Raw genomic sequence first — 60,000 nt, forward strand, 5'->3', positions numbered from 1 at the left:
AACAGGACAGAATCTTTTGCCATTGTGCAAACTTTTCATCTCATGATTATTTTAAGTTCATGTAGGTCAGTTTAACATATTTAAAACTTAGCTTGCTTTAGCGAGCGAGATACTTATCATGCAAGATGGCCCGCGTAGATGTATCAGACGTGAATGAAGCATTACAGTTGTAACAACAGCTTACTTTATCTCAGAATATATTTCGTGCGTAAAGAGGTTAAACCACAAATATATAAATAGACTCAAACGCACGGGTAAACTTCTCATGGCACAAATGTTGTCTGGTCTTTATTTGTGTGTTTCTACAAAGTTCCAGCTCGATTTGAAGGGCATTGACCGAAAAAGGTGTAGCAGAATCATCAGTTCAGCGATAAAACCCGCTTAGAAAACAACTCCACAGTTCATTCTTTAGCCGAACTCAAATATTCCCGTGTAATCATCTTGCTGTTTGACCTTGATAGAACCAGTGATGCACGTGACTGCCATATGACAATTGCTTATGACGTAAATAAAGCTTGAACCTTCCAACACGTCCGACAAACAGCGAAGCACAAGGCAGAATGCTTTGCGCAACAAACTTGTGACGTCATTCAAAATGGCGCCGAAAAGGTGAACCATGGAACGAAAAAACACGGGTCAGCTTCCGCTTGCGTGCACAGGGAACCTACGTGATAACAGGCAACCCAGAAGATTAGGAAGCATTCTTCCTTCGTCGAACGCAATTATTTTTCAGATAATGCTTTAGCTTATGTATTGGTAATGGCAGAATTTGACATGACATGCACAGCTGTACTGCATCTTTTTAGTAGTATAAAAAGGCTTTTAATTTGTTCCTTTGCTTAAAGACTACATTGCAAGAAATAAAATGTTTTCAATACCTGTATTGCACTTGTACTTAAGATGACCAATAAGTGATGCAGGGTTACTGTACATTTTTCCACAGTTTTTGCAACCAAAACTTTCATCAGCAGGTTCTGTAGAGAAAAAAAAGGAGACATTTTTATGGGAGTCATTGGTTCAAGTCCTGATAGGTCTTCATCAATAAATCCTTGGGATACTTAAGGACTTCCAGTGGGATTGGGATGTGCACCTGGGAATCCTATCCATAGACTAAACTCTCAAAATCCTTTCCTATCCTAGAGTTGCCTCAGATGCTACAAAACTGAGTTGCAGGTAAATTTACATGTAAATTTGCCAACTGCATTTTTTTAGTGTCAATTCCCTGTTTGCCTTGTGAAGACCAAAATCTTCAACCAATAATACAGTAGAATTTTGATAACTCGAACTCAGATAACTCAAATTTCCCAATAGCGTGAACTAAATTTCCTTTCCCTTGAACTGCTTAAAAACCATACCCTTCACAGTGGCACACACCTATATAGCCCATATATGGCAGTTCCCCCCCCCCCCCGCCACCCCCCCAAACTCGCCCGGCTGGTGGATACCGGCAATATGCAGGTAGGAGGTCAGACCAACAATACTATGTACGTGTACTTCACAGGTGCCAAAAAAATAGGATTTCATTTATCACCCTGATGTCCCTGAGCCAATTACAAACAGGGACAATTATTATTCTTAGACTGGCCAATTTTTGGCAGGGTCACTGCAGGCTAGTAACGGTCCCCTCCCCCATGAGAAATGTAGACCACACCACAAGGTCTACATCTACTCTTTTCAAAGTCTTTTCGTTCTTTCACGCCCCTTTCCAGTTGATAAGGAAGGATGAAGGATACAAAGCCAACAGCTTAGTTAACGTCACCACCCAATGACACGATCATCTGAACTGAGACAAAATCTTGAATCACAGCCTGCATGATCTTACCAGGTTATTAAAACTCTGGTTGTTGGACCAGCTGGTCGCGGATTGAACCTGTGTCTTCCTGCTCAGCAGACAGGTCAGGGCTCTCGCAACTGAGCTAACCAGGCGGCAGTTAAATGTAAGACCGAGAGGATGAAATACACACCTTTCTCCTTGGAAGATGTTTTCTTTGGCACTTTTATCCCCAGCATCCGGGCAAACTTTTCTCCATAAAATGCCAGGAGTTCTTCTCCAACCTCAACCTGTTTGGTTGCCATGTAATAGATATTTCCATCATACTGAACAGCACGGATGTTCTGATCAGCTGGGCTGCGGCAGCATTTCACGTAGCGCAACCAATTAGATTGAAATGCATCACGACCATCAACCAGATGCATCAGCTTGCCATAGTCATCTCGTACCTACAAGTTTGTGACACTGCTTTTATCCTCCACAACTGTATCTCTAATAATCTAAAGGCAGGCCTCATTTTTATTAGAGGAAGATTAAAACTTTTGATCCCACTCCTCCCCTGCCATTTTTACATTCTTAGGGAAACAAACAAACAACTGTATCAAATAAAATTAATTGATCACAAAATAAATTTGACTAATGCATGAAATGTTACCAGTGGCTTGACCAAAGTATGCTACAATGTCATTTAACAACACTCAAATCTCAAAGGTCAAACAGTTAGAAAACAGAATCAAAAAAGACAGCAATTAACAAGAAATTAACACAACTTTTTCAAAACCAGTGTCCATTTCTGGCAGATCCAATCATCTGCAAAAGAAACTTGACTTTAAAAACCCTTTTGATGAACAATAATAATCTTTCACGATTTAAAGTTAAGTGAACCAGATGACCATACTCAAAAAAGATACTGATGATTATATTTAGCTTCATTGTCTACTGGTGGGGCGTATGTGGTTGAGCAGGTTAACCTTGAACTTCGGACATGGAGGTCCGCGTTTGAAGCCTCGCCTGTCACATTGTTTCCTTAGACAAGAAACTTAACTCCCCTTTGTCTCTCTTCACCTACAGCTGTAGGTGTTTAAATGGGTACCGGCAACATGCTTCTGGGGGGTAACCCTCTGATGGAATAGCATCCTGTCCAGGGTGGAGTAGCAATACTCCTAGGCAATTGCTCCATGCTTAAGACACCAGGATAAGCTCCAGCCAAATTGGAACCAGGGTTTGCAAATTTTATTGATGAGTGGAGTCAGTGTGACTTCTGCTTCACAAATTTGGGAGTCATTTTGGAATATTTGGAGTCAAGTATCACAACGAAAAAAGCCATTTTCAGACTTTCCAGCACGTGGTCCTGGAATGTATACACTATCGTGAGGGATACACGAAGTAGCCGTAGCGGTCCGCTGACCTGGAAAGCTCAAATCCATGATGGCGGTCATCGAGTAAACTTTGATTGTAATTTACCCTCTTCCTGTTTTGTCGTGCAGTATAATTCTTTAATTTCGATGATTTAATTAAGGTTTACAACGTTTACAATTAACGTGAATTGTATTTGTTGTGAAAAAGGTAAGGACAAAACTGTGCTTGTTACCGCAAATTTCTGGAGTCGAAGTGGCTCCCTGTTTGTTACCGAAAATTTCTGGAGTCGAAGTGACTCCCTCCGCAACCTCCGTGGAGTCATCTGAACAATTTTGGCGTAAAATACGCCAAATTTGGCGTATTTGCGAACCCTGGGAACTTTGGCTCGAATGTGCTTTTACCTACCTTACCTCATTGTCCACCAACCAATCATCATTATTTTGTTCTGTTGTTTAAATAACAAGCAAATAAAACAAGATCTCACCTCCCATACATATAGAGAGTCTTTATACTTCTTTGCTTCCTCTGCAGGAATCTTTTTGCCAATAAATGGACCAAAAAAGTCATGTTTGGGAATTACACACTTAGCAAACACTCCACGACCAGCCTTGGGAATGTTAGATTCTTTGACTTCAAGTCCAGGGGGAACGATTACCTCTGCCTGTGCAACTGTTGAAAGCGACCAAAGAATAAAAATATTAGTAAAGAATCACTGTTAAATCAAAGGAGGTTTGTACTTGAGGCAAAAAAAATGTTAATTACTAGCATGAAACAAAATGATACAGTTTGCACTTGTGACTATATCACCCCTCAAACAATTGGCTTCCATCTTACAGGTAAGATTACTGCGCCTCGCAAAACACTTTTCTTTTAAATTCTTGACAAACTTTTTCAAAAGCAAGAGCTTTTTGGGGTTGAAAAGAACCCATTAAGTTGAGTACCTAATTGCAGAAGTTGAGATGACCAAGCCACTAATAATTTTAAAAATACTGTTATTAAAAGTTTAATATATGTGACCAAAAGGTTATCTCCAGTACATCCGAACATTTGCCCGTCATCAGCCAACAATAGTTTCAAATACGGTTTTTGCGTGCTGTTGGAAGATTACAGTATTAAATTTGATTTCGGTGTTGCAATCCTCGTTCCATCGTACATAGTATGCTTACGGTGCTGAGTATTTTATTGATGTTATTGTTTAAACCATTCTAGAAAATTCACCCAACAACAAATATTTTATTATATATAAATTTACAAATCCAACTTTTCTGTGGAAATGGCATTTAGCTAAACAGAACAATTTGTGAAAAGGACAAAACCCTTGTCAGGTCAGGGGCAGATCCAGGGGGGTGGATTGGGTGGCTAGCCATCCCCCTTTAGAACAGCCCACCAGAAAAATATAATTCGTGGGAAAACAAAAATCGAATTACGTTGATCCCGGAAACCATGTGAAGCCATCTAGCCTCACAAAGTGAATATTTTCAGAAATGCCTTGAGAAGAATTCCCACTTAGAATTAATCGTGGACGAAACAGCTTCTCAGGGTTGTGAAGAAGTGTTATCAGGGTATCTCTGCCTGTTTAACTTCATTGCTGACCCATCCAAGCCAATAAAACACAGGGTTCTGATCGGCATGTGTGATCTGCCAAGAATGACTGGTTCAGCTATTGCTATTGCAATAAGAAACAGCTTACAGAATACAGAAGCATACAACACAATAACCACCAAACAACTCGAAAAACAAACGCAATTTACAAGTGTGGTTTGTGAGAAATTTGTACCACTGCACCCTAGACGAATGACATCATCTTCACTTTTGGCCGACTAGGGTAGTAATTATTTATTCTATTTCTCCTACTTTGTGGTGTATCAGGAGTTTCAGTGTTAGTGAAAGTCTGTTTTCTTTTTAACAATACTGATTCACAAATCAGCAGGCTAGCTGCTCATTTCATCTTTCAAGCATTTGAAAGACGAAAGAAACATATATCTGCATTTCCTTAAACTTAGCTGTTTATTATTGTTATTTTAATTGGTAACACCTGTAGAAAATGGTAATACTGAATAAACTTGTTGTTATTGTTGTTGTATTAGGGTAGTAACTATTAGCTTCTATTTCTTCTACTTTGTGGCACATCAAGAGTTTCAGTGTTACAGTCTTCAATTTGTCCTTCCTAAATCGCCATGTTTTGGGGCAAAGGACAACTTAAAATAAATTTAATAACGTATAGTTTAGTGGCTGATTGGTGTCAGCCAACTCCCCAATAAAAAATCCTGGATCCACCCCTGAAGGCTGACAAATCAACTTAATTCCTAAATTAACTACTTAGTAAGCACATGCATACCAGGCCTTATTGATTACATGTATACAAGTCACTCTTGTTGTGGGCCCTCAAAGTTTGCAAAGTTGGTCTAGACAGCTCTTATAAATTAATGAAAACTAGTTTTAGGCTTAGGGTGTTGTGAAAAAATTTGCCCCTATCACTACAAACCACCTCATCGTCTGCTTGGAGATGTTAAATACTATAGAGAACATGTTTTGGAAAATTCTAATTTTGTAGGCTAGGGCCCCAAAATATTAACTGTATACAACAAGTATACAATCCAAATGTAGGATTTTAATGAGAAAATGAAACCTTTCTTCTCTAAAGCACATGTAAGTTTTTGTAAACATCGCAATAGAGTCTGTCTGGAGCTGAATTATTATGTCGAGTATCCATGCAACGATTAAAGTTAACTGCAACACCAGTTCTTTATCTTTCAAGCAACGAAATGTAGGTCGCATATAAATGACAGCAACGGAAGCCAATTCAGCGTCCCTGTAGTTTGTACACTTGAATGGTTTTCCAAAATTAGCATGCGTGACACCAAAAATGTAGCGAATGAAAGTGGAAATTTCCTCACGTGGGAATTTCGGGAGACATGCGAAAATTTTCCTCATGTATAAATATAGCTGAAATCAAACAAAGCATTGGTTTTTCGCTTCGTTTTCGCTGTGATCTTTTTAGTTTCATTCACTTCACTGTAAGTGTAAACCAATACATGCATATGCTAATAAATGTGTGTGAAGCGAGAAATTTTAGTCCTAAGCCTAAAATGTTTACAAAGGACATGGCTGGCGAAACGTTTGCGCTGAAACACAGGCAATATTCTCTGAACCCGTGAGAAGAATGTATATCTTGTTAGGAGTTTAGATCAGCTTATGTAGCTATCTTTACAGTCCTGCCTTGTGATGTATGCAATTATAAGCACGCATATAAATAGACTTGTCTTGAATTCCGAGTCATCCGAGATCAGACTCACGATGGAAACTCGCGTTTTCTCCAAACTACGTATTTACCTCATCTGCAATAAGGAGATGTGCCCAGAATTTGCAAAAAGACACTCTACAGTCGTTCAACAAGATTTTTAAATCGCAAAATAACAGAACCGTTCGGAGTAAAATTCCAGACTGTAATCACTAATTTATGCAAGTTTGCCATGTGCTTTGAGCAAAATTATCGATATCACACTTACGTTTGTCGAGCTCTGCATCGGGTAAATCTTCTCCAAAATAATACTTCAGCTCAATGATTTTGCGGCGCACTGGTTTAGAAGACGTTCCCTTGTCGACACCCTTGGACTGTGCGTCTTCTCCATCTCCATCCTCCTCCTCTTCGCTGCTCTCCGAGCCTGATTCTTCTTCGCCATCATCTTCTTCGAAATCGTCAGCGTCAACTCCCGTAATATCAGGGTCCGTTTGAGTCTCAGCGTCGACTCTATTTGCCAACTTGGCCTTTAACTCTTCCTCTTCTGAAATCAAAGCATTATAATTTATCAATCTTCTCGCTAGCTTGTGAAGGAATTTCCAAACAACTCACATTCAAAACACGTTTTCTCTCGTGAGGGCGAGCGGTCGAACATGCCACCTACCCTGAGTTTTCTTGGCTGAAGAACGCGTTCCAACTCCCATTTCTAAAACTTTGACGCTCACAGCGCTGCAACGCGTCCACGTTTAGCTGTGTCTTAAAGTTGTTTGGGCCGAAATAATTTCTCTTATTCCAGCGCACTAATCTTTCCAGAGCATGTAGAAACGCAAGCCCTGAGTAAGCGTACTTCGCTTGATCTTCAATTATTCACTCGCAGCTGTCAATCATAATAACATTACAATGGTTTTCGCATTTGATTGGTTTACGGAAAACAAATGGCTTTTAAAGCTTTCCCGCCAGTTTTATTGTTGAGTTAACATCATTTGAATTTTAGGTAATTTGTAAAACAATTGCCTATCGTGGAATGGTTATATTAAGCAGATACAAAACATAAAAATTAACGGAAAACAATTAACCGACAAGGTTTGAGATGGGCTGGTCTTCACTAACGACAGAGTCGGAGTCGGAATCGTAAGCGGAGTCGAAAGAGCGCTTATGACCTAGTGAAAATCAAAGACCGAAGTCGTAAGCGGAGACATAAGTGCGACGGAATCGGAGTCAAAAGAATCAGAACGTTTCCATTTCTTTCTACTCCGCTTACTACTCCGTCGCTTACGTTCCGCTTATGATCTTGTGAAAACCAGATTGTCGGAGTCGGAAGCAGAAGCGTAAGAACTAAACCAATCACAAAGCGTGGGAACGTGCATTGTGATTGGGTTATCCTTCCACTTCTGCTTCCGACTCCGACAATCTGGTTTTCACTAGATAATAGGGGGAACATAAGCGACGGAGTCCTAAGCGGAATCGGAACGCTGTTTTCAGTAGATCATAAGCTTTACGCTTCTGATTACGACTACGACTCCGAGTCCGTCGCTAGTGAAAACCAACAGTAAACGTTTCCTCTCCATGAGAAATGTATTCAACCTCTATTTTTGTTACACGGGGGCCTAATGGATCTGTTCCTCAAATTAAATATTTGTTCTGCTGGGACATTTTTGCTGGCTGGGAGATGTGGAAGTAATAATATGTCCTTGAATGGAAAGTGTTACTGGAAAAAAGGCAATTCAGCGTGTCTGACGGTATTTGATGTCTAGAGTAGCTCGCATGCGTTATTTGTCGGAAACCTCCTGTTTTACCAGAGAACCGTACTAAGAATCATGATAACTGTTCTCTTCAAACTATCCGCCTCTCCAGGCTACCCACGCTTATCTTAATTGTTCCCAGAAGAGGATGGGAGGGGTAGAGGAGTTGCCAGAGGCCCATATTTTTTTTAACCTGCGCCGCTTAATGCCTTCGAAAATCCATTCCTAGAGTACAGGACTAGTTGCAAAAAGCCCGGCGTCAGACGTGGTGAGCTATTTTAACGGCAATAGCCCGGAAACTGAGCCAGCAAAAAAGGCGGTTGTTAGGGGCGCCCGGCCTGACCCAGTGGGTTTTGGGCCGCAAGCACGAAGCATGTCATTTTGTGGTCACAACATTCTGAAACTACCATATACTGGAAGATGGCTGGGCTAAAAATTATTTATGCAACAGGCCGCAGAGTCACAAGCCCATGTGGAATCCGGGTCGGGTTCGAACTTTTCTTTCCCAAGAAGTCAAGGAACTAAGCAAATCTTGTAGCGTCGGTGCCCTAGCCTTATTCGATAGCCTGTTCCACGGGCTGAGATGGTGGAGTGCGGCGGGAGCTGTTTTCCTCACACCTCTTTGCGCCAACCACACAACCTAACGCCTGAGACCAGGCGACGAGACGCCGCCACTGGTTGACATCGGAGGAACGAGCAGAGAAATTCCATACTGATCTGGGTGGTGCTTTCTGGGTTGAAGTTAATTTTGCTCGCGGCACGACCACCAGTATAGCATTTCTGCGCTTGTTCCTCAGACATCATTTCGCGGGGAAACGAGCTGGTGTCGTGAAATGTCGACTGTTTATTCGAACTATGATTCTCAGAGCTGATTGAGTAGATACACCATTGAGACGGCTTTGTTTAGCACCTTACTACTTACAACAGAACATTCCTGACAAAAACGAAACGGGAACGTCAGTTGACAACGGCGCGAGCAAATCAAACAAAAGGCTTGACCAATGGAAAAGCGGCAAATTGGGCACCGGAAGTCGTGTTTAGTCCTTTCCACGCGCATTCCCATCGCCAACTTACGTTCCCGTCCTGTTGCTAAATCTTCGTATTACCGATAATGGGTGAACGGTCAGTCACAAACGCGAACGCGATGGCATCATAGCCTTCGTAGCAGGCGCTCGAACTGGGAAATTCGAACTCCTATCACGCAAACTAATCAATCAGGGCAGGGCGGATAAAGGTTGAGCGGTGAATCTTCATTCAATGTCTGACGCCGAGTAGGACTGGCACGAGCGCTCTTTCCGCGCTTCCGGAACGCTTGCAGGCCGGTGAAATATTTCCTTTTTACAAACCAGAAATCCGATTTTCTTTCTGTAATTTCAGGCTACAGTGCTAAATAAATAAATTTCTTTCATAACAATATTAATAAACAGTTTCATATGTTAATGTTTGTATGCCTAAAAGTCAAACTTGTTGGTCGTGTAAAGCCAAAATTTGAGTTCAATTTGAAAGTGTTCAATGCCTCCTCCTTCCACTAAATATCACCTAATCGTCTTTCGCCGTTTCGTTTGCAAAAGCTAAACATTTCTTAACCGTAATTTTTACATATTTTAAGGGGGGATAAATTTGACATAACATAACAAAAACTAGCTTGATATATTTTGATATAGTGGTGTTGTACTACTTCAAACATTGCTTCTCGGGAGCAACGCGCTATGGCGATTCGCGGAATGCGTCGCAAATCCGCAACCGCATGTAAACAAAATATATTGAAGTTAATTGTAAGGTTTTTTTCTCCGTTTTCTCTCAAAAATAAAACAAAGTAAACAGTTAACACTGAGGGGAAACTAATTTTGAAGTTCTGAAGAAACATAAAGACGTACGAGTAGTTTTTTTCAAAATTAAAAAGAAGGATGATGGTGATTGAAATTAGCATAATTACACCTTGCGCGTGCACACATTTATAATATCTTAATCTAGTTATGAAAAACCATCAACTGTCATTTAGTTTTGCCATGGATGACATTTTCCTTCGTGTTTTAGACTGTTTCGTTGTTTTTGTTTTGGAATAACATCGACATTGGCGTAATCATAGCGAAAATAAAATTCAGTGGTGGTAGAGTCACGGAAGTATTAACCAGAGAAACCATTTGAAAGAGATGTTTGTTTACTCCAACTAAACCTCCCGCAAAATATTAGCAACATTTGCCTCTTGGAGACAGCGTACCAGCACAAAGGAACGAGGAACAAAAGTGTAAGAAAACAACTCAATTCTCAAGCCGCCATAATTCAGTGACAGCGGCAGTGTCTTTTCAGGCTTCTTTACGCAATTGCATAAATTGCGTTCACTGCGACGATCATTTCTTCATTTTCATTTCATTTCCGCAGTTCATATATGATTTATTTCATATATATCATTAACAGTAGGGCCATTTATACGAGGAAAAATAAGACGCGTTTTACATAGGACGCGTCTTAAATAAGACGCGAACTTTCCGTATAAACGGCACATTTCGTCTAAAATAAGACGCGGCTTAGCTAAGACGCGTCTTATTTTAGAACAGCCCTTAGCTAACACGAGAAAAACTTCGTATAAATGACCTTCGCGTCTTAAATAAGACGCAAACGCATAGTACGCATGCGTTAATTTTTGGCGCGCCACGTTGGATTGCCGTTGCTACGGGCAACATTCACATGAAAACGACTCAAGAACAGAAATAAGACGCGAACCATTTATACGAGCTGTTCTAGTCTTAGATAAGACATGCCCGTATAAATGGTACAGTTCGCGTCTTATTTAAGACGCGTCTTATTTTTCCTCGTATAAATGGGCCCAATGTCTAAAGGACAAACCACATCGCAAGCCCAGGCCGAATTGACCAAAGTCGAAAACAGGCGACATTTCTAAACAGAGTCCCAGTCCACTACGTCGCACCTTTTTGCTCGGACGCCCTCGTTTCACCGCCCAACCTTTATCCACCCTTAATCAGGGCGCCTGCACGCGTGCGTGCCTGCGAGATCGCGCTTGGTTATTATTATTTTCAGCCAGATACAAATTCTAATCATTTACAGTCATGCAATAGATTGAAAACACGTCACACTGATCAAAAACAACAAGAAAGGTATTTTGTGTTAGATGTTAAACTTTATTTCGTTATTTGATAACAGGAAAAAGATAACTGCAATAGCTAACAGAAACACTGCAGGTTCCAGAGAAGGGTGCCAACAAACGCTCAAAATAATTATGTTTAAAGTAATAAGAACTCTCATGAATGTGTAGGGTATCGAAGTACTCAGTACTGTTAACAAAGTTGACCCTGTACCACGGACACCAAAGGAACAGAGCTTAGTAAATGACATAAGTCCGTAACAGAGGTGCCGCTCAGTACAGGTTTCGACTGCATGCATAGCTATCCCGATTTAAAAGCAAGCGAAATCGCCTAGGAGCTTTTCACTTGTCAGCTAAGTAGTTTAACAGTAATTATACCTTATAAAATAATTTCAATAAAAACGTGTTTGCTTATGTTATAATCTTAAAAACACATTAGTGCTAATACAGCAGACCAAAGCTAGTACAGAAAATCGACATATCTCGTTTAGTTCCCTGAGATGTGAGATGCACCTTCTCTCGCTTACAAGGAAACTGCGGAGGAAAGAGAAGAGAGGCAAGGCGGTATCTATCCTTCTCGCTCCCCCAACTCCCAACGTAGATCAAAGCGCAGAATGCAGGCGACTTTGTTTTCCCTTGAAGGAATACAAAAAGAGAAAGAAGCGGGTGCTGTTATTGAAGACCGCGTTAGAAGAAGATCAGGGGCGCCATCAGATCACACTGAGATCACGACAGAAGACCATAAGATACTTTCAAAGCACTTTGTATCTACCAGTAGACTGAGGTCCACGGAACGAACCCTAGTGAAAAGAAACAATAAAATGTTCATGTTAATGTACCGCTTTTGGGTAAGTTTTGTACGAGCCACGAAGGTACTTAGTATCCTGTGCTCTAAGCTCAAACAAACCACGCGTACCCCTGGGAGGGGTGGACTGAGAGTAGTAGCTCTTTGCTAAAGCATTCCAAGGATGTTGCTCGTAGAGAAGCACTTGACTTTTCCGCTGAATGGAAGGACTAAGTGAAAATATTTTGTCTTGCAAAACTTAAAATGCTTGGGACAGAGGCTTTGCTTAAGCTGGCCAATAGAACATCGATACAACGTACTCTAGCCTACTCAAGAAGCTCCAACTTAGCTTGGATGAGAAGGTGGGCACGCGAGAACGCGATAGTCGCGCGAGGAAGGAGGGAAGAGAATTACTACCCATCGCGTTCTTGCGTGTCGGAATTCCCCCTTTACCATGCCGTTTCGAAGCAAGCTAACTCTTATAGCTTTGAAAGTTCTTTCATGGTTAGTATTCGCTTGAATCAACTGTTAAGGGAAAGCTGCTCTTTCAGATTAAGACTGATGGATCGATGTTACCCAACTTATAGGACAAACTCATTTGCTCGGTTTCATGCAAGACACGCGTGGGGGCCCGACAAACGCGCGAAAGACACGAGCGACGCAAGGGCAAGTGTGAAGGAAGGATCCATACGGACACCTAAACTGACTGTTCACAGTTCTGTTTTTCTCTGTAAAAAGAGAAAGAAAAGTCGAGGGCTAAACAATGGATATCTACTTACAAGTCTTATCATTTCTTCCTTAACGACTCGCTTTACTTCAAGTTTAGCTAAATGGATCGACCGTTCAGAAGGACCTGTAAACAAATAACAGAGACTTGTGAGATTAAACCTGCTATATCCTTTACTCCAGTTAGCGAGAGCTATGCTTCCTTCGATACTTTCCCACGTGTCTTTGATTGGTGCAACACTAGTGGTATTCTAGAAGTTTTGACACGTTAAGAAAGTCGTTGCTTGATTGATTTGATTTGATTCACTGATTCCAGTAAAGGAGTCATACGTTTACCTTCGATGTATAAATAAATTTTTCTCTCGCCTTCCGCCTTGGGTTCTTTGCCTAGAGTGAAAAAGAAAGGAAAAAGAATCATCAGATATACAGCTCAAAATATTTCAAATACTTTCAACAATCTCTGTGATTGCACATACTTTCACGGAACAAATCACGCAGTAACATGCATATCAATGGTGGACAGCTTTTTTTACCGAAGACAATTTTCAGGCGCTCTTTTAAGCGTTTTTAGATTTTCGCCAGCTGGTGGTTGCCAATAATTGAACAAAATTGCGAGGGTCGCGAGGGTCCATTGTTGCTGCTAGAGTCAAATCTCGAGGGCAAAAAGCAACCAATTAGCGGAGAAGAAATAACATTGCAGAGCCAATGTTAACTAAGGAAAAAAACTGATTTATTTATACCTGGTGGAAAGAATGTGCCACGAACTGTAATGGCAGCTTCAGAGACTTCGGTGATGTTCATGATGGTTTCCTGCAGGGATTCACAGAAAAATAAATACAATAATCAGTGGCCAATCCAGACCTTCAGATAAGGGGGGAGGGGGGGGGACGGTCATCCAGACCCTGAGATAGGGGGGGCAGTCTCCAAAAAAATTTTTTCCGCCCTTTCGGCTTCATTTTAATCGAAAATTAAGGAGGGGGGGAGGGGCCCCCCGGCCCCTCCACTGGATCCACCACTGATAATAATGAATAATAAAGCCTGAGAAAACAGCCGACATTTCGCGACGCCACCAACGATTTCCCCGCGAAATGACGTCTGAAGAACGGGTGCAGAAATTCCATACTAATGACGTGTCACTGCCCAGATCTGGGTGGTGCTTCTGATTGGATGAAGCAAATTTGTCTCGCGGCACCACAGAATCAGCGGTAAAATCCACTCAAAAGCAAAATCAGAATCAGATTAGCAATGAAAGCGATACAAAGGAGGGCGTGAAGGCAGTGTAGTCATATTAATACTAGCTTTATAGTCTCAGCCGCCATACTTCCCTGAAGTCATAAACTGACAACCAGAAATTTTCGTTTTAGCGACGGGATTTTTCCCTCCGGTCGCCAGTTGAAGCCTGAAGGAAAAAGTTAAATTCGAGCCCAAGTTAACATGTACCTTTGATGTGACTTTCCAGCGTGCAGTCTGAGGGAAGTCGTTTATTTCCACTTCATCTTCGTACCGTTGTTCTTCTTCTTTTGGTTTTTCGTCCTGTTTCGTTTCCTCCACTGGAGCCTCATACCCAATCTTCCCATGAATCTTTTCGGCCAGCTGTTTGGCTAGACCCAGGCCCTAAGGAAAAAATGCCGGCCACGACATAAAAAATAAAAGGTTAACGGACATAAGTCATGCTTAAGATTAGGGTCTCTAATTAATAACAGGGTGCCGTGAAAAATGGTCGCTAAATCAGACCAAGGTGAGTCTCTGTAACTTCCGTTCCGGTTGCATTTTAACATCAGATGCGGAAGTAGACTGTTCACGGTCCCCTATTTTCCCATAAGTTCATAGAAAAAGGGCGCTACACGCGGTCATCTTCACCCAGTCTATAAAGCCCAACGCCCGCCCCCTCGGTACTTTTGAAACCAATTACAAAATGACTGCTATAAAATGGTGAGGGCTCGAGTTCGATGATCTTACGAAAAAATAGGGGACTTTGAACAGTGTAATGCGGGAAGATAGGTGCGTAAGACTCGAATAAGAAGGGTTTGTAAAGCGCGCAATTTGTAACTCCTGGTCTAATTCATCCGATTAACAAGCAACAGAGACAATAAAAAGTAAAATGAAAGAAATTTCTCTTGCACTACAACCTGGTAAACTTATCTTTAGAAGTTTTCAGTATCCGATCACGCCACCATATTAAACAATAACAACGGCATAACAGCATGCAAGTGACAAACACAAAACAAAAGAAAATGAAGTTTTGCCAGCTTAGTAAATCTCTTTTGGCAACATAAACTCCTCTGAACAAGTTCTTATGGTTTTTAATTGCGCACTGTGGTAAAGCTGCAGCCGCTGACAAAACAGTTTGTACAACTGAAATAAGTGTTTTGCTTACAGTAAGAGCGGTGACGGTTCCTCCTTTGATGATCTGGCTTGCAGCCTGCTGAGTCGGGTCCATATTCTACAATAACAACCGAATAATAAATATGTTATTTAGCTCACACCTGCGCAGTTCAGATAAGTTCAACTGTTTTAACATTTCAACTTGGCTGTGTACAGTAGGCCCCTTCAAACTTCGAACTTCCTATCTGCCGAATTTAATACTAATGAGGTAAATATGTTGTTCTCAAATATTTGCATGAGCCATTGAAAGATACTTCATCTACATTATTTGTGACTGTTTGACAATGGTATCTGCTCATGTTTTCCGCAATCTTTATTATATTTGGCATGATCCCACTGCTTTAACAGAAAGGGACTGGGGATTAGTGAGCGACAAAAACAGGGCCCAGTTGTTCGAAGGCCGATTAGCGCTAACCCGGGGTTAAATTTTAACCCGGGTTTCTTTTCAGTTCTTTTGTTCAAAATCATTTTCCCGGATTATTTTCTCTCTTCTTTTTAGCGCATCCAATCATCAAATTTTAGGCAAAAAGAATACAACTGAATTTGCTTCTCAAGCTTTCATATACGAAATAAAATTTCGCACTAACCCTGGGTCAACTTAAACCCTGCTTCGAACAACCCGGCCCAGGACACTATGTCGTCGTTGTTTTCATGTAATACATACCTCAGACCCGATACCCTGACAACAAAAATTGTAATTACCGTTAATGATCCAATAGACGCCCACTCTCAAATAAACGCCTCTTGTCTAATAAACGCCCCCTTAAGCCATTCAGTGTGTATTAGATGCCCCTCTCCAATAAACGCCCCCTGTCTAATGGACGCCCTCAAAGACAGTCACTCCAAAACACTAGAAATTATCAAACGGGGACAAAACCATTCAATTTATTAAGTTTCTTGTTTTATTAACAAACGTTTGCGCATTGCATCTTGTTCAACGTCAAGTTCAAGGTAAGGATTCTGACATCAAAAGCTGAGGTTTAAAAATCAAATTGATCTAAAACGCCTCCTATCTATTAAACGCCCCCTCTTGGGCTCCCAAAATTACCAAGACGCCCAGGGCGTCTATTAGATCATTATTTTACAGTTCTTAAAATGTATCCAAAAGCACTCACGTTTGTTCCAGCAATTATCTTCTGGTTGATTTTAGCCGCTATACTTGTAGCCAGGTTGAGCTTAGCTGAAAGTCCAACAAAAAGAGATATTGAGTTCTCTTTCCTTGTCCCAAGGCCTCATTGTTCCGCGCGGACAATTAGCCAAGGGTCACGTGGTCCAAGCAAAGATGACCGCGAAAGCTGGGGAAACGTCTTAGAGGGGCTAGACACAGAGATAACCATGACAACAAAAAATGGTAAAAAGTGTACGCACACCACTCTACTTCTCGTGATTTCATGTTATTTTCACCACCCGACCGACTAAAATAAGAATAGGGAGCTTAGGCAACAACGGCGACGACGCCTACGAAAAAAGTTACTTAAAAAGTGAATTCACGCTGTTTCAAACATTATCGAGCTCAATTCGTCTATTGTTGACATATTCTCCTGGAGTTGAATTCTAAAAGACTATAACGAAGTTGAAGGAAAAGATAAAGAAAGTCGTTATTTTGCGTTCACGTCCTCCATGCACGAAACGTGAAAACAGGCAGTTGCACGTCGAAGTCGTGCAGTGACGGCAAAGGAAACAATTGCTGTTTTAAAGTTCTCGTTGCCATGCCCGTTGCCGTTGCTTGAGCTCCCTATTAGAGCGTTTATCACGTACGTGGCCAGCATATATTCAAATTAATCGCGACAAAAGTAATCGTTTACATAAGAAAAGAGTTCAATTCCCACAGGACACCAACATAGCCGCCGTTTTACTATTTTGGGACTCCAACATGGCGGACGTGATCTTCTGTGAAAATTCCTTGTAAATGGGTTAAAGGGTCGGGGGGGGGGGGGGGGAGGGGACGTTTTGAAATAATGTCTGACTTTATCTCACCCTGTTGTTCGCCTTTGATTTGTTCACCGCCGCTCGTTGCTGCTGTTGGCGCTTCTTTCTTTATGTGTGGCTTTCCTTTGCTAAACACAGCATCCAACTGCTTGTCAATCTAAATCAGTACAAACAAAATTCGAAAAAGGGCTCAGTCGCACCTTCATTAAACGAATTTACTGAAATACTAGACTCGCCTAAAAGACGAGCTCAAAGTTTCCCCGAGCGCGAAGCGCGAGCAGGAGATTTTTTTATGTTTTATGCAGCAAAAGCGAGCGAGAGAGCGGGAGTTCGGAAAAACAAGCATCAGTTAATAATGCCTTCTTCAGACTCTACAGTTTAAATTCATTAGATGTTTCTTTATTAGAGAGGATGACAGGCCCTCGCGGATTTCTGCCTTGGTCTTGAAATTTTGCAACCGTTACTGGGCTCATCGAGCAACGCTAAGCAAATGACAGCTGTTAGGGAGCCTGCTAGTGTACTGACGGCTATTCACGATTTTCAAACTAAAGTTAATCCTTCAACTCCCAGAAGTGATCCGCATGTAAGTTCTCCTCGTAACATCAATGCATTGTCCAATAGATAGGTGATGAGAAAAGGCAAATGTATGAGCTGAAGGCTGTTATCTTCATATAACCTCAAATTCTCTTAAATAACGTACAAAGAAATGTATGGCATAAAAGCAGCCAGAAAGGAGAATTACTAATCAGAACTTGGCAGTAAAAGGGTTAAAATAGTACCTCTTCCACAGCTTTCTCTTCAGCTTCTGCTTCATCGTCCGAATCTTGGAGACCAAGAGCCTGGAAATAAGTAATTAGGCACCTTAACAACCCTCCAAGTTAAAGTTTCTGCTTGGTCGCCATTTGGCGACCAATTCTTTTGGTTTAAAGAGACTTTTGTACAAATCAAGTCGCCAGGTTCAAAATTTTGCACGCTATGGCGACTAAAATAGTCGCAACTTGGAGGGTTGCCTAAGCAACGACGACGACGACCGCAGTGAAAACGTCGCTAAAAGAATGAATTTGCGTTCTTTCAAACTTAATCGCGTCTATTTGGAGCCGCTCAATATGTCAAATGCAGGCGACTTTTCCTGGAGTTAAATTCTTAAGGATTTTATTCAACTTCAAAAAGAGGAAGGAAAATTTGTCGTCGTATGTCCACGTCCTCCATACATCGTCAAATTAGGAGGTTTCAAGTCGTAGTCGTGCACTGGACGTCAAAGAAATGTACTAAAAAGCGTGATGTACATGCAGAGCTGTTGTTTTGATCATTAAATCTATTGTTTTTTGAAGTTGTCGTCGTCGTCGTCATAGTTCCGTAAGCTCCCTATTGAATAAATAAATTTTCAGTCGCACAAGATTTCAGGGCATATGTTTGGGTCATTTAATAAACTCACCCATTTCTGGATCTTTTTCGCTTCGCTCACTTTCGCTTTCTCTTCGTCGTTAAATTTGTAACCTGCAGAACAAAAAAATGTAGGTGTAATAAGGTGCTAATACTGAGTGATTTTAGCATCAAATCATTAGTAATATTTAGTTTGTAATTCTTAATATTGATGCGTTATCAAGGCACCCGATCACTCTAAAAATGACAAATGTTGACTATAATTTGCTTGACTAATTGAAGTTAAGCTAATTTTTAGTCACTAACGCGACAGGATTAGCTCAGTCGGTAGAGCGCTTGACTGCTATACGGGGGGTCGCGGCCTCGATCCCCTGGAACCGGACCAATACCCAGACCTTCATATACTAGACCTTCTAGACTGCGAGCAGTCTCTCTTTTTCTTCCGGTTTAGTAAGGGGAGTGCACGCGCGCACCGGCGAAGCCGCGAGACGTGCGAAATCACCATCAGTCACGCGCGTGGCAATTTGCGTGCCTCGCGTTTTGCTCGACGGACTACAGAAAAAAGAGAGACTGCTCGTAGTCTATAGACCTTCGCGTGGCTCGGATGAGTAGGTAAAATGGCGGCCCCGTCTCCAGTAGGAGACGTCAAACTAGTGTCCTCAATTGGTACTTTGGTGATAAATACATTGACACTCAAATAAAATGCATTTCTTTTCTTTAGACCGCATCAGCCATTGCGAGAACTTAACATAAGGTTTGCATTGCTTTGTTTACGACACTTCTTTCCCGAAACATAATTTCCTCTCCGCATGCATGCGGCCAGCACTCGCCGAACAAGCAACACAACAGATGCACTCGTTAGTCGTAATTTTTTGCTCTTGTCCACACAAAGTATTGACTAACTTTAAGACTTAGCGTAATATCAAAACAGGATCGGGCCTACCTTTGTTGCCGGTGAATCCACTGTTTTGGATGACGGTCTTTCCTTCCTAAAATAGTATTCAGATTAATCAGTGCTATGAAATGATGACAACACATTATATTTTTATCAATGGTCAGCCTATCAACTCCTCAATTGAACCGCACAAAAAAGGTTATTAGAGGGGAGGGGGGGGGGGGTGGGGAGAGAGAGATGAAAGATGAAATCAAAGTCAGTTTACCGCTTTTCTCTCTTCTGTATAATCCTGCCATACTTTTCGAAGTTCATCGGGAACCACAGCAGCCGAAGATTCTAACGCCTGCAAAACGTACAGCAGAAAGAATTATTAATAAACGAAGATTACAACAAGTGAGGGCATGTGGGGGGGCGTGTGGCCGAACGGTTAACACCTCCAAATTCGGATCTGAAGGTCCACGTTTCAAGTCTCGCCCATCGCGTTGTTTCCTTAGACAAGAAACTTTACTCCACTTTGTCTCTCTTCACCCAGGTGTAAATGGATACTGGCGACATACTGCTGGGGGGTAACCCTGCGATGGACTAGCATCCTGTCCAGGGGGGAGAAGCAATACTCCTAGGCATGCTTCATGCTACAGAAACCAGGATAAGCTCCGGCCGTTTGGGCCTTCGGCTTGTGTGCACCTTTGCCTTTTACCTTTTTACAATAAATTCCGCGTGGTAGAAATACTTTGGTCTAATGTTGTAGATATGAAACTCAATCTTACCTTAATAATATCACCTGCATGCCTGCCAAGAAAGAACAAAACAAAAAGAAATGAACGAAGAAAAATTGACATTTTCAACAAGTTGGAACTCTGATAACATTAAAAAGTCAATCAAGGTAGCTGCACACACAATCTCACCTTCCTTGCTCGGAGGTGATGAACGTAAACGAGGTTCCTTTTCTTCCTGCTCGGCCAGTTCGCCTGATAAACAAACAAACAACAAAAAGTTTGGCCCTCTCCATAATCAGTTTAGTTCAACGAAAAGATGCGACAGCTTAACGCGGAATGTTATCAAAAGAAGGAAAGGGGAACGGTCAACGAGCACGGCGAATGGAAAAATTTTAAACCCTTTTCCTTTCAATGAGTCTATACCGGCATTCCCCATTTTCTGTTTTGGGCCCATTTTACATTTTCCGTTCTCCATCCTCGTTCATCTCGTTTTAATAACATCCTATCTTAAGATGATGTTACACGGAACGATTCGCAACGACGATTTTTAGCGCAACACAACGTCGTAACATTGTTGCGACATTGTTTCGAAAGGTTACAACATTGTTTCAGCATTGTAACGCTGTGTTACGCTAAAAATCGTCTCGTCTAACATCACCTTTAAACGAGTGCGACGACAGTAAAATAAATAGACAAATTGCATTTGTAATAAGTAAATAAATTTCCTGTAAGTGACTGGACAGAAGATACCCACGCCGACAATTTAACCCAAATGTTTCCCTCGACAGCGCGTGTCTTCATTGGCTATTTCCAAGTCTCATGGCATAAAACAGTGAAACTGTTCCCATTACTGTTTTTAACAATATACCGCTACTGGCCAATATTGGCCAATGTTGGCCGCTACTTTGATTTCATACTGGATCTTTGCTTTCCACTGTGCTATATATAACCGTTCCCAGATATCATGACCCCGAGAGATTCCGGAATTGACAGGGAGGATTTTGCAAACGCGATGTCGGACAGCAATGCGTGGAATAAGATCATTGTTCGAAGCATCCCGACCGAAAGGACCGAGTGATGATGGGGATGATTTAACCTCCACGGACGAGTCATCAAGCGTTTTTCTTTACACCGGTACCAACCTTTGGAATTTTTTATCTACTGAAGATCAAGCCGTTGTCGAGTTTTCGTCAAAATATCAAGAATTCTATGATTGATGGTTATAATACTGTTATTAATTCCTAAAGTTTTATGATTATGTTATCTTTAACTACTATTTAATTAATGAAGTAATACTTTTTATCTAAAATAACTATTTTGTCACTATATTCCTTCTACTCGTAAAGTTGTTTTGGGTCACCTACTCGGTTAGTTCGAATTCTACGAACTATTCAGGCGTCCCAAACTCTGCACAATGAACCTAACATTGCAAAAAAATATTTTCCTCTTTCACAATCTTTTATTTTTATATTTAAAATCACTGATTTGTATTAATTACTATTCTGTGTGAATCTAAAGAAAAATTGACTTGACTTGACTTGTTAATTCTTGCTGCCACACCACCCAGCTCCACCCTGGACACAGGATTACAGCGAGCATTACTCACCCACATCTATGCACATAATCTTCATAGTGATTCGGACAATCATAGTTGATCACCAAGATCAGCTGCTTCACATCTAAACCTCTGGCAGCAACAGACGTTGCAATCTAAAAAATAAGAATAAAATAAAACGCTGTCAACGCTTCCCACAGCTTTGGACTGAACAGACCTAAAGATATGAGTTACTCTAACTTGTTCATAATATTCTTTCATTTTTCATGAAGGGCGCACATCTCTGGTGTTTCGTTTTTCACAGGTGCGTGCGTCTTTCGTGTTCTCTGTTTCTTTAAGGTCTCCCTGCGAGGCTCATTGATGTTAAGCCCCGTGCAAACGGACACAACATTGTTGGGATTTTATACGTTGCGTCCGTTTGCACACCCTGTTGCATGTTGTTGGTAGTTGCTGCGCAAAGTTTCAAACCAGTCAAACGTTTAGCCACGTGCAAACGAACGCAACAACTCCCAGCTTTGTTGGGCCAACAATGTTGGGAGTTGTAGAGTCCGTTGGCAGTTAGCTTTAACTAGAAAAGACCCAAGGCTTCGTAACTCTTCAAAATGACAAAAAAGCTAAGAAAGATGATTTTTCAGTCTGTGAGACAGGCAGCTTGGAAGAAACAATCCGAGCACTCCCAATAAGAGTCGAACCCATAGCCTTCTGGTTTCTAATCCAGACGCTCTACCACTAAAGCTGTTTGTCGTGATTCTCTTACCATTAAATTAGTGACGCCATTCTTGAAGTCAGCTATTGTGCTATCCCGATCAAACTGGTCCATACCTGCAAGGAATATATACAAACAGCAAATTTGAGAGGGAGAGGCAAACATTTCGGTCATCAACAACTACCTTCTGTAAAACAATAGAAAAAGTTCCACAGGAAAGAAGTACTCAGAAGTATTCATTTCAGTGGTCACAGACTTGAGAGTTAAAACCACCTTGCACTGAGAAAAGTACATTACCTCCAGTACTTACCTCCATGGAGAGACAAGCACGGATAAGATCGTTTCAGTAGGTCTTTGAACAACATGTCAGCTTTTTCTTGCTTTTCCACGAACACCAAGACGCTACCTATTTTGATAGGGTTAGAGTCGCGTCACATAGAAATATAACGTTTCGTTGGCGGAAGATCAACTAGTACGGGTGTAAGAAAGGGCGATCGGGGAGAATAAGCCTGTTTTCCCGCCACTGGCATTGTCTGCAACAAGGTAAATTATTTCCCGCGCTTAGCATCGGTTGTTCCTTTTGGCGCTCTTCGTCAATATTTGGAGGGAAGATTTTGCGTTGTCCAAAGCAGAACGTTGCCGGATTCTTTCGAGATGGAAGGCAATACAGTTCCAACTGCAAAGGGTTACAAAGTTAAAAAACATACTAGTGGGTAAGGTTGGGGGGGGGGGGTGGGGGGGTGGTCAGCAGAATATTTAACGCATCATATGCGTTTGGGGGTCGGGACCATTTGAAAACATGATTGGCATCGCTTGGAGACCACTGAGTGTTCCATGGTATTCTACATACAAGGGAAGGACCAATAAAAGCGGGTGGGGAGTTTCCGCTTCGTATGTAAGAATCTTTTGGTTCGCCATGTGCATATTTTCTTAGTTAGTATGCATTTTTGGTGCTGCTCCTTCTGGTTGTATGATTTTTTTTCACGTGAATTTTTCTATTATGGACATTTTTTTATTCTCTCCATCCCCCACCACCCTTCACTTTCTTATTGATTCTTCCCCAATTTACAGTGTTCGTTATGTTAACTGTCGCAGCTGAGTTTTAGATCTTACTCAAGCTTGCGGGCAACTGCCTTAAGACAGCTCCGAGTCCAGTATTTACCTTCTTCTTGATAAATACCAAGCAACTCAAGCAGTTTCAAAAACTTGTCATCCTCCTCAATAACAACCTGGGAAAATATAAGGGACCAAAACTGTTAGATTACTACCGCATTGTCTCCTTTTAATTTTGAAAATATCAACCTCTAAGTGGGTTTTATCCTCAGATGGGAAAGTAAAAAAGACCTCGTGCCAGACTTCCTATTTGCGTTTTCGCAATTCTAAAGCGAAATATCACCCAACTGAATTTTGAACTAAATTGTTAACATTTCCTTCACAATCACGAGGACTCACTTAAAACAACTAGTTCGGCATAAAATCTACTCACCAATCCACCATTGCACTTTAAAATAAACTTTTTTCCTAACAAAAACGAATCGGAAGTTCTGTGTCCATACTAGCGTTTTTGGATCGTTTCCAACCGTCCACGCTAAGGGATCGAAAACGTGTGAACGATGCTACGTCTCTTCCCGCGACTTTAAAGCTTTTAAACATGTCATGCTTTAAGGTGATGTTACACGGGAAATTCGCAACTAGGAGTTTTTGCCCAGCACAACGTAGCAATGTTGGAACAATGTTGCAACAATGTGGAAATGATGTGTTGCGTTAAAAATCGTCGTTGCAAATCGTCCCGTGTAACATAAACGGGACGATTCGCGACGACGATTTTTTGCGCAACACAGCGCAGAAATGTTGGAACAATGTTGCAAACATTCGAAACAATTTTGCAACAATGTTGAAATGATGAGTTGCGTTAAAAATCGTCGTTGCAAATCGTCCCGTGTAACATCATCTTTAAGCCTCCTTTCTTTCCCGTCCACACTAAAACAGTAGACCTCGACTCCCAAAATAAGAAAACTTTCGTCTACGTGCGTTTAAGTTTGGTCACAAGGACAAAATGCAAAAAAAAATGAAATGCATACCACATTTTGTGTAACATCTGAACAGACGATACTTCGACCACCGACTTGTATCTGAAACACAACAGAAAAAGCACATCGTTAACATCAGCATTGAATGGGAGTATGGCAACCATTAAAACAATTTCAGGCTAAAAACAGACACAGAAATCAACTCATGAAGAAAAATTTAATATTCCACGGAAGATTGACGTCCTCTGAAAAAAGATGAAGGACTATCAATAACCTAACTAACCGAGAAAGTTTTTTTCTTAGACTTGTGGTTTTGATACGAGAGAGCATCGCAAGAGAGTATTGTGCGGGAGACTTTACCCATTTGCAGGTAATTTTCGGGCAGCTGCCGTTTCATTTCAATAAGCACTAAGAAAAATTATTTTGGTAAATAGAAACCAATAGATTCGAGGACGAGGAAGACTCCAAGGACGAGATTGAACTTAAAGATTCTTCGCGAATAAAAATTCTTTAAAAAACCGACAGCCCGGAAAGCTTCATTATGTCTTTTTTCACCACAAAAGTTAGCACGGTAATTTTTATTGAAGGAGTTTAAGCCCTCTCTCCTCTAACATTAGATAACTGGTTTCCGTTAATACGACATTCTCGCTAAAACCCGTTTAAGTTTAGCTTGCGATTATGTCTATGATAGATTTCGCGAGGTAAAATATGTAAAATGTAAATGTAAGTAGAATGACGACGGCTGTCATTCTTTCCCGCCAAAATGACGCTGGTTCACGCACTCGCACTACTTAGTATTAAAAAATTCTCGTCCTCGTTTTAAGGCGATGTTACACGGGACGATTCGCAACGACGATTTTTGGCGCAACACAGCATTGCAATGTTGGGACAGTGTTGTAACTGTTCGAAACAATGTCGCAACAATGCTGCAACGCTGTGTTGAGCTAAAAATCGTCGTTGCCAATCGTGTCGTCTAACATCACCTTTAGAATCTAAAGCTCTCTATTAACTGTAAAGTTTGTACTATGAATCAAGATACATATTATGACATAGAAAAAGGACCCTAGAGAAAATAGGATCACTCCGAGACGACTATGTCGACTGCGTTAAAAGAATTTCATTGCAGATACAGTGTAAGCTTCGGTTAAACGGGCAACAAGAACATGAAACTTGTCTTTGCAACACTGCTCCAAAACGAGCTGAAAATCGGTGGGTCCGCGTTTTACTAACCACGATCAAACCTGTTAACAACCTGATTTGTTGCAAAACAGGTTTGATGAGGGTGGTAAAACAAGCAGCATCGCTATTCAACATATTTGGAACAATGTTGCAAGACAAGTTGCATGTTGCCCGTTTTTCCATACCTTAACAAGCACATTACCTCAATAGGTTTGTCAAGGATCTTTCTAGCTAAAGCTTCCATCTGACGTGGGAATGTAGCAGAGAACATGACAGTCTGTTTATCGGGTCTGATACAATCCATTATTCTCATTACCTGAAGCAAAAACGAATGTAAAAATTACATCAGATTCTGAAAAGCATCCACATAACGAGGGGAAACCACAAAGGTGGGAACTGCAGGCTTCACTTCAGGTTTGCAAGATAACAGAGACCTTTAGATTCGAGGATGAGAACGACTACGAGTAGGAGATTTAATTTAAAGTTTTTTTCACCTATTCTCAAAATATAGACACCCCGGAATGCTTCATTGTATTTTTTCACCAGAAAAGTTAGCACTGTTATCTTTATTGGAAGAGGTTAAGCCCTCTACCGATCGCATAATGCTAAAACTTCTAAGATTTGGTAACTTGTGTCCCGCCACTACGACATTCCCGCTAAAAATCATAGTAGAATGACGACGGCCATCACATTTTCCCCGCCAAAATCACGCTGGTTCACGCTCGAGCACTACTTAGTATTGAGAAAATCTCGTACTCATAATAATACTCGTCTTAGAATCTAAAGCTCTCTTCCACAATAAAGCCTACTCAAACGTATTGAGAGAGAATGGAGTTCCCGTGAAGTCCTAAGTTAACTGAACTAGCGCTGGGTAAGGGTCGACGGTCCGGGGGCCGAGGCGGGACCATCAACCAGGGTCTTTAAAAAACTTTATCCAACCTTATCAATACGAACGGGGCGTAAATGTACCCACAATCCTATTCGAAAACAGTAGGGGCGTGGACCCCGGTGGTGTGGTTTACCTCTCAAGGGGAGGGGACTGTCACGGGAGCTCGATCGAGCTCAGTAACTAGCTTTAAGGGGTTGCAGTTGCCTTACCAACGGCTGGCAAAGCTATAAATAACATAAAGTCACAAACGTGTTTTTGGGAGTGAAAGCAACCTCGACACCACAAATCTCTTTGACTGAGGTGACCACAAGCGAGTTGGCTGTTCCCAACCGAATTTTATAAGGTTCGTTTAAAACCAACTACTCCGTAACGTGTACCCTGCTTTAACGTCGTACAACCCCAAGAGTAGTCTGAACCGTCAGCTGTCTCCGCCCCCTAGCCCGTGGGGGGCGCGAGGAGAGACCGCGCCCCCCACGGGTTACTCCATACTACCCCAAGAGCTGGTCCGAGAATGACTTGCTTGAGGTTCAATAAGTAAGAAAAAGTAACAATGTGGAATTAATTTGGCCTTAAATGACCCCTTTCACTTGACCTGGACAAGAACTGAGCTCTATCCACTTACCACTTTGTTACCGCTCTCAGTCACAACTCAGCCCGCGGAGCAAACTACGCTGAATTCAAGGCCAATGGTAATAACTGTCTACTCTTACAAAGCAGAAAAAACCACAACTGCCCAGATGCAAACACCAAGCTCCTAATATATAATATGCAAGGTAACTTTACGGATGGGGTTGGGCGAATTCCTGTTCAAGGTCATTTCATTCAAAATTGATTTCTTTCTTCACACTTTTTAATCATTGTGTTCGGAAATTTGGTGCAGCATTCTTATGTCTACGATTTCCATGGGTAGTTTATAAAAACTTTGTTGTGCACAAAAGTAATTACTTCTTGGTTTTTAACTTCTCTTTTTCTAATCCTCTCTATCACATGTATCAGTTAGTACGCGCTCTTTGTGATTGACCAATTTCAGTGGTGAGCCGCATTCTAAAGCACAGCCTGCTTCAGCTTATGTTTTTTGGTACCGATTTCCTGACGATGTCCGCAACGAGTCCATCGAAATTTGCCAACGCACATAAACGTATGGGCTTTGGGTGGACTCGTCCCCAGGTCGTCCTCATAACGTGTACGGCGGGAGCAGAGGGTGATGGGTAGGGAAAAGAGCCTCACCTTCCTCCTTCCCATCACACCTGGCGTTCCGGCACTGGGGAGAGGTTTAACAGAGGAGACTAGGGACGAGTCAGCGCTTACGGCTTACGTCCACAGATAAACAAGAGTAAATGTAAATAACTTGTTAAACGTCCTCCACATTTGAACATTCATTAACGGACAAATATCGTTTGGTTGCGTTTAAAGCTTCAACGCAATCATGGGCCTCAAACCACCCAGAGATTCAACTAAAATTTAATCGATAACGTTTTCCTCGACCGCACTGTATGTTATAGAACCTTGAGTTACGTGCAAACCTTGAACTGGTTTGTGAGAGATGCATATGCTTGCCAATGGAACAACATCAGAAAGGGAAACAGCGTTAACGCAGCTTGAAAATCAAAGTTAAGCCCCCCTCAGCAGATTTCAGGTTTAGTATTACCACTCAAAATGCTAACTTGACCTACCTGAGGTTCAAATCCCATATCAAACATTCTGTCTGCTTCATCCAGGACCAGGTAAGTACAACGACGGCAGTTTGTCACTCGGCCTTCAAAATATCACAGTAAAACCAAAACCAAGTAAGGCAAGATTGAAACAAGGAACGCCCATAAGGCTACACTATTTGTCTATTTCTGTTGTCATTAACAGATTGGTAATATTTGGAAACTCCCAACTAAATGTAAATAAATAGGGCATATTTTTGGCCGCGCGAAGATACGAAATTTCTCTCCGATCGAAGAAAATATTTTTGAACACGAGAAATTCTAGACCATTTCACTAAATTTTTTTCTGTCGCAAAAGGCGCAATTTATTATGTAGCCATAGAAAGCAAGGGTGATCTTTTACGTGTGAAGATATCATGTTTTCGCGTGAAGCTCACCTGGTATTTCATTGGTGGTTACATAATAAAAAAAAGCAGTACCATTAGTTTCATGTTTAGCCTACCGTTATTTGCCGTCAACATGTCTATCATTCTTCCAGGGGTACAAACGATAATTTCTGCTCCACGCTTTAGTTCTGCAATCTGAACAGAAACATAACTGGTAATTGATTACACACCAATAACATGAAGCAAAGTAACGTTGCCCTTGGCAAATCATTATCCAGTAAGCAAACAGGAGGTTAAGACAGAGAAAATGTTCATTGCGAGGATGGGAAGAAAACTGACAAACGATCTCAGTTCAGCTGTTGCAAATCCTGATGTGGGTTGGTTAGACAATCCCATCGTTAATAACAGTAACAGAATCTGTGTAGCGTCTTTTATGAGCTTTATTTCCGCCGCTCTCCCGAGTCCAGACGGATTAAAAAGACAGTAGAGAGCTTTAGATTCTAAGACGAGTACAACTACGAGTACGAGATTTTCTCAATTGTTAGTAGTGTGCGCGCGTGAACCAGCGTCATTACGGACTTTAAGATTCAACGACGCGGACGGCAACGAGAACGTCAAAAAAAAAAAAATTGACAAATTAGGTGGGTAGGAATAATCGCTATAAAGACTGAAGGAACGCAAATTCACTTTTTAAGCGACGTTCTCATTACCGTCTCGTCGTTGGATTTTAGTGATAGCCGTCGTCATTCTACAACGAGTTTTAGCGAGAATGTCGTAGTGGTGGGAACAAGTTATCAAATGTAAGAAGTTTTATCATTTTGCTATAACCTACTTCAGTATAAATAACCGTACCAACTTCTTTGGTGAAAAAAGTAAAATGAAGCTTTCCCGGGTGTCTTTTTTTCTGAGAACTTTTTTTCTCGAACTCGTACTCGTTCTCGTCCTCAAATCTAAAGTTCTCTATACCACACCACAAAACACCCAAAATTGTGTCATCTGTTTCATGAGCCAATGGATGAAAAGATCAAAACATGGACTCTTCGTTTTCCTGCCAAACAAAACCCTAATATGGAGAAGGCATTGTTCGATTGGCCAATCGTGTTGCAGTATGACGTCAAAGCGAAGTATCCATTGATTTCTAGAAAGTTCTCGGGCATGAAGTTTTTTCACCCGAGCGTTCGCTTAACCAACCAAAAGCCACGCGCGTTTGTATCCGATCGATAAACCAATCAAATCGCTCCATTTCCGCTGGTTTGTTGTTCCTGTTTTGTTCGCGCGTTTTCACTTCAAGGTCATAGGAAAATCGCTCTATTCTCCTTTTGAGCAGGTCGTTTTTTGGCTGGGAAAGACAAATCGTACTGTGTGTGGTAAGCAAAATTCTACTTCGAGTACAGTACATGCACCAAGAGAGGGCATCGTAAATCCTATTTATGGATGGGGATGGATGAGTTGGTCCAATGTTACTGGGGTAAGTGGAGAGAAAACATTAGTAGGGGGGTAGGGTAAGGGGTTTGGGGTGGACTGACCTGTTCACTGATACCAGTGCCACCATACACGCAGACCACTCGCAGATTGAGCGGCTTACAGAACTTCTTACATTCACGATAAATTTGAAGAGCTAGTTCCCGAGTTGGTGTCATTATGATAGCTGTAAGTGAAATAAAACACAGTCACAAGTCACAAGCCTGATTATCAATCCCGACAAAATTACAAGGGCCGTGCTTGAACCAAGTCTCTGCCAACTAACCCATTGGGCATTACTCCAGCGCGTTTGTCGATCTTAATTACTTGGTATTTACGCTGATTTAGAAGTCAGCACAATCGATGTCACTGAGATAAAATTCATGATTATTAAGATGAATCTAGTTCGACGCGACGTAAGCAAGGTGTTTGATACGGGGCCTGAGATTCAAGATTACATAAGCATTAACTACCTATTGGTCCATCTTCTCTGTCAAGCTCAGGTTGGTCCAGAACATGTCGGTACATAGGAAGAAGAAATGCTAATGTCTTTCCACTTCCAGTCTTGGCAATTCCTGGAGAAATGGTGAAAAATGGAGAAAACAGTTCTAGCTTCCTTCCACAAAATAGTAGAATATCAACGCGAAATATACGTGAAATGAGAGACATTAAAGGGGTTGAGCTCTTGATATATACTGATATAATTTATTGTGTGTAATGGTTTTTAAAATCCGGGTGCAAAACTTGTGTTTTAACCCACAGTAATGAAAAGGGTATTTCTTTCACGTCACTAATCATACCGTTAACGTACAACTTGCACAGGGCATGGACTAGCTTCCAAAGCTTTCCCAAGACGCGATTAGCTGTGATTGGTTTATTAGCGTGACTTGCCTTTCATCGTACACTGCTTTACGATACGATTAGCAAACAAAAATTGTGCCACTTTTTTTAGCCAATTAGGAATCCTGAATTGCCTTCACGTGTTTTTACGAACGTGGTGTCGGTTTTATGTGACTGTTTAAGTTTTGATTGGTTTATTAGAAAGACTTTCCTTTCCCCTGGAACTGCTAGACAATATGACTGACAGAAAAAAAAAGTGACACCTCAGCCAATCAGGAGACAGTCTTGCCTACACGTGTTTACCCTTCACGCGCTTAGTGTCGGTTACATGTGACTGCTTCAAGTTTTGATCGGTTAATTACCGAGACTTGCCTTTAGTTACCAGCATTGCTATACGATATGACTGACGGAAAAAGCAAGCGAAACATCAGCCAAAATGGAGCAAAAGAAACACCATTGTTAACTGCCTGCAGATTCAGTTTTTCGCGCTTAGTGTTGGCTAAGTGTAATTGCTAAGAAAATGTGAACGGCTGAAGTATTTTCTTTTGTTTAGTTTGAAACTCAATTCACCACTTAACACCGAGAACGAGACTGGGCCGAGTTAACGTTTACAAAGACTTCTGAGACTGTTGCTAGGGACGGAGAAAAAAAATTGGCCAATAGCTGACTGACACGTCTCCAGTGACAATCCCAGAAACAATTGCGGGACGCATTTCGGCTCCAGTACCCTTCTCTTAGCCGGTCGTTATTTTTCGGGTGGAGAGAAGCGACGAGCGGAAATACGTCTGTGTTTGCAGGCTATTCTCCTTTCTAACTGGGGGGAATTGGCGATGCTCAATTAAAAACCCGCTCTTAGGAGACATCTTCTCAAACAGTAAGGACGACACGGCCGTAAGAAATGAACTTATCTTACCTATCATATCTCTTCCACTCATGATGGCTGGAATGGCCTGACCCTGAATCGGTGTTGGTTTGTCGTACTGGTTCCTTTATTAAAAGAGTGAAGTACGTCCATTAACCTCCCAAAAAATTTCATCTTTCATTCATTAAAGAATTGAAAGACATGACACCATGCAAAATTAATTCTAAAAACGTTTTGAATGCTAGCACTAAAGGATATAGACAACGGTACAAAAATAAAAGTTAAAATAACATATTTATTGACTCAAGAGAAAGTTAAGAATAATTTGTCTCTACCATTTTGTGGACAAACAACTCCCATCGTGTCAAAATTTGGGTACAATATTGCATTACGCTGGGTTTAACTTTTTGTTTTGTCTTTCATATCAGTGCAATATGCAACAGCAAGTGGAGGACCTAAATGAAAACTTAAAGTGAAAAGAAAAAATTCTCATGTCAGTTGATTTTTAGGAATTTAGTTTATAAGAAACCAGTTGAAGAAAAATAGTGTGAGAGATGAACCACTGTGTATCTAACAGGATAAGCACAAAAACTGCGTTGATAATAATACTATTATTCAAAAGATAGCAAGCTGGCTCAATGCAATTTACTTACTTTTTAAGGACCTCGAGGATTTTTAAGCTAACTCCAGTCTGTGCCCAGGTTTTCACAGGTTTTGGACAGTCTTTTCCACGAACTCGAATGTTCTCAAGTTTTTTACGGTATTCTTCCACCTCTGCAAATCCAAAAGTTAAGAGACAGGTTATATAACATCTCTGAGTTGGTTGTCCTCTCGGTAACGAAATAAAAATGTCACTTTAATATTCTTCAAGTTAAAGGGGCTAGCTGTGTCACTGTTGTCTAGTTCATTTTGTTAATAATGAAAAAGGCGCTATGGAACGTGAGAAATACTCGGGAATCGCAAAATTACAGCTCCATGTCAAACAAACAGGTCTACCAAGCATTAATGTATATCAAACATTATAAACAAAAAAGTGTACTTTGGAAAACTGTCACACTAACAAGTTTACAAAAAAACACACTGATTGCAACCCCTTTCAATCCCCTTAATCCTTTAAGCCCCAATATCCACATACAAATTCTCCAAACTGATCTCCATACATTTCCATAAAGAATGTGTTGAGAGAATTTGATAAAAGATCAAGGCATTTTCTCATTGTTGATCATTTTATTAATTCTCATAACCTAGTCTCTTGACAAATTATGGATATCGTTACGAGAAAATTGATGTTGGTCACCATTGGCACTGAAAGGGTTAAAGTTTGTCCATCTGTTCCTCCGTTTGTATTTGCTGTGTTATTTAAACCTTCTTTTCATGTTTTGAGCTGTTATTTTTATGTTTCATTCACTATAGAGGCAGATCCCACAGTTTGAATTTTGACAAATTTCGTGACACAGTTAAATTCAATATGTATAAAACCTCATCTCAGGTTACTATGGCTAGATTCGGCTAACTGCTAGACTACGAGTAGTCCCCATTTTTCCTCAGGGATAGTAGACCGAGCGAAACGCGAGCGCGTGAAAATCACCCCACGCGAGAAAGGCGAGACGAGGCGGGGAAAGAGAAAAATGAGGGAATACAGACAAAGCTTAAGCTTTTGAACTTATGCGTTGCTCGTTCTCTCTCCCCGCCGCGTCTCGCCTTTCTCGCGTTTCGCTCGCTCTACTTTCCCGGTGGAAAAATGAGGACTACTCGTAGTCTAGCTAACTGCGTTCAGACAAGTTAAGTGGCAGTATGGCCTAAGGGCTACAACACTGGACTTTCAATTGAGAGGCCCCGCATCCAAGTTCTGCCATGGATCAATTTTATAACATAACATCAAGTATGAAGCAGTGTCCTTCGTTCTAAAGGATATTTTCGCAAGGTATCGCATATGAATTGGCTGAAGGCAAACAAGTACAGAAAAAACTAAGTTAAAGACACCACTAGGAAATCCTTTTAAAATTGCCCTGAGCAACGGTAGCTCACTGTTTTACCTTCCATAGCATAGATCATGACTTTGTTACATTTCAGTTAAATTATTTGTTTTATTAACGCAGCGCTTAAAGAGCAAGGATGTTGGTTAGTGTACAACGTTCGGTGCGCGAGGTCACGAGATCGATCCCCGCTGAGATCACGTTCTTGTGTCAATATCTCTCCTTTCTGTGTAGATCTAACTGTAGCTTTAAATACTTTAAAAACAGAGCACTGATGGAGAGATGGGGGTAAAATGAGCGCACGGTCGACCTCAATTTTATCAGTTGAATTACCAGTTTTGCTCGCCCCACTAGTTTTTTTTTTGCCATGAATACTGCCAAGGATAAATAAAGTAACGTCATTTATTTTAAGCTGAGCTGTGCTTTGAGGAACCAATTCTTACCTTCAGGAGTCATTCTTGCAAGTTCAGGAACCTCCACATAAAAATTCTTCCTGAAGCTTGAGTAGTACACTTTGTTATGGTTCACTGCTTGGAGATCCTAACGTCAGTAACAAAAAAATATTTAAAACACTATTTCCTGTCCCTATTACAAACATGATCAGTGACGCCTTTTTCGGGTGGGGGTGGGGGCAATTGGATGTGAAAGCAAATGAAAAATAATGTGATTCCTAGTTCTACAGTTACCACTCTAGGAACCACAAGTAGGACCATAAAACTCTTTTCAAACTTCTCAGTGAAAGATGGTGGATCTTTTCGAGAAAAGGGAAGTACAAAAGGAAACCTAGTCCTTTACTGAAGAGGATATAAAGCTAGAAACATTGGATTAGATGATGGGTATACAAACAGGGCTCTTACTGTTGCTGGATATTTGCAATCAGCAGGTGGGGAATTAAGCAACTTGGAAGTTCTCTTTGTTTGTTTTGTTTTGTTTTCTATACTTGCCACCAAGATAAGTAGGTTAAAGAAGTGCACAGAAGACTTAACAGAAACTATAGGAGCTTATGAGAGGATAGGCCTCCTTGAAATACGGGCTACAGCTGTTTACATCAATTGAAGAAAAGATGGCGTAAGTTATCTCGGTTCTTACTTCCTTTTGTTTTCTATGAAAGTAGCCAGGGGTCAAGCTCGTGGTAGCCGGGGGAAAGCTTAAGCTCCCATCTCTTATTGACAGCTCTGCACAATGCTGCAAAACCTGAAATGCTTTATAACATAAGAGGCTTTAATTTTCCTACCTTCTTCTTCTTTGTTTTGAAGTTTGCATAAGTTGATTCTATAGTCTCCTCTTCTACTTCTTCCTCAGATGAATACTACAGAATGCAAAATAACTTTTCAACATTTCAAGCTGTGTTCCAAAATTCAAGAACAGATTAAACTGTCAGATAAAAACATCTGCCCAAGAGAGGATCAGTAAGTTCTACCTTGACAGGTCTTATCCCTCAATAATTGAGGGAAAAGACAGTGAATGCAGCACAACGTCAGAGAAAACACAAAAGTCCATAGGAAGGACTGAATGCTCTGCCATTTGTCAATTCTGTTTTTAGATCCGCGTACATCACTGTGATCACATTGTTTTTGCAAAATTTGCCTAAGAACTCGGCTACAAAGTACAACCATAGCATTAATCTCAAGATGCCCAAACGTAGGGTGGGGCAAGGGGAACTTAACACGATTAGCCTATTTTTCTATGACTGTAACAACATCAAGATACCGTAAAATTCCCAAAATAAGCCCCTCCATGTATAAACCCCTCTAAATATAAGCCCCCCAAAATCGTAACGCAAAAAACCCTCCATTAAATCGCCCCTCCGAATATAAGCCCCCCGGGGCGCTTGTACTTGGAATTTGCCCTCTAATACAAAGTAACACAAAGCAAAAATGGTAAATTTCCTTCCCACTACCAAGCTAGCCCAATCGATTTTGAAACGTAAATTTCCCTCCATACATAAGCCCCTCCGAATTTAAGCCCATCCAAAAATAAGCCCCTCAAAAAGGGCCTTTGAAAAATATAAGCCCAAGGGCTTATTTTCGGAATTTTACGGTATTGCAGCACAGTTGAGATTTTTCTATGACAGAAACATCTTTTATGTACTGACCTCCATAGCATCTTGATCATTTTCCATCAGCTCACCTTTGGTGGGATCCTAAACAAACAAACAGTTCATAAAATTGATATTATTCTTCAATTCACGGTCATGTTTGAAAGTGACACATCTTAGACAGGCGAAAATATGTCTCCGCAAAGTTGCAAAAATTTACCGATGCTTGTATATGGTGGGTGGGCGGCAAGTTTGTGCCCCCACCATACAAACGTCTGTGAAATGTCATGACTTTGAGGAACTATACCTTCATAAGTTTTTCACAAATCACCCTCAAACTTGGCAATTTTACTAATTTAAAGATGCTCTTTCCAGTGGTGTAGACAGATTTTCCCAAACTTGTTCAGAAACGTAAAAAGGAAGCATTTTTCCTTAGGTGATCATTATATTACATCTCAAAGTTTTTTTTTTTCTGTTGATTATGTATTGTTATGAGAAATTGATGCTGGACACTTTTGGGACTTGAGGAGTTAATTACATATATATTCACTTCTGATGATTTTCCCCCAGGAATGTTGTACAATGAACAGAATGCCCTTTCAAAGTCATAAACTAAAGCTAATCTCCATCACAAACATCTTAATCAGAGTGTGCCAAAACCTATTTCTGATTGTAATAATAATAATACTAATAAAACTTATATAGTGCCGATATCAATATTGCTATTTTCATCAGCACTTAAAAATATACATAAAATATACATAAAATATACAAAGTGCATGAACCTACCAAAAAGAGTTCAAACAATGTCAACACTGAAACTATAAAAATTACGTAGACTACTTAAATCGTTAAAAAACTGCATAAAACCTACTAAAAACGAGATTAAAAAGCACATAAAGTTACAAAAACGTTTTCTGAAATAAGAAGGTCTTGAGTGTCTTTTTTGTCTGGGACAGGTAGAAATTCAGTTCCGCCATGTAAACCTTTGACATGACTTATCTGTGGGACAACCACATTTTTTAATCAGAAAAAATAAAGAAACAGTTGAAAATTGTCTTCAAACTACAGTTGAACTGAAATTCATCTCAAATGTCAGAAAAGCAAACCTCATACTTGACAAATTAAGGTTAAATATTCCTTTTAACTTTACCATTCCGCGGCCATTTCACTAGTTTTTACGAGCTCCATTTTAGGTTTAAGTCAAAAACAATTTACAAGGGTAATAATGTAAACATTAAATGCCTGATTGTTTTTTAGTTTTCAGTTTCAAGGTAACCTTTTTGGACAAGAACTCTTGGGTTTCGGACAACCAAATTTAATATAGTGCTTGTCCAAAGCACAAGTGAATAGGAAAATTTTTCTCTTACTCTGTTAATTGACCTACCCTCTTCTTCTGCTTGGTGACTACATGGGTTATCACAGTTGTCTTCCCAGCTTTACCAACTTTCTTCTGATCTACAGCATTGATTTTCTTCACCTGTTGAAGAACAAAAAATGGCCTTGATTTTAATCAAAATTTATTTAAATATTTATTTCCAGTTTGAATTAATGTTATTATATTACCGCAATAAAAATATTAATTTTGTAACATGCATGAAACTTCAGTCCAGACTTGCTAGTAGCGGGACACACAACCTAGAACTACAGTTTAGATATACAGCCTGTTTATCTAGTAGCTATAAGTAAAATCTGTTCTCAGGTTAACCCACTATTCAACCAAGTTTGATACACAGTTTTTCTCTGTTTCCTAGCCCTTATTATTGACAGGAGAAAAAACAAGTTTTGGTTATACCTAAATGCGGATTTTACCTGCAACATACACAAAATGATGCTAGGAAATGTATACTAAAAAGTTTGCATGTACAATGAAAATTCCTAAACTGGTTTTACAAGTCATGAATTTGGTTTTACAACTAGTTTTACAAGTTATTTTACAAGTTAAACCTGCAAAGAAAAAAAAAAGCTACAAAGTTAAGAATGCTTGGTACCACAGCCTGTAACTTTCCTAAGTTTTTTTAAGAGAAACCAAAGAGAAGACATATTTTGACGAGGGAGGAATGAAGAAGTGCAGGTATTAATAGACTACCATATTATTACGAAGTATTCACCTCTTTGTTAACATCAGCCATAAAAGCATCTAATGGATCAACATCATCATCTTCCTGCTAAACAAAATTGTCAACATCATCAGTCTCAACAAAGATGCATTACCAAGTGTGAGTCCTTTTTAAAAACTTGATCACAAGGGTCTTATAAAAAACATACAGGTCCTGGCTGATCTGACATAATTTCATAGCCAGTGGTGCGTAGGCCAAAAATGACATTAATTTTAACAATTCCTTTTACATCCTACAGTGAGCAGGAAAAGTAAACAGATTCCACATATATAATATATGTTTTCACATATTAAAAAACCAAGTTATGAATATGTAAAAAATCATATATGAGAACTGTGGGGTGAAGAATTATCTGAAAGAAGACGATCGCAGTTATAGACACAATTAATTTTACAGTTGCGAAAAGAAAGCCTGAAAAAAATTCAGGCTTGTACAGGATTCAAACCCCTGACCTCTGTGATACCAGTGCAGTGCTCTACCAATTGAGCTAACAAGCCAACTGGGAGCAGGTCGATGAATTGGTTCGTTATAAACCCGTGAAAGGATGATGATGAAGTAATGAATATATGAAAATCATATATGAGAACTGCGCAGTGAAGAAAACCAACAAACAAAGAAACAAACCAGGTCCCTTCATAAAAATACTGTTTTAAAAATGTTAAAAATATGTCCCTTTGGTGGCTGTATTAATCGGGTTCCACTCTAAAGAAAAAGTTCAACATAGAGCGGTTTTCACTTGACTGTCATAAAACCAAAACCAAAGTAAATACACTAGCCAACCAAAGGACGTAGTAAAACCAAAACCAAAACCAAAACCAAAACCAATCCCAATTCGACAGTCAAGTGAAAACCGCTCTATTGTACAACTGTAACAATGTCTGACCACATTTTTTTGTTGGTCAATCAAAATGACGACATGCAGGGACCTATGACTTCTTAAGAAAAAAAATTATGAATTATTTGCAGCCCTGCTTAGTGTCGAAATTGTGGAGAGGTAGAAAATGTTTGGTGGTGCAAATTAAGACTTACCGGTTCCTCCTTTACTTTACCATTAGAAACACTAGTCTGGCCTTTTTTATCTGCAACACATTCATGACAAGAGATTATTAGAATTAAGACATTAGACATTAGAATAAATAAAAATAATTATATAAAGGTGTGAACTTAACTACCATAATAATTTTAGGATACTTTTAGATAAGAGACATCATCAAAATTAATGAGTTCAGTGGGGATTTTTGTCATACAGTGTAATATGATAGTTGTTGTTGTTGTTGACAGCACTATTTAACTCTTAAGTGAACATAAGAAAAGGGCAATCAAAACAGCAAACATCATTGTCTTGGAGCCTGGAAACAACAAGATATGGTCACCAAATTGACACAAACTCGTTATGGCAGAAAATAGGGTGGTCAAGGTCATAGTAAAAGTTTTTACTATGACATCGACGGCAAAAAGGATACACCACCAAAACTTTACGCCTGGAAATGCTGTTACAATGCTCATATATCAGATTAGGTTTACCTACATCGTTTGGTTCTTTTTTTTTTGAAAATGCCAAAAATTTGGGTTGCTCAGATTACGCTAAATGGAGAAGAAAAGGGGGGGTGGCCTAACAGTTGAAAAGTTTCACCACTTACTGTTAATTTTTTTACTTTTTGGTTCATCCTCAGCCTCCTGTATTGGGAATAAAGAAATACATGTAATTTTTCATTTACCTTTAATATAAATGACAATGATAAATAAAATATTAATACAGGTGTAGGATGGACATCCTGAAATAAAGGATCAGCCTGCTAACAAAGAAAAATAATCCAACATACAAATAAGAAGCAGCCAAGCAAGAACACACACCAAGAAATTATCTAACAATAAATAAATAACTACAAGGCAACTGAGCTTATGAAAGGTCCTAAATCAAAGCAATGCTTTTGTAAGTAGAATTACAGAATGATATGCAATAAAAAATGTTACAGAAGTCAAAACATTTGGTTTAAGATTAATCAGACCTGTTCCTCTTCCTTAACTTGCACTTCTTCCTCTTCTTCCTCCTCATCATCATCATCGTCATCCTCCAAACTCCACGCTTTTTTCTTCTTTTGCTGTTCTTCGCTTGCAGCTTCAGTTTGTTCTTTGTCTTCTTGTTCTTTCTTTCTCTGGGCTCTCCATGCCTCTATCCTGATAATTTTGTTGGCATAAACAAAATGTACTGGTAAGTATCATAGACCACCAAAAGCAACAGCCTGCTACATGCAAAAGAAATGCTCACACCATTTATAAATGCAATGGTCAAATGCAAGTTGACACAAAAAAGGACATTTTGTGCAATATTACGAGAAATGTTTGAAGCAATCAAAATGGCTGCCCAACTAGCAATTTGGAGGTGCATGTTAACATCTTAAGACTTAATAATCAGATCCAGGGGGAAAAAGATGGAAGAAAATGGAGTTTAAATAACATTTATTTTCATGCAAATGTTTCTTTCACCATTACGTAAAGACCATAAACTCTAAAAATAAAAACATAAATCATAAAATCATGGCAACTTTGTGCAACTTTAGTCACTAAATTGAAAATTTACTTCTACAGTGTACTCGACATGGCAGCCAAAAAAAACATAGCACGGAGTGCTGGGAAGGGTCTGGCTTTGGCATCGATATCACTGGCACCTGTCCTGTCCTCCTCAAAAAAAAATACAAGAAATTTCTAACCAAACCTTGCAAGGTCAAGGAAAAGGGCCAACAGTAGGAATAAAGAGGGATAGAGTGAAGAGGGAAAGGTGGGAACAAAAAAACATGTTGTCTGATTTAGCAGAGACTCAAACCTGTGTTTGCTCGCTTCACAGGGATAAAGCTAGCTCACTACACCACATGAGCTTACACTCTTCAAGAGGTGGAAGGTATTCTATTTAAAGCACTTTTATAAGTGGTGGTAAAGTTCCCTTTACTTGAGTAGTACTAAAATAACAATGGTACCTTTCTCTTCTCTTCTGCATCTCCTCATCAAGTCTTTTCTGCTCTGCATCCTAACATACAATCAGTATCACAACATTGAACTAATGCAGTCCAAAAATGAATAATAAGTTATGACTTTGCTAGACACACACACAGGGTTCAGCTGAGGGATACAATCTAGATTTAACAGTGCCCAGGGCCCTGTTTCTTGAAAGTGCCAGTAAGTTAACTACAACAGCCCTAGAAATCTTTTTTACATTTGATGCATTTCAGGGCTGTCACTAAGATTTCAAGTTGCCGGGCAAATACAACAAGTAGGCGGGGAATCAAACAGCTAGGGATTTCTTTTGGTTCTATTTTCCCTCTATTTTCCCTAGAAGTAGCCAGCTGCCACGTTCTTAGTAGCCAGGAGGAATCCCCAGCCCCCGCCTCTTAAATGACAGCCCTGGCATTTGCAGTAAAGTCTAATTTGGGTAAGCCCAGACCTTATAGCACCAAGCTTCTAACTCAGGATTCCCTGTCACCAATATACCTAACAAAATGCATGTGCTGACAGCTGGCAATTGGGATTTCTCATTTAGGAGAATTTTGCACTACTGATTTGGGTTTTTATTATGATTGTATGGGTACCTTGTCATCTTCAGCACTTTTTTCCTCTACACTTGAGCTTGTGGTATCTTTCTTTGACTGAAAGAAAATATTTAGGCATCTGTTAGCAAGAAGCATCATAAACACTTATAACTACACTGTACAATACTAGTGCTCAATCATAAGCAGATAGCAGTAATCCACTGTCCAAGACCAGTCAAAATTAGGCTGTTGCTAATTTAATATGAAGAGCCCCTTGTCAATAGGCTATTATTGAAAAGGAAGCAATTAAAAATGAAGGAGGATTTATTTTGAGGATTTTACTACTTTTAGGGCAAGAAACAAGTGAAATACATGTACAAGGTGAGAAAAAGTCCATGCATTTTAAGCCTTTAAAACCCTCTTTTGTTGTCCACAATATGTTTTCAGTAGAGGAAATACGGAGAATTTGTTGAAGTATTAAATAGATTCATCTTCTGTGATCATGCCCTCAAGTCTCATACCCACTCAGTTTTATAAAGCATTGATATTTCAAGGAGAAATTTCATACTGATCACTCCCAGGGTTTAAAGGGTTAACCGACAAATAAAAATTATTCACGAAAGTGGAGGTGGCTAGTGGTGGATATTTACCCACCACTAGCCACCAACACTGAGGTGAATATTATTGTTTTAAAATATTAAAGAGATTATTGAGCACAAAAATGATGGTTTTGAACTCATTTACTGCTGCCAATGATTACCATTTGACAAGCAAATGACTGAATGGGCATCATGTTTTCTTGCCGACAGATAAAACTTTTAAAGGCATTTGTTTAGCTATTGTGGAGAATTATGAATTCTTCTTGCATTTGAAACCATTCTGTAAAAAACTATTAAATTTAGTGTTAAGTTTATTTATGAAGTCAGCTAAATAAACCAATGCAAGACTTAATTTGCATTTGTAGACAAAAAACTTTTCCACCGGTTTCATAAAAAAATTCAAGTCAAACAGACAAAGCTTTACCTGTTAAAGCTTCCAAAAACCAAATTTTGTCACCTTCATCGTATATTTCAGAACAGCTAGTTTGATTATTTGTGATTAAAATTTCTTTGTTTGTTACAGCAGCAAACCGGGAAACCATTTTGCGCGAAACTTGCAAGAGTTTGGCGTTGCTTGCTCAGAGGAGCTGGAGGTGAATCAGTTAATAGCATTGGATATCCCAACTTTGAGTAGCCAATAAGAGTGTGTGAAAAACACTATCCACTGTTTTAGTAACTATTATACTAATGATCTGGAAGTGATTCGGGGTCAAGCTTTGTATCAGGTGATGTTTATTGACCAGTGAATTCAAAAACTAGCTGGCCCAAGATTGTTAAGGTCAAACAACACCTACCTATTACAGTTTGGATAAAACACCAAAGAAAGTAGTGCAAAAATTCACTTACCTCTTTGGATTTTTTAGTGTCCTTGCTTCTATCCGAGCTGTCCTCATCATCTCGTCTTCTTTTGTCTCGACTATCATAGAAAAGTAAGAGACTAAATCAAAGAAATTCAATGATAACAAAAAAGCACAGTCCAAACAATTTCATTCCTGAGTAAGACACAAAAGTTACGTTTTGTGCTACACTGTATGTCAAAGTAAAAAGAAATTCAGAAATCAGTTATTGGAGAATTTAATGTTCCCTGTCTCGCAAGACTTAATTCTCAACTTGATCCTCGATAACTTGTTCTCAATTCTTGATTTGTGCGGGAATCAAGTTTTGAAATCAAGTCAAGTTGAGACTTGTAACAGACTTTCAACTTACTTTTGAACAGTACTGTACCTTGACTTAGACTTTTTTTGTTCAGGACTTTTACTCTTAGATCGTGAACCAGAAGAAGTTGAACGATTGCGGCTTCTTGAACGTCTTTTTCTATCTCTTTCCTTATCTCTTTCTCTTTCCCTACTACGAGGCCTTTCCTTCTTTCTCTTTTCATAGCTTCTGCTGCGAGATCTTCGCTTTCGTTGACTGTCTTTGTCCTTTTTTCTGGGAGCAGGGCTACGACTACGACTTCTGCTTGTTGATGCTCCACTTGCTGGGGAGCCACTTGCTGATCTTTTTCTCTTTCTCTCCTTTTCTTTTTCTTTTTCTCTTGGTCTCTTGCTAGTTTTGTCTTTTCCCTTTTCAACACTTCTACTGCGAGATCTCTTGCGTTCCTTATTTCTTTCTCGACTGCGTGATCTCCGACTTCTCTCTCTACTCTTTGATCTGGAACGAGACCTCTTCTTTCGCCTAATAGAAGATAACAACATAATAATTAAGTTGTTACCTTATTATTACTGTTATTATTGTTATTATTATGATAGGCATATAAAAAATTCAGTTGCATCTACTGTCTATTGTTTATTATTTTCATCTGTGTCACTGACTGAAAAATTATGTTTCTTATGTATTCACCAGGCTCAAAAATTCACCATCACATCTCTATCAAAGTTTCTTTTATTAAAAGAATCCCGTTCTTAAATGAAAGAAACTTTGTTAGAAATAACTCTACAGACATTGAATCAAACAATAACTTAATTGTGGTATCAACACCGCTAGATGGTCATATTGACCTTCTAATTGCCAATGAGCAGCTTCACGTCTTCACGAGGCTGCGAGGCGGCAGCCTAATTGAGCCGTGCGCGATTGTTCCAGGGGCAGAAAAAATCTCAAATCGATGGAGCATAGAGTAATGTAAGGCAACCATGATGTAATGCAGAACAGAGAATGCATTGTTTTCGAGCAAACAAGTGATACAGATCAGAGAATCCATGAGCCGTGAGCATGTTTGTGAGTCCCGTGCTCATCCCGTCTTCAACCAATTGTCGGGTGGATGATTTCCGCCTTATGCAATATCTGTCACATCTGCCCGCTGGAATTTTTTATTGCATGCCGCTAAGAAAAATAATGCAGCAAAATGTTTCGTGTCTTTGAAGCAAAATAATTCGGAAGGCTTCATTGGCGCACCGTAAATTTTTTTAGCTTTAAAAAGAGATCAAAATTAATATAAGTCTGTACATTGAATATTTGCAGACTCTAATGTGATTTTTCGAGGATTTAAAGTTTGCTTATAAGACCAGTAAATTTTATGCAAAATGACTTGTGTGCAACTTCGGACAAAAACACGAACTTCAATATCTCGAAAAATTTGCTGTGTAAAGTCGGGATTTCAAATTCTTTATGCAGTAGAACGGTTTAGTTCACTATTTTTGACAGAAAAATTAAAGCAAGGGGCACACATACACCAAACCCATGATCCGTCTTCCCCGCACTGTCATGTGAGAACTGCCATGTGGTTCCCAGCCAACAGCTCCCACGTGTGCGAATTTCAGGTAAACCTGCAAAATCCCATGAAATTCACAAAAATGTGCAAAATACCACGAAATTCGTGAGAAATCTTATCAAATACTTGTCGATACAACATATTTGAAACTTATCTCGGTTATTGGGGCTGTTTAATTGCCGAAAACTTGCAAATTTACCTTGAAACTTCATCACCACAATGTGCGAACGATGTCCCAAAATTACCAGGCGTAAATTATGTTGTGCAAAACTGGACACTAGTCATGATGTTAAAAGCTTTGCCATTGGCTCATTTCTCGAGCGCCTTGTTGTTAGAATATGTTAGATTATCTCTGTTAAAAACATTAAACACGCTCATCAAATCAGCGCAAATTCAATCGATTTCTAGCAAAATTTGCCCAGAAAATTCCCACGAAATCGGCTGTTTTTACCGATTGTTTTTCATCAAAGTTAGCCGCGAAAATTTCTGCCAAATCTGTCTCTGAAAATCCTGTGAAATTTTACTTCCGCAACCTACCAGAAGCCCTGTAGTATAGTGCGATATATCTGTAGTATAGTGCGATATATTTTTTGAAAATATCGCGGACAGAAGTTGGTATAAATTTGGAGATAAACTGGCTTTGTTTATGCGATTTGGCACATTTTGTATGACGAAAGCAAAGCAAGAAAAGATGAAATGTTTGTTTTGACTTTACTCTTTTGATTTAAATCTATATCATAGAGAAATCTGGTCGCCAAAGTGGCGACTAAACCAGAATTTTTAGTCGCCCAGGAGAAAATGCTAGTCGCATTGGCGACCGTATCAGTCTCAATTTCGAGCCCTGGGTTGTGAGACGGGGCCTACGGTTTATTGACCTTATCTGAGAAGACTGGAAAGTCTAACCGTTTGCAGACGTCTTTACAAAGGTAGCACTTTCTCCTCAGTTATTTAAAGAACCTGAGTGTTGGTCCGGCCGGGACTTGAACCAGCGGCCTTTTCTTTTCGGAAGACTGGCGCTTATCCAACTGAGCTAACCTCGGCAGTAAGGGGTTTTTGAGATGCAGGTTTTCCCTGTTCTTTAACTCAACGGCCATGGCTGTGCGTATGCATGAGGTACAAGCCCTGCTATGGGTTGGTGTATGTATGCCCCTTGCTTTAAGTTTGCACTATTTTCAATGCAATCGAATTAAGTTCAATCTATTTTTCATCGACTATATTTCATGACATTTCTAAACAAATTCAACAGCACGTGCATATAGGTAAAATCTTTGCTCGTTGGCCCTTAGAGATAGCTATAACTGGTAATATTATTACTGGGGAAAATAGAGTTGCATTTCAGTTACTAAATTCCATAGATTTCAGCTTACTTGCTATCTCTTCCCATTTGCTGCTACAAAAGTCAACCAAACCAATGTTCTACAATTCACCTTACCTACAAAGGAAATTACATTTAAGTAGTACATCCATTTTCCCAAGCAAGCCAAATCAGAGGAGGCCCAGGTTCAATTTAGCATGCAATAGGCGATTATAAATATAACAAAATATGTGAGTTGTTGTGTTACAAGGTCTTACAATGGAAGGCAAGACAAGGAAGGAAAGACAACGTACCGAATTTCAAGACCTAATAAAGAAACCAAGAACTTTTCAAGGACCTTAACCGAATTCAAGGACTTTTCAAGACAACTACTAAAATTCAAGACCTTTCCAAGATGGTACGAGCCATGCTTAAACAACATGATCCACTTAATATGGATACTAGGGCATCATCCATAAAACATTTCCACATTAAAGGGGTTCAACTAGGCTAGCTTCCAGCGGTGAAAACTTTTGGTTAAATACAATAGACCTCTTGGATTTGTTTTCCCTATACAGATCATGTGATAATACTCTAGTGATTTGTTTCTTTCAAATTTCATCTTATTCATGTTCACTTGTACACTTAAATTATGAAAAGATACTAGGGGAAAATTCCCCTGGAACCTTCATTGGGAGACAAAACATACAAGATACAGAGGTCAAATTGCAATCATTAGATATTAAAACTCTTATTTGTGAAGAGCTAAATTTCCCTCATTGTGTATTGGAAACATCATTGAAATTAATATCTTGCAGACCAGTTAGCTCCCTTAGGTATGGCAAGGGAAATCTAGCCCTTAATAAGTGCACTAAACTTCTATTATTTTTCTGTGTCCTTACCATAAGTATTTTAATAAGATTAGATCTATTCTTGCCAAAGCACTCGCTATATTTCTCTGTAGATAGTTTTTGTTAACAAAGCATTCATTTTCAGTTGAACTAGTCTGATCTGTAAGCTATGAAATATCAACAGAGAACAGCAAGCAATTCTTCAAATGTGCATGCACGGACCATGAATGCATGTGGCTGTCAGAGCTGACAGCGACAGTGGTATTTCCTTAAACAAGAACAACACACCTACCTTCCAAAACCAAGAAAGTTGATTGTATTTTCCGCAGATGTTATCGCATGTTTTCCTACCGAAAAACTAATTTTAAATCATCAACATTGAGTAGACGAAGGGACGAAATAAAATGGCGGACTGGCGCGCTTTCAATGAGCAGCGGTATAGTAGGTACGTCATGTACAGCCGCTGAAATACCACTTATCTGAAAGTCACGAACACGAAATTTCTGTTTGGAGGTCTTCAGCTGATCTCAACAGCCTTGTAACAATGGGAGAACGTCTAAAGGCAGCATTGAGAGGTTACCTAAAATATAGACTGATAATGAGGATCATTGGGGCGTTTGTAGGAGTAACCGTGGGAATCGCTGGTTGCATCGTATTCGGTAAAGTATATCACAACTACAATGCCGCCGCCTGGGCTGGAGTCTCTGCACTGTTTGCGGTTGTTTTCCTACACTTGCATTTTGCGGTTCGCCGAGATATTGAAAGAATCATTCCAAGGTCGAAATTCACCGTGATAATGTACATTGGACTGACAGGATTGATTGCGGGAGTGGTAGGTTTTTTCACAAATCTTGCCCTCGGAATTCATCGTCACGAAACAGGTATTTTGATAGTCGTTTTATAAACGCAACCGTCCCGAACCCCACCCCCAACCCCAACCCAACTGAGGTTATTTTTTAGGTTACTTTTAAGTCTGAATGGACTTGGTCGATACCATACCATGCATGAAGTGCATTTATGAGATGCTGGAACTGATGCTGGAATTGCTGTTGTACGCTTGAGTGTCAAAATGGGCTGTTGCATAATATTTTAATTTCAGAAAAAGTTCAGAGGCCAAACATGCCATTTTAAGAGAGCTGAAATAAACGTGAAAAAGTTTTAAAAAATGCACATTCATTTTTATAGCTAGGGACGTTTTGGTTGCCCTTGCGGTGGTCATTGCTAAGACGCCCTATATTCATAAAAGTGACATTTCCATTTTGGTTTTACTGTGAACTGGTACGGGCAAATGTGGAAAAGTATACACTGATTCATTGGACAAATTGTTTGCACTACAGAACATTGCAAATTTGCAAGCCATCAGATTCACTTCAGATTTTGGATTCAAACTCTATAGAGACTGGACCAAATCGGAACCTTTTCAATTTGGATTCATGCGTTGCATCTGCTTAAAACGACGAAACAAACCCAGTAACAAAATTATTGGGATTCCTGACGAATCCAGAAAAGTGTGTAACCTTGTTGTGCATGACAGTCAGTAGACCCAAACATGCAACAAAGTATTTTATAAGTTTGCTAATGTCATTTCATGTGCAGGAAAAAATTCTCAGGCTTACAACGTAACCAAATCTTTCATCAAGGCAGGTTTTTTTTTTTTTTTTTTTTGGGGGGGGGGGTGGGGGGAGGGGTGGCAAAACGATTTGGAGAATTGTGCGTACCTCTGAAAAAATCCCGGTTACGCCCCCGCTTGGACTCAAGTTACTGGATCATCATGTCTAGTTTATTATCACAACAAAAACTATTAAATGCAATAAATTTGGCTTCACAAAAAGTTGGAAAAAGAAAGTAACGGTAAAACTACATTCAAAACTTTGTCATGGCATCCAATAAAACACAAATAAATGCAAACAAGAAAGTAAAAAAAAAGTATCTTTGAAAAAGAAAATAGCACTTGAAAAGCAATGCAGTGTCATATTCTTAATTACTGGTAAACATTTACTGTGGAACTCACAAAACCGTGAACACCAGAAATATTTATAGAAATATGTTATTGTGTTGCAAGAAATTAGCCAATAAGGCATGAGATAACTAAACCGCAAAAAGCAACGGTAATTAATTTGTGGTTTTGAGGTTTGCTTGCGTATCCTGAACTTTATTGTGATTGGCCAGTACACAATCAACATTCCTGAAAATTTTCAGGTGTTCTTTGACAGTAACCTAAACTGAACAAAACTCCAACATACTGTACTTAAATTAGAAATCATATTTTTTAAGAAGAAATTTCTCAAATCCAGTCTACATGTATGGAATACTCAGTATCAACTTAGGAAAATGATCATTTTTGTGACTGCAAAAGTCTCTGAAACTGATCCCAAATAAAAATGTGCTCTAGTGTGACTGCTCTGATATAGGCACAAAAAATTACACTTACTCGTTCCTCCGTTTCTCATTCCCTGATTTTGTATCTTTGTCACTGTCTCCAGCAGTAAAGGTACGAGAAATGAATACACACACTAGCACCAATAACCTAATTATAGCTAGTAACATTGGCATTTTCACTAGCTATGGCTGCTAGAATTTCGAAATTACCGGAAGCCTGTACAGAGCAACAAATTGATATATGGGGTCATATTTCCGTATTCCTCGGTGTTAAAATAAAAGACAAGTTTTCTGCTTGACGTCCTTCCTGTCTTAAATTTTCACAGCAAAGTTCAACATCAATGCTAAATAGAAAGGAGAAACAATTGCCTAAAGAAGCAGAATGGTTATTTATTGTTTTAATTCAGTTCATTTCCTTGTTTTACCGGTTGTTCAAGTTTACAGCACCATTTTCCATCCATGCCTAAAACCCATTCCATTCCTCTACTTTTCATGTGATCATTTGCAGTCAACAGTGGGGGTCATTTGCAGTACTGTACAAAGCTTTAAGACAGAATCCACCAGGACATTGAGTAATTTTGATTTTTAGTGGACAAAAGTCTTGTACCAGAATAATTTAAAGCATTTTATTGGATTCTTTCTTACATTTTTCAAGGGCTAAAGCTGTAATAAATCATCTGTAGTAACACCAAAAAAAAAAATTTCTTATGGGAGCCCGAGAAAGTGAATGTCAATTTTCACAAAATTACATCTTACACATGAAATTTTCAGAATTTTACCTGTGTAATCACAATTCTTGTGAAATTTGACACTCATTTTCTCAGACTTCCATGAGAAATTTTCTTTGGTGTTACTAGATATGATTTATGACATCTTTAGTGCTTGAATAAGGTAAAAAATAATGCAATATTCTTTAAATTTTTCTGGTACAAGGTTTTTGTCCTCATTAAATTTAAAATTACTCAATTTCATGGTGGATTCCATCTTACTTTTTAGGAAATTCTTCAGGAGTAGACCCTTATTCTTTAGGGAGTAGACCCAAGCCCTAGGATTTCACAGTACATGTAACGATCATTTCCGGTACCGTGTCATTACCGTGATCTTAAAATAACGGAGCCAAAAAATAGTTTCCCAGTGACATTATCTGGATATATTCAGAAGATATACCACTCATATTCTTAACTAGTAGAGCAATTATTTGGTTATGACTCGGCTTATAAAGGAAATTAAAACAATACCATTATTTTATCATCTGTCATCTTGAATTGTTTCCAAAGTGCATTGCACATTACTGATGACTCAAGATCACATGAAAGATGTTTTACAGTTAACAACAGCGATTGTTATTGCTTCCAGTGCCAAGAAAAAAATATATGACTCCAAAAGTTTAAAAACATTGTAGAAGGTGATCTTTTGGTGACAATTTCACTGTTGAAACTGATGGCGAGGCCCAAATCTCTTAAAATATGAAAAGACAATATAAAGACAAGATGTGTATAGTGAACATTTGACGTGAGTATACTTCTTCATTTGCATCAAAGAGGAGTCTGGAGTTGTAGACACTTTAAGGCACACACACTTAACACTTCAATTGACCTTCCTCTAACATTTTGATAGACATTGAAGTTTTTTCATAAATAATAGTACCCATGCACTGATGTTCTTTCATTTTAAAGTATGTTTAACAACATGTTTCTGTTCATTAAAAGAAATAAAAGTGGGTTACTATGAATGTTCGCAGAACCAAAAAATCGTTACAGATGGGTTTCCATGATCTCGGGCACGGAACCGAAAAATATTGTTACTCATGGGATTTGAAATCCTAGGACTTGGTAGACCCATATTGTATGGAAGTCTTCAGGGGTGAATGTAGTTTTTATTTGATCTAAGCTCAGAGGTAAGAAATCCTTAACCAAGGGATGGGGGGGAGGGACAAATTTTAATGAGATAGCCCTTGTGTGAAAGTAGTTGGAATCCCTAACTTATTCCTCCACAGGGTGTCAGTATCTAAAGTTGGGCAGAAACAACTTACAAGTCAGAATCATGCCTTTCCCTTGTCAGTAAGCTTTTCCTCCTCGAAGGAGATTTTGGCAAATTGATTTTCAGTCATGCAAGCAACCTCACTCCCAAGGTTCTCTCTAACTCAAGGCATGAAATTCAAACTTATATATTTCCAAGCGTTTGCAGCTAAACTATATATAACCAAGCTTCCTTCTTTTGGAAATTTATCAAGGTAAACCTGTGGTATTTTGAACCTGGCTTCCCTCTTGTTAAGGGTATGAAGGGTTAATTTAGTGGGACTGATACCATTGAACATGCTTCTACTGGGAGTGACATTGTTGTTTCTCATTTTTGACAGGAATTCATACTGATCGAAACTTCATTGTGTGCGTTTGGAATTTTATGACCTTCAAGTGGGGTTTATTTTCCTTCCTGGCTGCAAGGAAATTTAGAATGCTTTACTATGAAATGGATCCCCAAAGTAGAGGCCTTGTAGAGGAAGCCTAAGAAAGTGAGATGATGAAAATAACAATGCCCTTTAGTTGCGTCCTACAGTATATCCAATAATAGAGACTGACGAGCAGCGAAGAGTCAAAGGCCCTTTGGACCTCAGTTTGGTCTAAAAATAATTTTATAGAATAGCTTAAATAAATGTTCCGGTTTATGTGGAACTGAGTATGCACTTCTGTGTGCTTCAGTATTCATTTTTTTTATACCATCTACTACACAGGAATGATGGATTAATGATTCACTGATTCTCACAAACATGCATCTACCAGTTGGCTTATTAGCTCAGTGGACCTTTTTGACTGCAGTACCTTTAATTTTTCAGGGTTTAATTTCTTGCAAGAAGTTATATGTGACCCTTAAAGGGCTCAAAAGGGAAGGTAAAATATCCCTGGAGTAAGAACGAAATGTGGTCGTTTCGCCCGGACTGAAGTCGATTTGCCCGATGACAAACGACAGGGGCGTAGCCAGCTTTTCGACTAGTTGTAGCCTGGCTGTCTTTCATTTCCACATATCCTGTAAATTGCACGCATTGCTAGTATGTACTAACCTTACCAACACTTCGAGTTCTTAAGCTATTTAGCTCACCCCAGCAAGGCATAATCATAGGCTCCTGGCATAATTCATTACAAGCGATAGAGTGATACAACCAAAAATTTGAAGGCTTGGGCCTCCAGGTCTGCGGGCTGGCTACACCCCTGAACGATACTCTACAACACGAAATTATGATTTTTAGTTCAGCTTGGATACTATTGCTGCGATTGCTAAGAAAGGGCCCAGCGATCTGACAGGTCTTAGCGATCTCGATAATTACATGCGAGACACTAAAACACTTTACATAAAACTGAGGTCTAAATGTAAGTCAGCGATCACAACACAACGATCGCTTCGTTGATCTTTAATATATTTTGTGTGAAGTTTTCACTGAAAAAAGGTTGTTGATCCACATCCATAGTCACTTTTGTTTCACGCTTATTCCTTTCCTTATTCCAGGATTTCAGAACGACAAATAAACATCGGGCGAATCGACTTAAGTCCAGGCGAAACAACCGTGACTTCGGGCGAAACGACCTGTTAGATCCTGTTACTGTAAGAAATTCCCCTTGAAGATGGGGGAGGACAGGGTGGTCGGAGTTGTTGAGAACAAGGAGTAGAAAGGGTGGGGGGTGGGGGTTCTAAAAAGGGAAGCGGGAGAAACAGGAGGAATTATACAACAGGGCTAAAGGGAGGAAGCAATGAAATAGCCACACGGCCTCTTAAGTGGTCGTGATGGCGTGCGGACGTAGAAAAGATTGCTCCGGTCCCGCAACCTGTTTAAAGTCGCTTACTCCTTCCTAAAACGATTACCCCACCCCTCGCTGTTTTTTTTTTTTTTGGTTTTTTTTTTTCTTCTCAATTCTCTTTGTATTGTCCTCACGATCTGAACGCCTGGAACGTGCTAGAAAACGATTGCCCGCCCTATCGGAACTGGATCAGTTACTCGAATACAATGCGAGTAAAAATAGGTTCCTATGGAACGAACGGAATGGTCGACGGATCTTCAGAATTTTATTGAAAACAGGAAAATCGCTGTAGACTACGAGTAGTCCCCCATTTTTCCTCTGGGATAGTAGGGCGAGAGAAACGCGAGCGCGCGTGAAAATCACCCCACGCGAGAAAAGGCGATTTTTCTCTCTCCCCGCCGCGTGTCACCTTTTCTCGCGCGGGGTGATTTTCACGCGCGCTCGCGTTTCGCTCGCCCTACTATCCCAGAGGAAAAATGGGGGACTACTCGTAGTCTGCAATCGCTGTAAACAATGATCAGGAGGACGACGACGCCCTTGAATTAATTAACTGTGTCTACAAATTCACAATGTGCTGTCTTCAAGACACTATCCGTGACCCTGGATTTCTACTTTAACACAAAGACCCTACAAATTCAGGGGAAACTAGCGGTGAACTGAGAAATAGATTTCTCGATGTCTTCAAGCTTCTTCAACTTCGGAATGAAATCCTGCCATCTTGATTACACTAGCAGCGAGCAGCATTGCACAGGAGATACTTATAAACAAAAGTGAAATTGAGCAAAATAAGCTAAAATATAACGCGCCTTAAGGGACTTCCAACTTTGCAATTGGCAAAACAGTTGATCGTGAGTAAGCTAGGTTACTCTCCTTCAAAGCAATTCTGGCAGCCCTCGTTTGATTTCAGGTTCTAAAGATTTATATCTAGAAGAAGCTAAGTTGTTCTAAACAAAATCACTATAATCTCAATTGGGAAGAACTTGAATCAGTTTAATTAGAACAGATACAAATTTAGGGTGTGTAAACAAACGGCAACCGCAAAACGAGTTTGGTTTTCCTAGCAGAACTACGGGGCTGGGATATGGCTGCTCTTCCACGAATTTTCAATTTTCAAATTCCATCAAAAAAATTCTATCATTAATTTTTTTTCCTTAAGAAGCAAATTTCTTGGATAATAGTAAAGTTTCAAAGCAAGTCAAGAGTAATTTGCAAAACTAAGCAAAATGGACTTGAACTACAGTCAGGCATTCCTTGCCATAATTGTTCCACTGCGAGAATCCTTGATGCACTCGTTAAGGAGATTACTAGGAAAAGAGGTTATGGTCAGGGATCGACCCTTGAAAACAAAAAAAGAAAACTGTTACAATAAAATAGACGCCGTTGAAGAAAACACTCGTACAGCATCACTTCATACTGAAGAGAGAACAAAAGACAAAGAGAAAATAGGGACAGTTCCTTGTCACTCCCCCGCTAGGCTTACACCTGTCGGAACACGAAAACCCAGCCCAAATTTCAATGGGACGGCAAAACAAATCCATTCAAGAAACCACGAGTTTTGTTCAACAATGGCCTCTTGGTGTCGCTTGAGGTCATGTTATCTTTTTCTGACTTCTTAAAAAGTACCGTTTTAACACATTTCCTTTTACACTTGAAACTTCTTCAAAACGTCTAAAACGAAACCGGCCACGGTTTTAAGATTTAGTCCGAGATCTCTGAGGGTAATTGGGGGCCATGTAAGGATTATATCCTGAAACAGTCAGAAATCGTGGTAGTTTAATTTTCTTTTATCTCACTTTCAATGAACCAATATTCGATTAACCGAAGACATACACAGAAAGAAACAATGAAAATAACAGAATATTTTCCAAAAAAATTGGACCACGTGCGCGTGATCATGCAAACCACGTGTTGCTGGAAACATCTGGACAGCACCTGATTGCGCAATGACTGACGTGACGTCAAAAGTTTGAAAAAGCTCGCGATGATGTAATGGCGCGACCTGTAGAAACAGATGCGAGCAGGCGAAAATGGCCGCGTTTTATCGCTACTCCTGTTTATGGCACGGTTGTGGCAAGCAGTGTACATCTTTATTAGACTTAATCGACCATATCGAAGTAGTGCACATAGAGAAGGACCCAAGAGTTCTCGAGAAACAGGAAGCGGCTCAACCTGCGGCCTTACCGCTTTCCTACATCAACTGTTTCTTCACCGATGCAGCACGCAATGCCATAAAACAGAAGGAGCCAGTTTTGAGCGTTACAGAACCTTCAACGCCGAGCCCCGACCACGGTGTTATTAAGAAGAAACGCTCTACTCCTCCTAAAATCACCCTACAAACAATTAGTAACTCCGATGTACTTGACGGGGGAGATGATGATGGAAATTTGAGCGACAACAGCGACGATTCTTGGACTTCAGATAGCTTCGCAAGCGACCTGGTGTTGAATGCTGTGGCAACGGACGATGGCGAAGGAAAGCGATATATTTGTCCGGTTCCTGGTTGCGGAAAGCGATACAAGAATGTTAACGGGATTAAATATCATGCGAAATATGGACATCGAAAGGACACAAACAGACCCAAAATAAAAGCTCACAAATGCCATTGCGGGAAAAGCTACAAAAGCCCAAGTGGCCTACGACATCACATAGTAACGCAACATTCTACGACCCCCAAGCACTCAGTGCCTCAAGAACTCGAAAATGTAGCGTGAAACTGGGCTTACAAGATATAATTTGTGTGTGAATGGGGGAATTTTGAGCAGATTTCTTTTAATACAAGGTTTGTCCCACTGGGAACTTTGTTTTTGTCTGCACACGAAACAGCTGTCGCCTTCTTTTTCATCTTTCTTTTTTATTGGTTGCGATGAAGAAAGTTTTGAAATGTACTGGGGTTTTTTTTCTACACCAGCGATCGCTGTTGACGGCTCTCAGATTGGATTGTACAGTTTTACGGCAAGATGGTCTTGGCTTCCTAGAACATTTGGTAGAGTGCTAAATCAATCCTTGGGGAATTTGTGGTCGGTAAGGGATAATCAATTAACGACGGCAGATGACAGTCTATTGACACCACAAGAATGAACTATTTTGGGGGGTTTTCAATAGCAACTGTGTTCTTGTGTCCGGGGGAATGTGTCAGACACATAGAAATATGAATGATGTTGGTGAGATTTTGTTGTTTTTGACCCCAAAGTTTTTGAGAATTCCAAAACCATGGCCATTTTCACCCTGATAAATTATTGTAAATTATATTGGCTTACAACGTGAAAGGTACACGTATAAACCCGATACAAGTTTATTTTGGCTTGATGTATTTTTGTGGGTGAATTTCTTCAATTTTTTCGTTCACTTTAAATGAAGAGTTTGTAGCTTAAGTCAGAGAAATTTCAACTTTTATCTGGAAAGGATAGAGTTTATTTATGAGAAAGTCTTAATTATGGAATATTTAGCAGAGTATTTAGAATTCATCTGTCACTTGGATATTACAAAAAGGGAAGGTTGTAAATAAACATTAGGTTACATTGTGAATATATAAAAAAAATCTTTAATATAATTTAAAATGTTAAGATATAAGTTATTAAATTATGGTAACACCTTATAATTCCACTATTTGTTTTCACCAGCTTTTAACAATTCATGAGACATAAAAAATGTTCATCACAACAACAAGAATATTCTCAGTTTCACTGACTGCTATTATTTATAGAAGTAGTGGTAGAGACTGATCTGTACTGTCAGCAGTGATTATGAGAGTTATTAAAGACGAGAATGAAACAAGACATTGACAGTTCTGAGTGTATGAGTCTGTCCACTCAAGCAGCCTACAGCAACTAACTCTTACCTTTGGGTAACCAGGTAACCAAAGCATTATATTGGGCACTTATAGAGAGGAGAATTCGTAATGTCATGTTGCCATAGTGGCAAATTTTATGGATCTCAACAAACTGTGGTCTTGCCAATATGACAGAAAAAAAAAACGAAAAAAATTGACATGTATGACTTTCCTGTGCACTCAGAAACAAAATAGTATACCATACTTTTTTTCCATCGTTCAACAATACAAATGGCCATCTCTGTCAAGACGGATTGTTGAGTTCCAGAAATTTTCCCACTATGGTAATGTGACATCACACTTCTCTTCTCCACTGCACAGTGAACTCCTTACCAATGAATGACCAAACCGAAACAGACTTCTTGAAATTCTAGGCTTAAGGGTTCTCTGGAATTTTTATTAGAGCAGAGCCTTGGTTTGTGTTGGTCCTTTCTAAGCAACATATGATTTTCTACTATTCAGTGTACCAACGGTTCTTTAAGAAAGAGGTAGAATCATTAGAGGTGGCAAATGGTAAAATAAGGGGAAATGCAAAGAACTTGCTAAACTGAGAATTAGCGTCTTAACCAGAAAAATTCCAGAAATTCTAGACTGCAGGAAACTTGCAAAAGTAAGACGTAGGACTCATCACAATAATTTATTGCTTCAAGGACTTTTGAGACTGGATAAAAACAGAGTACAATTTGCAAACCCAAACCTTTGACCTAAGACTGCCCGAAAAGGACTTTCCAACTTTCATCTTTGTATTACAGTCTAATCTCCATAGCCGAGATGATTTAAAATTACAGTGTTACTACTGGCACCATGAATTAGTGTCTGTTTACAGCCAGTCTGCAGCCCAGTCAAGTACTGTAGTTTATTGCCAGAGGTTAAGAGTTACTTCTGAGGGCATGTTTTATGCAAATGGACCAGTTGCCTGCATGAGAGAGTTACAATTAGCCTCAGATGAACTTCCTGTAAGAAAACTGTCCAAACTGCCTGCATTTCTTTCAATATCTGATTAATTAACAATACAAGCCGTGCCAAGTGGTCACTGGGTTAAGTTGTACAGCTAGTGGTGAACAGCAGATGTCTGAAATGTAACACTATAACATTTATGAAAGAACAAAACTCATCTTGGGAGCTTTTGTGTGACACTCCTCATCAAATTTACACCATTAAGATATTAGATCTGTGTGTCAAGTGGTTGCTATAGGGAGGTTAAAAACAATGGAAAATGACAAAAATGTTAGACTTTCAACCCAAAGAGGCTCCAGCTATAGGACTTGGTCAGTGGGCGCAGAGGAGTCATTTGCGACCTTGATTGTTAATTGTAGTTAACTTTTAAAGTTAATGTAGAATAGAGCAAATGTGTTACAAACCTGCTGAAATATTATCTTTGGAACGAGGCTGGGTAACTAGACAACTAACAGCAGCTCTCCTTTTGTAACAGCAGCTCTCCCTTTTTTCTCGGCACTTTGTGCCTCGCTCCGAAAGCTTCGTTTTCAAAATAAGAATAAAGTTTTATTTGTAAAGAAATTTTAGTTTTATTTTCATTTTTTTTGCTCCTGAAGAAGGGTTGTTTTCAAACCAAAATATTGGGCAATTTAATTAAATATATACTTTTTGTTTTATTCTTTTGTTTACTTCTTCATCGCCTTGTCGCAAGGATCAGTTTGCAGTTTCATATTTTTCTACAAGTTTAATTGTACTGATCCACAGTCTACAACTGGGAGATCCAATACCACTCATTGGTTTGCTGCTGTGGACTTGCTGATAATTTATGTCTCTTTAATCTCAAGCCTAGTTCTGTTCGTTTTGTTTGTTCGTTTGTTTGTTTGTTTTTTGCCCAACCGACAAACACCCTTTTACTGAAAGGATGATGCCGAAACAAAACCCTTTTAACCCGTAAACAAAGAACGAAAACGAAAAAGTTTACAGGCTGGTAGAGAATCAGCTAGCTGCCTCATGATATACTTTAAATGGACAGCTCGCTGGCAGGCTAAGATTCAGCCTGTACAGCCTGGGTGATATCAGTGCATGCTAGTAAGGTACTGGCACTATACCGCGGTTATATGGCGCGTAGTGTGGTCAGTCAGATGTACTTCCTTGCTTAGTTTGGTAACATGTTTACAGTACCAATTTTACCTCGTTACGACCCTGTACTCTACATGCCAGACAAGTCCTGGCCAGACTTTAAAAGAACAGAAATAGCTATTGAAAATAATCTGTACAAATGTCCAAAAAATGATTGGTTTTGTGGAGTGGCCGGCAAGAAACAATTTTTCTTAGCAGGGGCGTAATTAGAAATTTTCCAGAGGTATACCCATAGTATTATAAATGAGCCTTTCCCTGTCTCCCAAAAAATAATTATTGTTTTCCCTCGGGCCGGACAGTTCTGCTAGACTTGCGCTTGTTGAATTGTGCGACAAAATTTCTACTGCCTTTGACAGAAAAGAACATTCTATTGGAGTATTTTTAGATCTCTCGAAAGCCTTCGATACGGTCAACCACGACATTCTTTTCAATAAACTTGAACACTATGTTGTTCGGGTCAATAGGTCACAGTTTGTCGAATTCAACAACTAACCTCAAGGCTCCATTCTTGGTCCTTTAATTTTTATCCTGTACGTCAATGAATTAATTTTATGTCTTCCAGCCTGAAACAATCTTGTTTGCTGACGACACAAACTTATTTGCCTCCCAGAGTGACCATGTTACCTAATCAGTATATTAAATAGAGAACTCAGGGGGAACAAATTGTCAACCTGGTTTGCAGCGAATGTGCCTTCTCTGAATTTATCAAAGACTAATTTCATGGTTTAAAGCCTTAGCAAAAAAAGCAGTCCTTTGAATTTTTTAGTTGTTACAAACGGGCGGCCTATATCCTTCATGTCTCGGAAACTATGTTTCTGGGTGTTCTTCTAGATGACAATATAACCTGGAAATGTCATATATCTTATTTTTTAAGTATCCACTATCATCATTCATGAATCTAGGTTTTTTCTTTCTTCTCACTCTCTTCGTACCTTGTATAATTTAATGATCCTTCCATATATTTATTATTGCAGTCTAGATTGGGGATGTACCTACAAATCTAATCTTAAAAGGATAGTTATTTTAGAGAAGCGTGCACTAAGAATAGTAAGCAAACCTAAGTACGATGCCCATACTGACCCGATCTTCAAGGAGCAAAGCCCTTGAAATGTCAAGATATCCACTTGTTTCAATATAGAATAATGCCTTTTTATGATTTCATTTAAGAATTCTACACTCCCTTTAAAATTCAATTCATTTTTTTTCAATGAACAACCAAATA

General features: G+C 39.6%; 4 protein-coding genes across 5 annotated transcripts in view; 2 read left to right on the plus strand and 2 right to left on the minus strand.

The window, feature by feature from the left end:
* The window catches only part of LOC140931347 (uncharacterized), an 11,613-nt gene extending 4,373 nt beyond the window's left edge, over positions 1–7,240 (minus strand). The window contains exons 1-5 of the mRNA XM_073381145.1: positions 7,036–7,240; positions 6,640–6,915; positions 3,615–3,799; positions 1,965–2,220; positions 879–974 (exon numbers count right to left, since the gene is read on the minus strand). Of these exons, the coding sequence (XP_073237246.1) occupies positions 879–974; positions 1,965–2,220; positions 3,615–3,799; positions 6,640–6,915; positions 7,036–7,075 (853 nt within the window). The 5' untranslated portion in view covers positions 7,076–7,240. The remainder of the gene's footprint in view (positions 1–878; positions 975–1,964; positions 2,221–3,614; positions 3,800–6,639; positions 6,916–7,035) is intronic.
* Positions 7,241–11,232: 3,992 nt separating this feature from the next.
* Positions 11,233–47,080, minus strand: LOC140931346 (probable ATP-dependent RNA helicase DDX46). Of its 2 annotated transcripts, none has more exons than XM_073381144.1 (40): positions 46,996–47,080; positions 45,926–45,990; positions 43,076–43,525; positions 42,698–42,767; positions 41,313–41,369; positions 40,704–40,753; positions 39,738–39,906; positions 39,369–39,405; positions 38,758–38,807; positions 37,720–37,773; positions 36,996–37,088; positions 35,666–35,713; positions 34,805–34,879; positions 34,014–34,110; positions 32,248–32,368; positions 31,646–31,719; positions 30,366–30,467; positions 29,958–30,079; positions 28,548–28,626; positions 28,067–28,149; positions 25,707–25,820; positions 24,377–24,427; positions 23,458–23,524; positions 22,606–22,701; positions 22,347–22,411; positions 21,641–21,744; positions 20,224–20,286; positions 20,086–20,107; positions 19,584–19,661; positions 19,367–19,412; positions 18,476–18,537; positions 17,820–17,879; positions 17,089–17,197; positions 16,227–16,291; positions 15,104–15,169; positions 14,167–14,340; positions 13,467–13,536; positions 13,063–13,113; positions 12,780–12,853; positions 11,233–12,016 (listed from the first exon to the last, which is right to left on the minus strand). In XM_073381144.1, exons 2-40 carry the CDS (start codon positions 45,940–45,942, stop codon positions 11,969–11,971), a joined length of 3,333 nt encoding a protein of 1,110 aa, XP_073237245.1. In that variant the 5' UTR covers positions 45,943–45,990; positions 46,996–47,080; the 3' UTR covers positions 11,233–11,968. The 2 variants fall into 2 exon arrangements, with proteins under 2 accessions (XP_073237245.1, XP_073237244.1); XM_073381143.1 differs by having other exon boundaries at positions 37,720–37,776.
* A 105-nt stretch (positions 47,081–47,185) lies between these two features.
* Positions 47,186–51,687, plus strand: LOC140931349 (heme transporter hrg1-A-like). Its single transcript, XM_073381146.1, has 2 exons — positions 47,186–47,584; positions 51,442–51,687. Exons 1-2 carry the CDS (start codon positions 47,248–47,250, stop codon positions 51,588–51,590), a joined length of 486 nt encoding a protein of 161 aa, XP_073237247.1. The 5' UTR covers positions 47,186–47,247; the 3' UTR covers positions 51,591–51,687.
* Positions 51,688–54,834: 3,147 nt separating this feature from the next.
* On the plus strand, positions 54,835–56,649 carry LOC140931350 (juxtaposed with another zinc finger protein 1-like). Its single transcript, XM_073381147.1, has one exon. It carries the CDS (start codon positions 54,901–54,903, stop codon positions 55,582–55,584), a length of 684 nt encoding a protein of 227 aa, XP_073237248.1. The 5' UTR covers positions 54,835–54,900; the 3' UTR covers positions 55,585–56,649.
* Positions 56,650–60,000: the final 3,351 nt, after the last annotated feature.

Source organism: Porites lutea, chromosome 3 (assembly GCF_958299795.1).
Source record: "Porites lutea chromosome 3, jaPorLute2.1, whole genome shotgun sequence".
Taxonomy (NCBI): Eukaryota; Metazoa; Cnidaria; class Anthozoa; order Scleractinia; family Poritidae; genus Porites; species Porites lutea.

What these genes read in the sequence shown, in the direction of transcription:
- LOC140931349 (XM_073381146.1), top strand. Translation starts at nt 47,248, where the DNA reads ATGGGAGAACGTCTAAAGGCAGCATTGAGAGGTTACCTAAAATATAGA. An exon ending in AATTCATCGTCACGAAACAG is followed by an intron (nt 47,585 to 51,441) that starts GTATTTTGATAG and finishes CATTTTTGACAG; the next exon opens with GAATTCATACTGATCGAAAC.
- LOC140931346 (XM_073381143.1), bottom strand. An exon ending in TCACCAAGCAGAAGAAGAGG is followed by an intron (nt 35,714 to 36,995) that starts GTAGGTCAATTA and finishes TTGTTTGTTTAG; the next exon opens with GATCCCACCAAAGGTGAGCT. An exon ending in CGAAAAAGATCCAGAAATGG is followed by an intron (nt 17,880 to 18,475) that starts GTGAGTTTATTA and finishes ACTTATTTCCAG; the next exon opens with GCTCTTGGTCTCCAAGATTC.
- LOC140931350 (XM_073381147.1), top strand. Translation starts at nt 54,901, where the DNA reads ATGGCCGCGTTTTATCGCTACTCCTGTTTATGGCACGGTTGTGGCAAG.